We start from the raw sequence: 56,367 nt of genomic DNA, 5'->3' as shown, positions 1-56,367 counted from the left end.
CCCCCTCCATCTTTTTGGAACAGCCTATGAAACAGACTTGCATCATTTCGACTTTCGTCTGCAGGAGGCATTTGATAACTACTTGGCAAGCACACTTCCACTTGGCAACACTTTCCTGTCAAGTCTCGTGTAGCGCTCCGACTGCAATGCAGATCTTCGGTGTCCTATTGGGTTGAGTGTCTTGTCTTTTGGAGATTGACACTTACTACATTGGTGAGCACATACTCGTTTACTAGTTATTTATATTCACTGGATGACTTGTAGAATCATTGTAGGGGACTGCGTAACATGATTAGTGGAAATAGTGTACGTGTAAATACAGTACCATATTTCCATTTTGTTCCACAGGTTGTTTCTGCTACAGAGGCTGGTGTGCAAAATCCACTGTGGTCTTGACGCCGGCCTTTTATGCACCTGTGTATCACTTTGGAAGATCAGCTACGACAGATTCTTTGTTTTGCATAAGACTCGTGTAAACCACACTAGGTGTAACACACTGGTTTTGTACGGCTATTAAAGGCACAAACTTCCTCAAATAGGGATGGACCCCTACTCTTTTTGATAAAAGTAGTGGGGTCTTTAATGTGCTTGGGGTGTGGCTCTCCTCAAACACGGGACCTCCAGCTTTAGAGGTCTCATCCCAGAGGACGTCCCTAACCGAAGCTAGGTACTCATTTCCACCTTAGCCGAGTAAGGAAATAGGTGTAAGTGCCTTTCCCAAGGGCACAACATTGGAGCCTGTTACAGGTTCGAACCCAGAACCCTTAGATTGTAAGTAAAGAAGACCATCATGTTATTGACACAGTGTGTCGTTTTTATGACACTGGTAGCAAGTGTACTCAATGTGTTTCCACAAAGATGTTTTGTAGGACACGAGATCATCTGCCCCAAATCTAACATAACTAGTCTACCTACTAAACTACCAGGAGTCATCACCAAAGTTTTACTCCAAGAAAACCGCATCCAAACAATCCATGACCTCTCTTTCTTTCGGCACCTCGTTATTCTAAATCTTCGCCACAACCTCCTCACAACATTTCCATGGGAATCAATAAACCATCTTCGCCGTCTTGCCAACCTGGATTTGTCCCATAACCTGTTATCCTATGTAAGGCTTGACTTGGCTAGTGGCAATTTGCAATCTTTTTATATTGACCTATCTTACAATAAGTTGACCACGTTTTCGGAGGCAAACTTGGGTATAGCGGCTGTTCTTCGCCTGCGGGACGCATCGTGGTTGCATATTCGTCGCTTTATTCATGGTAACCAAATTCACTGTGATTGCCGTATGTTTTGGTTGTCAGAAATGGCCTCAGCTTTTGACAAACGCCTCCAGGCTATCCCACAGTGGTGCCCAGAAGATAGGGGCCCGTTGTATGCAGATTTTTGTTCAAATGGGGTGCCGAAATGTAGTAGTCCAGGTAGCTTGAAAGGTGTTCCAATCCACCGAGCAAACCTGCGTGCATGTTCTGCCAAACAGGACGTAAGCACCGACAACTACAACCGAGCCAAAACTGAACTTCGCGTTTACAAAACAGATGCCATAAATACCACTACCACAAAACTTCCCAAGACAGAGAAACACACATCCAAAGCATCAAAAACAACAAGCGTTAACCCTGTAACAGTTATCATCATATTGGGTATAGTGTTGACCATTATCATTCTGGCATGGCCGATCATGTTAGTCAGAAAAAGGTTAAACCAAACGAGTGAGGATATGATATGCAATGGAAATAGTATCCATGAGAAGGACAGGCCATACCGGTGTAAGAGTATGCCAAAAAGTTCCCAGGATACCGGTACATTTCTTAATCCTGTTTACAGAAGGAGTCGCACCGTAATTATTGAGTCTCATAGTCAAAAGCCTTTCCCACAAACTTCAGGTTCGATCGAACAATCAGAAAGTTCAGTTGGCCCAATCGGTCAAGACAACAACCCTCAAAATGCAGGCGAGCAAGCATTGTACCATATTAAGCACAGGGCCGTTGTTACACCTACCCATGACAACATCTATGGCAGAAACAAAGGTAACAGTCAAAAATCTTCATTTGAACAAAATGTAGGTGAGAATGTATTGTCCGGTAATGACACCATTGTTACACCTACCGAAAACAACATGTATGGTAGAGTCAAAAGTAACGTTAACAGTCAAGAATCTAACCCACAAAATGCAGGTGAGAAGAATTTGCCTGATAATCAAGACGAATATGGCATTATTACACCTACGCAAAACAACATCTATGGTAGAATTGGAGGCAACAGCCAAGAATCTAACCCACAAAATGCTGGTGTGAATGATTTGCATGATAATCAGACAAAAGATGGCATTGGTACACCTACACAAAACGACATCTATGGCAGTAACAGTCAAAAAGCTGACTCCGAAAATGCTAGTGAGAGTGGTCTGCATGATGATCAATATGACGCCATTGTTACACCTGAAAACAACATGTATGGCAGATTTGAAGGTAACCATCAGACTGAAAACGGCCCACTTTACAATTGATAGATTCTATAATGAGGTCAAAGAAAGGGACCTCCTTGGGTATTGCCATCGAGACGTAAAAACACTGAAGTTTAGTAGTAGTACTCTAGCCATTTGCCTTCTCTATTGGATACAAGATTATGTAGCAAAGTTACGTAGCAAAGGATGATGAAAATGTGCTAAGAAATGGTGGTTAATGTCAATAGCAGACAGATTTCCTTATGTTGCCTTCATTATGAAATCTACGTGGCCATGAAGGTTGAACAGATGACCCAGAGTATGATATGGGGAATAATCTACGCTTCAGATTCATTTCTTTACATTTTCGTCTTTTTCATTTGATTTTGGTATTCTACGACATTGGTATCATTTTCCAATATTTTTCTTGCAACTTACAGTATATATTTGCTCATTTTGCAGCTGTTTTGTACGATTTACAGTATGGTTGAAAATGGCCAACATTTATGCGCGCACGGATGTCATCCATATAATCAAATCAACGTGGCCTTTTCGACAAAACAAGAAGTACAGAGATCACTTCACAGTCTCATGACTTACTGATAGATCACGCCACTGCACTGTGTGCTATCAAATCAGTCTACAAATGTGCCTCAGCGCAGTCTTAAAGGTTGAAAGCTGATTGAAAATTGTTGCCCTTTGGAAATAAAATGATCCAATGACTGCAACAGACCAGTCCAATTTTCAATCTGAAAAAAAGGCTGACACCCTCCAATGTGGAATGTGGAGTTGGTGGGTTGTTTTTCCAGAAGCTGTGGGCCATGTGAACTAGGAAGCAATTTGTCTGGCTGTGACTGATTCCAATCTGAGTTTTGAGGAGGTTGGTTGGCCGGGATGACGCTTTTTATGTCCCTTGGAATGTTGTTTTTGTCGTGTAACGAAAATATATCATGTACGGGAAATGTCAGTGGCAATATAATGTACAACTTGATAACTTAGTTCAGCCTAATAAAATCACAGATGACTATGAATAAAATGCAATGTAAATACAAGCTGAACAAAAATACAAAATTAAAAAAAGTCATTGGTACAGCATTTACATAAAGTGCAACTTGAATATTCTTTTAAACTTACATCGTATAAATATGAGTATGAAGAAAAACAATGTAAATACATGCTGAACAAAATTACCACTTGTGTTGGAAAAAGTTACTGGTAGAATTACATAAAGTGCAACTTGAAAACTTTTTTTTGAATTTACAGATATGAGTATAAATGAATACAATGTAAATACAAGCTGAACAAATACATCTTGTATGGGAGAAGTTCGTGGTATAATATTATGTAAAGTACAGCTCGAAAACTTATTAGTTTATTAGTTAGTAATACAATGTACATACATGCTAAACAAAAATGCATCTTGTACAGGAAAAGTCAGTGGCATAGCATTACATACAGTAGCAAAGGATGACACTTGAAAAGAGTCTTTCTTAACAAACTGCTGCAGCTATGATGAAGTATTGTAAAACCTATGTATTTGTTTCTTGTTTGTAGGGCACTTTATTTGCATTCAATGTCTGGAAAGAATCGTAGAAGCTAAGCAATTGAACGATCAGCAAAATATGTGTTGAGTGAAAATAAATAAATCTGTATTCAAGATTTTTTTGTACTGGTGGCGATTTTGATCCACTTGTAATCAGTCTTGTCCATGATATTGAACATCATCAAACTCAGGCAAACATGCCTGTCCTTGGTGCTGAAAGCCATCTCAACTCAGGCAAACATGCCTGTCCTTGGTGCTGAAAGCCATCTAAACTCAGACAAACATGCCTGTCCTTGGTGCTGAAAGCCATCTCAACTCAAGCAAACATGCCTATCCTTGGTGCTGAATGCCATCCACACACAGGCAAGCATACATGTCCTTGGTGCTGAACACCATCCACATTGAATGTAACGTTACTATGAACTTTTACCTAATCTCAATTGAAAAAAGCATCTTACGTTCTAGAAACTTTCATCTGATTTTATCTTCCAAAATTCAAAGCGACTCATTTTTTAAAAATCAAAAACGATTAAAATGCCAGGCACCACGCCTGCAGGCGGCAGTATCAAACAAGATGGCGGGCGCCACTAGGAAATTTTGGAACAACGGAAATTGTTTCCTCAGAATTTCCTTACTACGGCTGCCTTTCAAGTGAGCTCTTCCTAACATTTTGTAGTGAGGCTTGGTTTACCAGCAAGTCATTATTGATAAATAGCTTGGAATATATACAATGCTGGACATGATCATTTATCCTGTTAATTGATAAGATTGACTTAATGAAGCAACACTTACTGTTCATGTAGTTTTTAAAACTGCTTGGTTTACTGAACTGAAGCCAGCTGCCTTCGAGTGTTATTCAGTTGAAATTCCCCAGTCTGGTCTGGGTGAGGTGTGGCACTAATCTGCTGATTTCAAGGTATCTTAAGGTTTTATTCATCATTAATTTGCAGTCTGCAACATGTTTTAACAACATTTGTTGGTGCAATAGACCAATCTTATAGCCCCGCCCCCCATCAAAACATAGAAATGCAAAATAAAACCAGGAAGGTGCAAAGATTTGGCTGACATGCAGCTACTCTCTCATTGGTCAAACAGCTAATTGGCATTCTCTAATTGGCTGTTGTGATTGACAGTCAGGATGGGTCAACTGCTGTGTAACCAGCATCCTAACAACCAATAGGGAGCTTTTTTTTAAGTACAAACTTTGATCATTTCCAAGAACTTCTGTAAAGATTGTTCATGCAGACAGCATATTGCAATATGATTCTTATTGATTGTATTAACTTGTTGTATGGATTGTTTTCATGTGATATCTTATGTGAGATGTATTTTCATGTTATTGTTTGTTGATAATATTGCATGTTCACCTTTGAGTGACTGTTACCGTTACTGTAATTTTGCTGTGCCCTTCTTTTATCTCACTAACAAATGCACTCTTGTCTCCAATCCAAAGCAGGTTTTAGAACTTAAATGTTGATGCATCTTGTCTGATAATGTGCATGTTTGTGTTGTTATTTGTGTATGATTTGGCTTGTGATTTTTCTGACTGAGTTTTTCTTCTTTACCATAGACTGTGGGAAGGTGATGGTGTAACAATTTCCTCTAGGTAGTTACTGACCTGGCAGGTGTCCTCGTCTCCCGTACATGTCTCCGTACTGACGGAGGTGGGGTTCTGTAGACAGGTGTAAAAATCAGGTGAACTCTCCAGGTGCTGGCAGGTGTAGCAGCTGAGACCACAGCTACGTCCTGTGAGAAAGAAACGTTATCATTTTCTACATGAATTGATGAGTACATTCCCGTCTGATACTACACCGTCTGATCATAGCAAAACTAAACCTCTTGCTTTCCACAAAATCACTTTTAATGGAAAATAAACATCAAATTTGTGAGAATTTTCATTCGTCCTTTCCTCCGTTACAATGCTAAAAAAACTGTAGCGATTTCTTTCTTCAAGAAAACCTGTCCCTGGTGCTGAATACCATCCACACACAGTCTAACATACCTGTCCTTGGTGCTGAACACCATCTACATACAGATACACCTGTCCTTGGTCTAAATGCCATTCACACACAAGCAAACACACCTATCCTTGGAGCGTAACACCAACTTTTCATTATTATCTTGCTGTAGATCAATTGATAATAATGAAAAGTTGGTTTCTAGAAGACTTTCAAATTAAGAATTTGGTAAAAGAAATGAAACATAACATACACAACAAAATAAAACAAACAAACAAATCAATTTATTTTTTTATGCTCTGTTCATTGGTGTACTAACGAAGTTTATCGACAAATTATAACAATTATTAATCTCATATGATATGAATAAACTTGCGTAAGATACAAAAGCCTCTGCTTATAAGATGTTCGTTGTGTCTTTCTGAGGTTGTTGTGGAATACAGTATAGCACCATATATAGTTGTCCACATTGGGACTGAACAAAAACAGCATTCTTGAAATGTCATGATGTGCATCTAATACTAGTATGAGCTAGTGTTGGACATTTTCATCATTATTATTACTATTACTCTATCGCAGTGACTACAGTCATAAATTTAATTTTTTATCTGAGATTACATTTAGAGATAGATACATAAAGTTCTAATTTTGAAACACCAGAAAAGCTAGAATTCTCTTTGAATTCCTAGAGTCATTCACACTACCAATCAATGTGCCAAAAATTACATTGATGAGTGATAAAACTCACTTTGAAATCTGTAACACTGGAAGGATTGCAGTTAAAACAAATTGCAACTTTATAGCTATTGGAAATTAAGATCAAGAAACCATTTCAATTTTTGGGGGCAAGAAGTTATATAGAACACTCAAACGTAAAGAAAAAGTTGTATTGAGGTAGGACATGTCAAGTTGGTATTTGTGTTGAAGTGTGTTTAACCCTTATTTCCTCTGCAAAAATTAATCTGAAAACTGATTAAAAGTGCTGATTAAAAGCACTAATTAGGCTGCCTAGTCAAAGTCAAATGACATATGAAGACCATTCTCTATTACAGTTACCTCAGTACACAATATAAAAGTACAAAATGCTACGAGCTAGGTATCACAAACCCTAACAATTGGCACCTGTAAGCTAGCCTTCACTACATGTACATTAGCACCGGTAGTACATTCTAAACAAACTGCAGTACAGGGGAGTGTTGCTAGGAGGTGTTGCAGCCCGTGCTGTTTTACGAGCTAGGCTGGCGCGGCGGCTGCTGTCTGGGGTCTGCGATGATGACGCCAGGCCGGGCTCCTCTCACCGGCCCGACCGTCCCGATCTTGGCGCGTACGGTGTCGGTGATCATCATACACACGCGACAACGTCCAACCATCTTCTCCATCTCCGTCACTGGCTGCTGGTTACGAACCATCTCTCTCACGCGCCCGTCCCGAGGCTCGTAGGCGGGCTGGTTCCGCAGTGGGTCGTAATCACTGAAGCAAGACGAAAAAATCATGTTGTAATCCATACTGCAAACTGACAAACTTCTTTCAAATAGCAACTTGTTTTAGTTAGGACACACCAATTCAATTTGTTGGTTATTGGATTTTTAAAATCTTTTTTTCAAATCAGAAAAAAATGATGAGGTGAATCCGAGAACCAATTAATTTTCCCCCACCCGTGTGCTGTCAACCTACTTTGACCAGGCAAACTGACAATCCCACAGCTCAGTCACCCAAAACAACTCAATATAAGCAGACAATACCTGGGAACAGACGCCAGCCAGAAGCTGAACTTGTTGGCAAAGAATCCGCAGGTCCCCCGGGCTCCGTGACACTCGATGAAGGGGGCGGGGCGGAACCTCTCCAGACAGCTGCCTGGGCTGGAGAAGATCTGACCACTCCCCTCTCCGGCAGCCGTGTGCTGGGGGAAGGAAACGCTGATGTCATAAACAAGAAATCACAGATTTCATATCTTGAAGTCTACATTTTTGTATCTGTATAGCCAGTATACATGTACATGTAACTGCCCCTTGTCATCACAACACACCAGACTTCAAGGAAGTGGCTTCCTGAATTCCCCCATGTTGACTGGCTCCCAGCCAGATTCTGAGACCTTTCCCCTCTAGTCATCCTGCCCGTCAATCTTCCTACCCAAGTGCTGTTAAGATACTCTGCCTGGTCAAACAACACTAAAAAGCCCCTCGTTTAATTCACATTACAGCACCTGTTCTAGTGTTGAAATAGTATATAATTACACAATACTTCACCTTTTTAGTGAAGTTTAAGTATCAAATATCAGTGCACTTGCAAGAGTAATCAAGATAAAGGTATCAATTTGGATTTACCATGAAGAAGCTGAATCCTTCCCACAGACTCTGCCAGCTGTGTTCCCGTGTGGGGAGGGGACAGTCGGGAATGGTGGAGCCCTGACTGTGGAACGCCATGACAGTAGAAGGAACCTCGCACACCACGCAACGGGAGATAAAACGGAGGACGTCGATTCCAGAGACCGGACTGTCGGGGATCTCTTGTTCAGTGGCAACGGTGGATAACCAGTAGGTCTTGTCGTCACGAGTGGCGTAGTGACAGTTGAAGTTGATGTCACAGAACATGAAGGGCATGGGAGCGAAACGTTGTACACACGAGCCAGCAGTACCTGGTAAAAAAACATCAATAATGAAAAGTGTCAATCATCAAAATATCCGGGTTACTTCAGTTCATCATTAGTAGGGTTGTGCATGTAATGTCTGATACACAAAACATAATCATTAAAGAAACAGTGATTTTTTTATCACTAAATTGATATCTATTAGTATGCAGTTTTTTGTCTAGTCATACAATACAAAAACTAAAGTCCTGGGTGCCCTTTGTCAAACAGATACAAGACATAAAAAAATCTGGATGATTGTATATATTGTACATTTAGGCCACACCAATTTAATTTGTTGGTTCTCGGATTCGCCTCTTCGTTTTTTTCTGATTTGCAAAAAAAAAAAAAATTGATTCTGGTCCTGAATCAACTGAAAAATGCTCATGTTTTGCCCCCAACAGTTGAGGAAAGTCCTTTTCTTCCTAGTTGTTACAGTTTTCCCATCTATCATTGCAGTGGTTTGATTAAAAGTTCAAAATTCAATGTTTAAATTTTAACCCGGCCTTTTATGTTGACTTCATGGCTCATTTCGTAGCATTTAAGCCTATAATAGGATGCCTAGACCTGTTTTTATTTTTATTTTTTTTCGCCCTGTCGCTTCATATTTTTTCTGAAAAAATCCGAAAACCAACAAATTAAATTGGTGTGGCATTAGCTCAAAATATGTTCAATGCCTTGGAACATACTGCGGTGCTGTATAATGACAGAAGAATAGCAATCAAGAATCCTCACCAAGGTCCTGTCCGTGAGCTCTCTCGTTCCCCTCTCCGTGAAGCAGACTGTACCCCTCCCACATCTTTGTCATTCCCGGCAGACACTGCGGCACCATGGTGGTCTGGCTGTGCCGTGTCATCAGGTCAAATGTTCTGGCGCCTCCCTGACCTGGGAGATGTCAATGATAAAGAAAAGTTTTGGTACCAGATTGTGTTCAGCACCAAGGACAGACGCCAACTGAACATGAAATAGGAGATTTCAGACTTCCAGGAAGTATAGTTCCATGCAACACTCTTGCAAACACTTCTGGACCCAATAAGATGAAGGTATATACTAATAATATATGAGAACCTGACAAACATTCAAAACAAGAAATAAGAGATTTCAGATTTCTGGGAGGTATGCAATTCTCAGAATCCTGAATATGTTGATCAGTAATTCCTGCTGGCTACTGGACAGATTCTGAGACCTTCATGCTCATCCCATTGTCTGACCCTGTGACCAACTGTCAATCTTCCCCCCAGATGCCCAGATATGTTACATAAGCCTCCCAGAACAATACTTTTGTACCAACACAATCCGTGAATAGTTTCATCAGGTTATTCTGTACCAACACAACATTTCCATAACAGCACAAACTCTTTGGATGACCAATAGATAAACTGATTACCTTGCAATCCTTGAGGACCAGGTCGGCCTACATCACCAGGAGGTCCTGAAATATGACAGGGACATTCTTGTGTGAGATGTGACAAGACTTAAACTTCAGCCTGCTATGCCTATGGTAGCCATTTGGTACCAAATCTGTTTTGGTTCCGAGGTTAGGCAGCAGAGAGAAGGTTAACAGCTAGCAGAAATGGATAGATTAGCAAGACAACATGTCAGGAAAATTGGTAACATGACTACCAAATGTTCCTTCTTTTCACCTCTTTTATTTTCTCAGTGTTTTATTTCTACATTTGCTTAAGTTTTGATAGATTACCTTGAAGTTCATAACTGCTTTAATACAGTAATTGTTACATGTTATCCCATATAAATGACACCTACCAGGAAGACCTGGTCCTCCAGGCAAACCAATGCCTGATTCTCCTTTTGGACCTGTAGTAAAATAACAGAATAATTCATGAAATGCATCATAACAATGCTACAATGCATTACAGTAGAGCATTTCTAATTCCTGCTAGATTTCAATTAACAATTGTTCTCATTGACAGCACATATATTTGGTTGCTATCACTTTAGTCTCTAGATAATTTCTGTAGGGGAAGTGCAAGAGTCACTCTATTTTAAATTGTTACCTGCATTTCCAACAGATATGAGAAGGAACCTTTCTCTTACGAAGTTGACACTCCAACAAAAAGACTATATCGCAAAAACAACAACAACAATATCCTGTAGCCCCATCCTCATTGGTCAAACCATTAATTGCCATGCTACCATTGGTTGAACTGCTAATTGTGATGGACAGTCAGGATCATCTATTGGTAATACTATGATTTATATTGAAAAGAGTTAGAAGCTGACAGAAAGTTTACCTGGATTTCCTGGTGCACCTGGGAAACCTTGAGCACCTAGGGAAGTAATTGAAAGAGAAGAAATAGTCAAGTTACTAACTTTAAGTGACTGGTGTTGTAGACAAATGTAGAAATCTCTGTAACATCTGCGGGTGCAGACATAAAGGAAAGCACTAAAGACATTTGTAAAGCCAGTAATTATGACTGTTGAAAAAATCCAAAACAGATGAATCATCAATAAGTTCTGATTATTACCTGCAGGGCCCCTCTCTCCAGGAGGACCAGGCTGACCAAAACCTGGTGGTCCTATGGGTCCTGAGAAAGGGTGGAAATAATACAAAAATGTTGGTCCATCAAATAGGGACTCTTACAAATGAAAAATCATTGCATAACATGTTGATTTATCCATATACTCGCAGGTAAGTTATTTCATTTGCATCCACTTAATCGTTTGGAAGTATAGTGGAACTTATGAATGTCACTGTGTTTTTCTTGTGTCAACAAAGATTGTTGTGAGTGCGCCAGAGGAAATACAAGTTTTCTTTTTCAGTCATCTTAACTGATTTGACCATAATAGTTTTATAATTGTGTTCTTACCTGGGGGTCCATTCAGTCCAATTTCTCCCTTAGGACCAAATCTACCTGTGGAGGAGTGAAGGCATGGTTAGAAACCAGGATAAATTCTAACATAGACAGACACTTATACATATACTTGGAATGTCTACATGAAGGTAAAACAATTAATAGACAGTATCACACAGCCATACACCACACTCAAACACACATGGACAAGCACACCTGTCCTTGGTGCTGAATTCACATGCCACCTCCCCCCATACACGCAGACACAGCTGTCCTTAGTGCTGAACACACACCCACATGCCACGTCACACCGCATGCACTCACACAGACAAGCGTATCTGTCCTTGGTTCTGAATTCACATCCCACCCTCCACACATAAACATGGACCCAGCTGTCCTTAGTGCTGAACACACACCCACAGCCACATTACACCTCACATGCATAGGCCTCACAGGCAAGCATACCTGTCCTTGGTTCTGAACAGAAAAGAAATGGACAAGCACACCTGTCCTTGGTGCTGAACACACAATGATTAACGTCTTACCAGGTGGCCCAGATGGTCCTGCAGGACCTGGAGGTCCAGGTGGCCCACTGACACCTGAAGCATCACCTGGAGCACCTGGATTGTAGAAACAATGGGAAAGTTTCAACTACTGTAACAATCTATCTAGGATATCTAATTGTAGACACCATTGCAGGCATTTTTGTCAGTGAATACAGTGAGTATCATATCAAGAGATACTCAAAACTATGGAACTCCCAAACACATTTTCCTGACAAATACAATCCTCAAGTTTTTTAAATAAACATTCACCGCCATCTTTTGGCATAGTCATACATCTGTCGGATCTCCTAGGTCAATGCCTGGAAGTGTTGTTAAATAATCCGAATCACAATGTACTTAAAATTGTCTTTGTAAACAAACTGATTCCAAACACAACACTAATGCTATTTTTACCAATGGCTGCTATATTTACCTTTAGGTCCAGGGAAACCCATCACTCCTCTCTCTCCTCCTGCCCCTGTACAACAAGAAATTACAGATTTCACACATGGGGTTTTCCAGGACGTGTTATGCATTTTTGTCAAAGTATTGGAACTTGATTGTATCATGCAGAAATACCAGCCCCTATGAAAAGGGGCCCTGTTTGCCTGAATAGAACAATTTTTGAGTGTAAATAAAGGCACAAACAATACCGTATATATTCCAGTATATATCCTATTGAATTACAACATTGATAATCCCTGATAGGATTGCATGGTGTAACTAACTCCCACCTTGGTTAATGTTTCATACTACTAGTATGATTACATAGTACATAAATTTTATAATGTGAGAAGGAAAAAAGATGCATGTATTAAATCCATACCTGGTGGCCCTGGCAAACCGGGGTCCCCTCTGGTACCTGTGTAAAATGTACAGAACTCAAATTAGACATTTCAGACTTCCGGTAAGTAGAGCTGTGTACCGGTACGCAGTACCGATACTGTACCGGAAAAATTGATTAGGTACAGGTCCAAAATACCTAATCCCTCAGTACCGGTACTGTACCTAAACAATTTCACACCAATTTTATGCCTATTTGTGACCTCAAATGTGTAAATAGCTGGTTAACAATGGGTGCCTGTGTAAGGACAGTGTGTTCATGAAAACAAAAACATCTTAGTTTTGCCTATATTTTATCTGAGCATTCGCCATAAACAAAGAATAAACCTTAACTATCAAGTTTATTTATGTTTTTTTGTTATTGAAGGAGTTCAGAAGAGCATATAAATTGGTCGAATTGTTCAGGTACAGGTTCAGGTCCGGACCTGTACCTAAACCTGTGTACCTGTACCTGTACCTGTACCTAAAATTTGTTTAGGTACACAGCTCTACCGGTAAGTATTCTGGGGTTTTCCTGAATTTTGGGGAACGACCAAGAAGACTATATGACATACTTTAGTCAGGACTAGGATAGAAACTGTGCAGAGTTGGAGGGTCCCTCATGCAATCCTCGGCTTCCTGAATTTCCCCATTTTCAACTGTAATTCCTGCTAATTCTGGGACCTTTAAGGTCACTCTATTTTCTGTGTCACCTTTTGGTCACATCATTCTGCTTGTCAATCTTCCCCCCATCCACATACTGTCAACCTACACTGTCCAGACAAGCAAAAACCAACCTGAAACAACTTCAACTTGTCATACATATAGAAATGAATTATTAAAGTATCTTTAATATTCTAACAGGCAACATAAGTCATAATGGTAACATCTGTTGTAATGATTACTTACCCTTTGGTCCAGGGCCTCCAGGCAATCCATTTACACCTTAGCAGCAAAAAAGACAGTCAACAACTCAATAAGGTCACTCAGTCCATAAATTAACAATTTTGTTAAACTTGATGATTTCCTTCCTCTTTACTTTACTTTACTACAACAAGTTGAGATGATAATAATCCACCTATGCAGCACACAAAGTGAACATTATGCCAACAATAACTGGGAGCCTTCTTCATAATACATACCCGGAGCTCCCTGTCTTCCAGGGTTCCCTGGTGGACCTGTAACAGTAATGGTTCAACAAATTACACGTCATGATTCTATCATTTTAGTATTATTTTACCAAGGAAACTGAAGTGCATCATAGTGTACTGCAATGACACAGATTGGAACATTGACATGGAACATAAAGCAATAGGAATACCGTACATTTACTACAGTAGTAACTGTGTTGCACTTTTCTACTTATTGGTGGAACTGAAAGATGATTACCGTCCAGTCCAGGGTTGCCGGGCAGTCCTGACTCTCCTTTGGTGCCAAACCCAGATGTTCCCGGCGGGCCCTGCTGACCCCGGTTTCCAGGAGGACCAGGCAGACCCGGTGGACCGGCTGGACCTGATGGTCCCGATGCTGATGGATCACAAAAGATAGAGACAACAGTTACTCTAAATCTCCTATCTTAATAATAGCTGTTTTCATCAGATAGAAATTAAAAATCGGTTATAGGCTCACTCCAGTAAAGGGGACCATTCTTGGAGCATACCATATTCATTATTGACATATTACTAAGTTACATAGATGGGAGGGAGTGCTACCAGCTACCATGCTGGATTACCCTCCAACTAAACTAACTTTCTGGGTCATCTGTGTTTACACCATAAGTCAGATAAAGTACACAAAACTTCAATACAGTGCAGTAACTGCTGTTTGTTTCATATTATGGTCATTTGTGTTGGGTAACTGCAGTCCTATAGCCTGGGTGCCATCCGAATTTGTAACGGCTCCCCCGATTTTTTCGGAGGAGCCGTTACAAATTCGGATGGCACCCAGGCTAGCAGTCCTATGATTGCTGTTGAAAATATTGGCCTACAGTGCCTGAGTATATAGTTGGTCCTGAGTAATTCTTATAACCTTGTTGAACTGAGGCATTAGCATAGTTACAAAAGGTATGTAGGCCAGATCAGGATTTTGGTAAGCGATCCTAAGCCTGTAGTCTCCAGCTAATTCCCCATGGCTCAGGCATGTCAGGTACTCTTTTGTGTGAGGTTATTTGTCCAATATAAACAACACTTGACTAATCCTACATCAGTGACTCATTAGGCTACTAGACTGACACAAACCTACCTGAATGTTTGCACCAAACCAGGGCACATATCCACACAAGCATAGCAGGAAAAGTCAAGTTTTAAAGTTACCGATGCATGTTATACACACAGTTACATATAATATGAATGCTAGAAATTCCACCAATACTCACTTTGAGATTGGGGTCCAGGGAGCCCAGGAACACCTGTTTGAATAGGAGAAACATAGATTCTAAAACTACTCAGTACCTATCTTTACAAACTGTCCTTCTTATAAAAAAAATGACTGTGCCTGAACTCCATCATCAGTAATAATATTCTTGGTACAATAGCTCTCACTCTCTCTTTATTTTTTATTTCTCTCACTAACTTCAAACCCTCATAAGCATTAAAAAATCTTGATGGTCTAAGACTCTATTAGAAGCTTGAACATTGAATAATATTGAATTATCAGAGCTGTTTATTATATAATTACCTGGGTCTCCTTTAGGTCCCTGTATTGAAAAAAAAACGAGGCAAGAAAACAAAAAGTTACCGTCAGTTTTGGTATACATCAATTTTGAAAACAAACTGTAAGAGATCAAGGAAATGGGATAATATGGAAGGTGACAGAGGAAATTACAAGTAATCCACCAACGGCTGAGTTTAAAGCATTAAACCACCAAACAAGGAAGCAACCAATCATTGATTTATATCTACATGTATTAACAGGTGTCTGTGTTTTCAACCATTTTCCAACAACGTCATCAGTGTATCTGCCCAGGAAAATACATGTAAGAGGAAACAGCACAAGAAAAGAAACAACTTACACAGAGTCCAGGCATACCCATTGGTCCAGTGTCTCCAGGGTTTCCCTACAAACACAAGACAATTAATTTCAACCAACCAGACTGTATCATAATTTAACACCTTTTTTGCATTTCTATGTTTTGACAGAGGTGGGCAGGGTTATGGCATCATTCTATATATTGAGAGACAGTTAATGATACAGTGATTAAATTAAGTAAAGTAATGTAAAGAAAATTTCAACTTCAACTTACCGGTTCACCCATCATACCAGGAAGACCTTGTTGTCCCTGTTTGAGAAAACACACAGCAGCAAATGTTAGACATTTCTTGTGAAAAGCTTTACTGTACAGCATTAAATCATTGCAATGTTCAATTTTCATTTTACGATGGTGTACATAAAAGGACTAAACTTAGTACAGAGACTTGTAATAAATAAAACGAGCAATCTGTAACACTGGCCATGGGGTTATGGCAGTGGTTACATCTCTGTACAAAAGAAGCTGAGTAATAATCAAGACTTTCTGACAGGTGCTTAGTAAGAAAGTGATTCTAAACAGAAAACAAAATTATTGAGATTTGGTTGATAAGTTGGATATTTTTAACATAAGAAGGAGATTTGGTTACCCTTAAGCCCTTTTCTCCACGTAACCCAGGATCTCCTGCTGCTCCCTTCCCTCCTTTCCCTCCCTGTAGTCCACGGGGTCCAGCTGGTCCTGCAGGCCCAATAACTCCCTAGGAGGAATAGAATTACTGTAATTCCTGAGGTATACACACAAGAAACACAAAAAAGCACAGAAATAAACACACCAAAACCAACTTCTGTTAACCCAGAACATAAAATGGTTGCAATACTTACAGGTGGTCCCATCTGTCCTTGGTCTCCCTAGAGGTAAAAAAAATCAGTGGTTGTAAAATATGATGATGTGCCATAAATTATGCAATGACATCTTCATTTTACGAGCATAACGGTACATGTAAGCTATAGGTGATATGATTACACACAATCAATTTTGGAAATCTATTATCATGTCTCTTACTAGGATTTGTCTGAAATGTCAAATGAAAATTTTAGAATATGACTTGAGAGTCAATTATAGTGTTTCACTTGAGTCATATTCAGTTAATTTGCATCACCAGAAAATGTTTTAGTGAACAGTTTTACCAATAAGATAGTGGCTGCATGTCTGTCAAATATTAATTTTGCATTTTTATTTTGCATCAAAGTGTTTTGACGGCAGTGGGTTGGGCCATCTGATTGGTCTATAACCCTTTCCTGTGCAGCCATAATGCTTAGAAATAATTCTCAGAAGGTGACTCACCCTTTCTCCCTTTGCTCCGGGGTCTCCGGGGAAACCCATGGGACCACGTGTTCCGGTTTCCCCCTGCACACCCTCGGGTCCAGGGAAGCCTGGAGCACCCCGCGACCCCGGGAAACCCTGATCAAACACATACACAACACTGATCAGCACAGGTCACGGACCTTGGACTGTAATGTCAACGTAATAAAAGGTAAAAGTACACACACTCACTGGTTTTTATCAGTAACAACACTCGGGTATAAATTAAAGGCAATGTCAAGTTGAAAAGCACTGTGCAATATGTTACTAAGTCTTATATAAAGGGCCTGAGGTGCAACATTTTTGGCCACAAAATTGGAATATTCCAGGTAATGGAATGTAAACTTTCTAGCACATTTGGATGACATTTTGTTTGAACTAAATAATCATGTACAGAAAAGACTAATTAATGTCCAAATTGTCCTGAACGTGTACTGAGCTCTTTTAAGATACATGTAGGTGTGCAAGTACATGTAATAAGTTACATAAAGTGGCAATTATTCCATACTTTTACACACATGCACACACAAACAAACACACAAACAAACACACACACACACACACACACACACACACACACACAACAAAGGCAATTATTCCATACTGTGACACAACGTACCCCTGCACCTGCACTGTTACAAAAGAGAATGTCAAGTTCAAAAGCACTGTGTAAGACACAAAAAGGCAACTTGGCACAAAGTACGCATGCAGCTGTATTATAAACTAGTTCTTTTTTATCAGTGACGACACTGTTAGGAAAGGCACTGTTAAGTCGAAAAGCATTGTGATACATGTACATGTGGGTGTGCATAGAGCAATAAGAAGAAAGGTAACTACATTTGTACATTGTACACCAGACTTTGACACAAACAGTAACTCACTGTTTTCAGTTCTAATGTACACTAACTTTTCTTGTCACCAAACTTGCCCCAAAACCACCTGTTGCTAAGTTACTTTCATATGACCTAATAAAATCCTTGTGGACATAACAGTGTTCTTCGTTGCCTGGACAGAGGGAATGAGCTGATATAATCTAACTCCATAGGCGAAAAGCAATATTACAATTGGAAACTAGTAAATGCATGTACGATTATGTAAAAAAAGGCTCAGCCTGCTTTTACACCAAATTTGAACCTAAAAGGATGCTCTTTGCTGGTAGATGTCTTCCAAAGCCTTCAATTTATCTCTAAGAGATGAGTATTGTCTTCTGTTTGGTTGTAATTAAAGGTATTATGTCTTATAGATGGCAATCTCGGCAAAGGCTCGTGTTTGTAGTAAACCCAAGTGTCAATCACATTGTACAGCCATAGACATTGATAAACACAATCTTTAGTCTCTCAAACACGTGCGTCTTTGTGTGTGGACAATAAAGTACCATCAGAACTGTCTGTGTCACAAATCATCAACTGCTTTAAGGATTGGGATCATTTGTAAACTTATATACCACCTTTTAACTGTTACTTGGAAGGGACACAGATAAATGTTGATGGTTAACTATATAGTGAATTGAAAAGACTTTATCATAATGCAGCAATGTGTTTACACAATGTGCATAACTTTAAAGTACTTATCATGCTATCTAAATACTTAACACCTTGGTAACAGGATAGGTAAGAAATATCCCTTGCACAATTGATCTTGACCTTTAATCAACCTTCGCCTGAATCAGAACTGTAACATGTTATACAAACAAACACAATGACTTTATGTATGATTGATAACCTCAGTACGGCATGTTTACCAACATCCATACAACAGACCATCATGAAACAACAGTCAAAGTTCAAAATTCTTGGTTTGTTGATCTTTCAACTTATGGCTTACCTGTAAGTTAATGCTTGATATAGTATAGACTCCTAGATTTTTTCATTAACAAAAGTATTAATCATACTAAATGGCTTCTAGCATGAGGAACTCCATAACAAAACTGGTTGTAGAAGGCTATCCACAGAAATTAACAGAAGACTGAAATGGCTTGACCAAGTATTAAGAATGGATCACACAGGGAGACATAAAACAACATCAAATTGGACACCTGTTGGGAAAAGAAAAAAAAGGCAGACCCAAAACCACTTGGAGAAGAACTCAGGGATCCATGGGATTATCCTGGCTATCAGTGAAGAAGGTGGCCAAGGACAAACCCAGATGAAAGGAATAGAGTTATGGCCTTATGTCTCACAAGGAATGAAGAGGATAATTAGTAAGTGGCTTCTAGCATCAGTACAATGTACATACATGTATGATAGAGTCCCATACTTACCCTGGGTCCAGGCTTGGCAGCACATGAACCACAGCAGTTGTTGTTACAGTCTCCTCCACAGTTGTTATTGTTGTTTGTCTGATGTAATAGGAAGAAATAAACAAACTTATCGGTATATCATCCAAGAATCCCCCCAAAATCAAAATATATTTTGAACTGGCCTACAAGTACTATCAATTTTTATTTCTTTACTAATATTTCATCAGGGCTTCTAGGCTTTAAAAAAATTTATCTCAAGACTTAGTATGTTTTGTGGCTTATTGGAAAGATAGAATTCTATGTAGCACCTAACATTTGCTTCATATGAAGTTAAATTCAAGTGATTTCAAAAGTTCCTGACAACTACACAGAAAACAGAAATTCTTCACATTTTTTCACTGGAATGAAAGGTCCTCTGTTCCTGAAATGTTTGCACGTGTGTTATCATTCAATGGCCCTCCTCAGACATGGTGTTTGTTTTTTGCAGGTTCTTGAGATAGCGGTTTCTTTTGAGATGGCCGTTATGAGATAGCACCTCCAATCTTACCTGCAGAGGACTATCAATAAATGGCAAATCCATGTAAGCATGTCTGAAACTGTCAGTGATAAGTGCCAAAGGTGCTTGGTATACTTTTGTTACTATTACTTATGGCTTCGATGAAACCCTATTAATTTTGACAGAAAGTGCTTATGATCTGTTTCTGACAATAGTCTCTTTCCAACACAGCTATAATTTGCAACTATGGTTATGGTGTCTTATTTCAGCTTGGAAACATACAGGTACTACACCAAAATATTTTTTTAAGTGGCCAAACTTTTTCTTGCTATGGTCCAGAAGCAATCTGTTGCCAATGAGAATAAGAAATTTTTGCCAGCTGCTTTGATTGAAATAATGTCAGGTGTATTCACTGGATGCTAAAACAAATGAAAGCACCATCAAAGCTGTTTATTTCTTTATTTGACTTTTCCAATGTGGAAATATATACTAGAGAGAGGGGAAACAAAACAGGTGACATGTAGAATACAACATGAGAAGCCGGATACTTACATTTGCGGCAGCAGCAGCACCGAGGTTGTTATTGTTGGTATTGGTGTTGTCAAAACCGTTTCCATTTGTTGCTCCAAAGCCAGGATTATACTCTGGGTTGTACTCTGGAATGTACTCTGGGTTGTACTCAAAGTCAACCCGCTGGGCCACTGTCAAGTAAAGGATCATTTATTAATCAAATTAATCAAATTAAATTGGTGTGGCCTCAAGAGTGCCATGCAATACTAGTTGCCCAAGTCTAATTTATATGGTCTGTTTAAGTGAAGGGAGGGGTGTTGAGTAAATTTGATAGCATAAATGTTGAATACCTCTGGTAGACTGAGTAACTAAGTTGGCAAATGTAGGAAGACAACAAACTGGGGACATTCCTATGTATAAAAATACCAGGAGGGCTTTTCACATCAAAATTTCACATAACATAATTCTGGCTATTTAGGTAGGAAACTGGCATTGTACACATCTCCAGCTCCATAGATCACAAAAATTGTCCATTTTCATTTCTGAAGACTCAAAAGTTTCTGTTTTCCACTTGCTAGATTTGCGTGAAGTGTGATTATATTGGATCGGGGTGAAGTCACAGTCTTGAATACGCCTTTGATGAACCAATCAGACCTAAGACATAAAAAAACAAGGCCAAGACTGATGGATGTACACCTGTCATCACAGAAGTGTGTTATGTCCACAGCCCATCCCATAATGTTCTATATAGGGGGCGTGGCTATAGAGCTCCTAATCCCACATCCAATAGTTACAGAGAGACTGTTTGACTGCATGTGTTTGGTTCACTTGTCGACCTCTCTTTTTGAAATCACTGCTCTGAACTAAACAAGGAAACAGAAATTTCAGACTCAGTGTTTTGGTTTCCGCGAATGTATTACTGTTGAGGGATATACAATGTATGATGTACTCGTAGTCAATCGGGTATTATACCATTACCTCTTGCTGAATTCCCCCATTGCCTTTGAGTAGCCTCCTTTTCCCACTAAACATTTTAAACTATTGTAATTCATTCGTTTTTAAAAGCTAGTAGTTATGTCAATCACTACTAATAATCAGTTTAGTTTGACCAATTGGGAGAATTGGCGCTGCATATGGTGCCCGTAAATTTCTTGTTACCGCCCAGTTTTCAGGATGACTGATGGGTGGGGTAATATTGCCTTAATACAGAGCACAAAAGGTCAAACGCAGGATATGGGGTCGGAAAAGGAATACGACATCGTTAACAGAAAAATCCACAATGAATAAGAAATTCACAAAAACTAAATATTTGCTGGTGAAATGGCCATCGGATAATGCAATGCTATCCCATGAGAACATAATCTTATTCTTTGTGAAGCCGCTGTTAAATAGATTAGGGAGCCTAAAACGTGACGAAGACACGTATTCAGTGGCGCATTCTCTCAATGTTGTTCAACAATTGAACCTCGAGGCCTCTGAAATGTACTTGCAAAACTCGGGCCATCCAAACACTCACTGGTGTCCTAACAACAACTATTGTTTGCCCGCGAACTAGTGTCGCCATTTGCTAAACAGTTATCCAGACGATATTTCGGAGTTTGCAAACGACTGTTATTAAATGTCAAAGGTAACTGAGGTGAAGCATGATGCTTTTTTCGTCTATGTAGTAGTGTAATGCGGCTTAGCTACGGTTCGCGTTTTCAGCCAAGCACACCCATATACTATTCTTGATAAGTGTGTTGGGTTCTTTTACGTACCGAGGCTTGACACCTGAAAGTTAACTAGTACATAATAAGTAAAACAAACTGAACATACATGCGGTTTCTATGTGCTAAAGTCTGTCCACGATAAAGATAAAATCAGCTTGTTGTTACAATACAAGTGGTGACCGCTGGCGTTATCGGACTAAGTACGCTGTTTTGGTCATTTACAAACGGATCTATCTTTACGCTAGACGTGTTCTCTTTGGGACTAAATAGGTCAGAGAAGTTGGACGTGTAGATTACTGAGAGATTGAGCCTGGCAACGCAAGAACTGGAACAAGAGGGAGACTGTGACCATTCTAAAGCTGTATAGGACTTCCAAAGCTGGGCACATTTCGATAAATGGCCTTCACGACTAAAGATCTACCGTCTTCGGGAGGCGGCAAATGCACTCTTCTTACGGACCAACTACCCTGGCATGCATATATATTATGTTATCTGCCTATTTGGCCAATTTCTACTCTTTCCAGCTGCTTCCAAAGCCTGGTGGAGGCTACTTTGCGACCTGCGAATTCGTTAGAAAATTCGATACAGTTGTTACGAAATTTCAAAACGGACGCTTCATATATTCTTTTAAACCTTGACGCTGCCCGTAGGTTTTCTCCACACACACAAATTATTCCTCAAATTGCAAAACCGCAAACCACGTGAATCGGATAGTCTTTCCATCGTTTTATTACGCCATATAGGCACACAATATAACGTTACGTATATTATCAGAGATTTCAAGTTAAGAATTTTGGACTCAAGATATCCGCGCTCTATATCTTTCATAGAATCTGGTGAGTGGATGAATGAATGAATGGATGAATGAATGAATGTATTGCTCGACAATAGTACACGGTACCAATTGTATGGCAACAGTAACAAAACTATCAATACAATAATACTAGTCTATTTTAGTCTATTACAATATATTCTCTCCTTAAAGCGCTACATGTATATTGGCCTAAGGTGTGTAGCTTATCTATAACCATATTCCTTATGTACTTTTAAACATTAGTTAGATCCACCAATCATCAACGCCATGGGATAAACAAATTAGCTTACAGATCGTTGACCACTCAGGTCGCTAAAACAAACGGCCTGATTGAATTAGTTGATTAGCCTGCTCTCTATTGACGCAGGTGCAGACACCTAACCACCAACCCGATTGTCAAAATTAGTTAGAATATGGCCATCTTGCAACCAATCAGGAGCGAGCATTTCTTGTTATTATGTTTGTGATACATTGAGTATTCAAATCTTAAACCCGTTAAAGTCCTAAAGTTGTCATAAATATGCAAAAACGGTCGATGTGTTCTTATCTTATGATTTATATCAATTGACGCCACTATTAACAAGTTTAGTTTAGTTTATAAAGTATAGTCTACCTATAGCTTAGATCTAGTTGAAACGACCTCGGTCGCATTGAGGACAAAAAGTACAGCCTTAACAACTTAATCACTGTTGTAAAACAAAAGTTGACCATTCGCACAAGAGGCACCGTACGTTAACTACCCGTACGTTTAAATTGTCGGTAATCTCCTAGTAGAAGTTATGCTTGTTTTTAGGCATTTTAGACGTTTTGACAGGCTTTCTATATCCAAAGAAAAATTGACAAAGTAGAAAGCCTAAAAATGTTCCAAACAAGCCTAGTCTCCGCTGGGAGAGTTACTAACAAACAGACTTCTATTTGCGTAACGATAACGACTCAGGAAAGGGGTCGTTTCCAGACCATTTCCCGTCCGAGTTGCGATGACCAATTGGGCGCGTGATTTGTTATCGTCTGGTGCAGAATCAACAGAAAACGTCTGGGCAGCACAACTTGCAGGTGTCGGGAAACATCTAGGACCGATTAACGCCAATGATCTTTCTATCACGTCACATTAACACTTTGCTTACACCTCTTATCAGTACGGCTAGGCAGTTTCCGATGCAGCAATGTGATATGCGGGTAGGATTAGGGTCAAACGAGCTATATCGATTACAGAACCGTGCCTATCTAGTTCTATACCTGAATGGGTTAGGGTTAGGCTCAGTCTGGATAGTCTCCACGTATCTGAAAACTTAGGCTTGCCCCAGGCACAGTTCTGGCCGGATACGCGTAGACTATCCAGAACCGTGACTGAGCATGGTTCTGGATAAAGCACGGTTCTGGATACAGCAGGCTCCACGCGTCTCCCATAGTCGGATTTTTCGTGAACTTTCAGCTCTTGTTTAAAGTTTATCGTCTAAACTCAAAACGATCGATGTAGATACAGTGTTTTTAGAGAGAGGGTAACAGCTCACAGTGCAAGACCGACGAAAATGCGAAAGCACGCGGTTGTGGAGAGCCTTTTCCTATCAGCCAGTCTGTTGCACCTACCTGTTTACCAAAGTGCACAATTAACAACAACTGTGATTGAAAACAACAAAAAAAGCATTCTAAACGTACCTGCACAGCTCAAAACTAGTGTGACCGTCACCAGTCCTCGTAAAGCGCTCCTCGGGCCCATGGTGTCGGTCGGTCCGTAGGGTCCTCTCCAGAGCGCCGGTGCCCGTGCCCAAATGCGTCGCCCTCAGGTGGACTAGCCTGCGTTTTTTCTTTACTGTCTATATTTGCTCAGACCTGCCCGGTTAGCATACAATAGGCGGAGCCTGATAGCGCTGAACCGGGGCATTACCTGACCAACTTTGTTTTCCCGCCAAAACAGCGTCAAAAGGTGATAAACGACGTTTCACTTGAGTTCAAGTGGTATGTAGTGACGGACGGATATATGTTTCCTCTGGGAAGTCAACTTGCAACAGGTCATTGCTGAGGGCGCCTTAAATCAACACAATAAACAAGGAGACGACAAACTTTAGAACAGACCGTATAATCCATCCTTGCTTTAGTTTACTTTGATATGTACACCGTATTTTCAAGGTGCAAGGTTATGTACAAGACAACGCTGGGTGGACCGCGCACAAATATAAAGAAGAATTCATACCAAATGTTTAGGTTGTAACTGTAAACAGAGCAATGTTTAGGGAGAAGGCAGGCTTTTTTCTCATCAATCGGTTACCAAACATCAAACAAAAAGAAATGTTAGCAATACATAGTTGTGGTAGGGATTGTGTGGTAACCGCGAGACACTAATCTAGGAAGATAATCTATGTCCTTAGTAAAACAATATAAACATAGGAGAACAAGTCTAGAAACATTATCCTCAACAGGTAGAACTGCAATAAGGTATGGGCTGATCAGGTGTAACCACGCCCCTTTCCGTATTGCACGGTGGTACATACCACCACCACGCCTACCCCACCCTCAAACACGAAACACACGCCTGTTTTCGGCATTCTTTATTTTCAATCCTTAGATTGTCTTTGCAACGCGCACACGAGTGTTGCGCTCCCTGTTCTTTGAATGAGTCTAGGTATCCGTAGTCACCGTTCTAAAACTCCCTCCCGTAACCACATCCGTGATACAATAGTTTTAAGTCGTCTTGTGATAGAAAAAGTTGTCTAAAGCATATGCGTCGACGTCGTACGACGTCGACGTACGACGTCAACACAAAAAGGTTCTTAAAATCGCGCGGTGAGTCGGCCACGTAGAGGGCAAAGTTTGCAAAGATCATACACACAGATACAACCCTAGCCTCTTGACCCTTAAACAACCCTTCTATTACTTTACACTTTACAACCTTCAGATAACGGTTAACCAACTAGCTCTAGGGCAAAGAGCAAACACACTACGTCTGACTTGACAAAGGGGTCTAAAAGTTCGGCGGACTACCAAATGAACTTTAAAGAAACTAAAGAACGAAGAAGAAGAATGAAGATAGAAAGAAAGAAAGAAAGAAAGAAGATAGAAAGAAGAAGAAAAAAAACTAACGTTAAAGAAAGAAAGAAGATAGAAAAGAGTTCCTCCTGATCAAAACAGAACCACTGTTGGAGATTTAGATGGGGAGTTGGGATTTTAGGGGCCACAATTTTATATATGCCCCCCTCCCGCCGAAAGTTAGTGCAGTTGGACCACAGTCATTGGCTACAGGGAAGACTTATTGCCAGCACATGTTGATGATGCTAAACGACGAACTGTAGTGGATGTAGCCGCCATGACAGGTAAAACTTCTACTATCCACAACATCCCCTACGAAGCTTTAAAGGACTGGTGGAGGCTGGCTCTAAGGTACTAGTAAGGACTGCGACGAACAAAGTGTTTGCTCTGATTACAATCTTGTCCCAGCAAATTAGATCTCTGTCCCGGTTCGTGATTTCTTTCGAACTCCGAGATGAGCTGCAATAACATTAAAACCTAAATATGGACATTTTATGAAGATTTCTAACATACAATAGACAGGTCGTACATTCTTATGCATCTGAAGTACATCTTAGCTGTCATTCTTCAAAGCGTTTGTTCTTTCCTAGTGTGTGTGGGTATGCATCTATCTTAAATAGACAATGGATAGTTGACTTGGTTACGGTCAGAAAAGCCTATAGACAACGCAAACACACGACCAGTAAAGCTGGGTTGTATAGAGGGCAGGTGTTAGGGCGTAGACATGGTCTGTTGTTTTAGAATATCTTAGGAAATGGAGCATTCGGTGGAAGTGTCGGACCATAGTTTTAAGAGGGTCTTGATTCCTAACAGTATAATGTATATACATGTAGGATCGTCAGATGAGAAGTTCAAAGGAGGATAACAGCATCCCTGAAGCCACTGGCACTGCCAAATAGCAAAGTTCTTTATTCATAACCACTTGTTTAATTTGTTGCTGACGTTTCGATGACTGTCTGTCATCTTTATAAGGGTAATTGAGGTAATTGTGACTGGCTCACTGCGGATTGAAGCTTGGTGATACTGGTTCACTAAAGCTATGTGTTACTGCTAACAATGCGGTCCCAAACGTAAAGTGATATACATACATACATACAAATTATTCATAGATTTTGTATGGACTCGAGACAAACGAAAAAAGACGATCCAATCATCAACATACAGAAATCTTACGTATCAAACAAAAAGTCGAAAAGTTTAAACTTTGGCCAAGTCTTTTTCGTTTTCGTGACCTCTCGGTTCACCCCATTTCCTGTGCCTGGCCTTTTGACCCCATATGCCATTCTGCCTGTCAATCTTCCCCCACCCAGGTGCTGTCAATCTGCTCCAAGCGTTTTGAGGTACTTCAAGTTTAAAAGACGTTATCGTTATTGTGCTTATTCACATTTTATTGAAAACACCAGAAAACAATTCACCGCCATATTTTCCTTAGTGAAACACATCCATCTCGTTCCCAGTAATACTGGTTTGTTCTTTAGCATAGCGACATGAACGATATTTACGTTAGTTTATAGCCTTCACCTAGTTTTATTTCAACAACACCTTTACTGGTAAAGTAGGTTGAGCAAATATTCTGCTTGCAATGCACAAGTAAAAAACGGCCTGGGCTATTTGTACATATCCAGAAATTTGAGCCGCGAATGGCATGTATTCAGCTCCGCTAGATGTCGCGCACCTACAAGTGTGCACTGTATATGTCGTGACTTTGGCACAATTTAAGTAGTACAGCAAGCGCTGTCCGGCTCACCATTGATGGAGGAGGCCTACTGACACCCCCCCAAACACGCATTATACCAAACACCATAATCGTAAAGAAGCTGCTTTCGACAACCATTATTATCACACAAATAACAAAGTCTGAAACAAACAAACAAACAAAGGAAAAAAACAAATACGACTGTATGTAATAGGTCTGTTATGTGTAAGTCCCCCGTGTGCATGCGCGTGGTGAGGGAGGGGTTAGTTGAGTCCGCGTTTGATCTTACTGTCCAAGAGTCGCCTTTGACGTTGTGAGTGCGGAGTCGTCACACATGCCGTACGGCCGGAGGTGGTACAGCAGGTAGTCCAGCACGTACATCTGGTCCCACGGCACGTAGTGGAAACTGATGGAGTAGTCCGAACAGCATGACAACCCCTGGCGGAAAATACGAACACTTCAAGATTTCAATACCTGAAAATACGTATACAAAGACAAAACACCATCTGGACCCCACTAACTAACCATATACCGACAACCAAAGAAATCAGTCAAACCCAACGTGAGTAACAGCTGCGAACACACAAACATGACCGAAAACAGTGCCTTCCTGCGGACGGATATCTCCTTTCCAGAAGTCAACTCTAATCAGAAATACGTTGCAGTTTGTTTACCTTGGACACGTTGTAGAAGCTGTATCTGTAAAACCACTCGGGAAACGCGCCCTGCAGGTGGGCACTGACGTCAAACGGGTGGAACCGCTCGCGCCCGAGATGGTCCCGGGTGTCCATGGCCCTCACCCTCACGTTCTGCATGCACTTCCCCAACTCAGCGTCCTCAGCGCCACCTGACGGAGCACGTAAGCAATGCAGTTACCAACGTTACGTTCAAGTAGGAAACCAAAGCAAAGGTTGCCTTGAACTTGGTGTTCCTACCATGTGCATTAAAGATATCTTTAATCTGAATATTTAGCGCATTATACATTATCCTAACTTCCATCGACTGATAGGTATGTAAATAAAACAAAAGAATCTGAAAAATGATAAGAGAATGTATCATCTACCATATGTATGTACTGTCTACTGAGTTGTAAAAATACACTATAAAACATAACTGTACCTGGGCCCTCCTTGCACTTTCCTCGAACGTTTAACCCTTGTACGAATCTGTTGACCCCCTCCCGGCTGATGACATACCCCGCCCCGCCGCTCATGTACCCTTGCTTCACGATCGTTTTGAACCTGAAGCCGAAATACATCGCCGCATCCGGGGTATAGTCGGACAGCATGAAACGGAGGTTCTCCATGATGACGTAGGTGTCGTCATCAGCCTTCAGGAACCAATCAGCGTCCTGCAGGTAGTGGGCGTGTATGTGACGTATGGCGGCCTTGGCCTTTCCCCACAAGAAGTCCCGCCCCTCTCCCGTTTCTATGACGACGGTGGGAAGCCGACTGTCCGCTTTGGTACTGAAGAAGAGAAGTTTGCTGCACCTTTTCCCCCACGTGGCTTTCACGTGCCTTGCCTTGGACAGGTGGTTTTTAGGTGACGTCAGGACCCAGCATAAAACGCGAATCTTGTTCACCAGTTGCTGGGCCACGCCCACGTGACGTAGGTTCGCGTGGTGCCTTTCTATGATCCCCTTTTCTGCGTCTGTCCAATCACCTATTGAGCAGAGTAATCACTTTAATGACCCACGTCATATCGTAGGCTTCCCCTTTGTCACATTCAAACGTCTCTTTCTACAAGACCGATATTAAGATACGGTTAACAACATCTTTGGTTAGCATAAACAAATAAATACAAATACTACTAGTACACAAATACACAACTAAGGTCCCGAACGACCAATAATGCTATACAACTGCATAGATGTTGAAATATCCATGAGATAACTCCCTTTTTAATCAGATACTTTATCATTCCTGTTAGTAAAGCATTGTGATAGTTCAAATCAGTCTTCAAGCCAGTGACGGCGTAAAAATAATTGATACATCAATATATCAAAATGAAAAATGCTTTAAAAGTAGAACATCCATGCTGAAACATTGCTATCTTCGTGTAGGTATAATAGTAGTGAATGGCCCACCTTCCAAGCCATTGGTTCCTTCAAATTCCTGCTGCAAACGAACAAACTGGTCTGATGTCATCCCCCTCTTCATCACTCGCCTTCCCCGAAAATCAGACGACACGTAGACGGGTAGTCTGCCTGACGTAACCTGCTGCGTGGCCGCTCGGTACGTGTCCACATGCCCCGTTAGTACCGAGAGGAAATACCCGAACGTAACACCGAGGGAGAGGTACCACACTCGGCGGAGCAGGTCCTTCGCCATCCCGACCGAATCTTCACCACAGCACACTCTTGCAACAACAACGGCGAACGTTACGATGGGGTTGTCTAATCAAATTTTTAAAGAGATGATGACTACTAGTAGTAAACCGCAGACTACAGCTTACCGTTACAACAATGCTACGGTGTCCACTAATGTGCGCTATGTGCGTAAAGTTGCGTGCAAGGGTTAATACCGTTAAAACGGCTAATTTACGAGACCATATTTGTCTCTTTGTATATTTACACCTTTGAATAATAGCCTACATGACAGGTTCACTACGAACCAACGATAGTGTTATGAAGATCATCTTAGATTAGTCCAATGATAATTAAGGTGGCTAGAAATAACGCAAATAGCAGTGCAAGGATATCAGAAACAACTACCTTTGTCGGAAGTCTGGAGACAAATGCAGTGATCGAGAGCGTGACAAAGCCAGCTGTTGTTATGAGGAGTTTTATTGTCACAAGGTATTGTACGGGCAAGCAATATACATCAGTAACATGGCCCAGCCGCGTCAAGCAGAACAATACAGTAGAAAGAAGGCCGATAAAACTAGGAGAATCGTCAGAAGAATCGAGAGATTGATGTTATCTGTCACTTTGCATTGCCTAAAACTGTTATTGGTTTTTGATAGAGACACAGTACTAGTGTGTAGATATTGGTGGAGATTATTCGTAACTTGTGGAGGATTTTTAAGTGTGTTGTGTTGTCGAACCATGTATGTTACCGAAATGAATGTACACTAATTCTGTTCCTTGAGGCATTAGGAAATATGGACTATTGTCCAAGCGACTGAAATTTATTGCACTTATATGACGACAAAGAAATCTCGATTATGACAAGGTTTGTTTTATGTCATTTTCGTGAATGACACATATTATGGTCTGTGGCAGCTATTGATCGTTCCAGGAAATTTTTTTCCATGAATTTCTTTTATGAAGTCTGGTGGAACAACGAAAACTTCACATTAAATTGTAAACTTGACACAGATTTGTAGTCAACTGGATAGCATCCTTTTCTGTGTATTTTTCTAGTCGAAAATTATTGTTCTATAATATTCATATACATTTTGCAGCGTTAGCAAGTGTCTGCGATAACGCCTTGAGAATTGTAGGATCAGTTCCCATCGCCAGACATGGCGTTTTCCAATACATCAAGATCAAAGGCTTAACTGAATCCAAAATGAAAATCGATTACTTATCACTGGAATTACACTTCACATTTATACAAAGCCTTTTCATTTTCGCGGCACAAAAGGAATTGCTTCTCTGAGACTAATGTGCGATGTCACGATGCGTGTGAGTGTCATGATTTGATTTAGAAAGTACGTCACCGTTGTAATACATCTATTTCGGACTTCAGGTGGATTGGGTCTGCACCCCAGGGTAATACTCGTCCAACGTATGTTTATCCAAGGATACAACCGCTGGCGCCATATAGATATCGACGTCGCGAAAGTGTGAATTCGAAGGCAAATTTTGACAATGTCGTGACACATAGTGCTGAAATACGAGTGCAGATATCTGTATTTAGTTCCCACCAGGTTATGCTCTTTTCCATTATGATAGTAATTGTAAACTTACGAATATGTACCATTCTAATACATTGTAACAATGCATATCACAAGACAATAGTATTAAAAGTTGGCTAAACATTAGCATGCAGGCAAACCACTTTGTCTAGTTGTTAGGGCAAGATATGCGACGCGTCCATTTCTTTGTCAAAAGCCCGCTTTGGTATTGGTGTGCTGGCGTTTGCTCTTTCCTTGTAGCGCTGATTTGCATCTTCAATCTTCTCAGGGTAGACTTTCAGCTTTCCCTTGTGATACTTCACGTAGTAGTACACCGTACCTGCAGTTATAGAAGGAACCGCCAGGGTGATCATGGTTAACCCAACAACAAGCCCGATGTTCTCACCAATAACTTTTTTGTCCGCTGCTTTCACTGTGCTCGGTGCTGCGGTCGTTACGATATCCGTGGTGTTCTCCTTCCAGTCGGCAACCAAGTCGGTAAACGTCGGGGGAGATTCGGTACCCGTCGTGGACAGTCGGAACTCTGTCGTCGGCTCCTCGTCAGCCGAAGTAGTAATGTACTCGACGACAGTCGATACAAACCCATCAGCAAAAACGGGGGTTGATTCTGTTGGGTTTTCCTTACCCGTAAGAAGAGTGGTAGGAGTGACTTTCATACTAGTTGAAGGCATGCTAGTAGTCGCACTCAATGAGACACTTGTTTCTATTTTTGTCGACGTTTCCAAGATTTGTTCAGTTGTTTCTGCATAGTAAGCAAATACGGTCGTCTCGCCAATAACGGTTGTTCTGGGATTATCTTCTTTATCCGTGGTTCCTTGAGAAGTTGTAGCTCCTTCCAAACTTGCCCCGGAAGTTGCGTCAGCATGGGTCGTTGGTCCGGACGTTGTGTCATCATTGGTGGTTGGTTCAGAAGTTACGTCATCATTGGTGGTTGCTGCATATGTTGATTCTACATCCGTGGTTGCTACAGTAGTAATTTGAGTTGTTTGTATGGTAGTTGGGGGAAGGGTGGTTGGAGCCGACGTCGTTGTAACAGTGGTTGATTTGGTTGTAGTAGTTGGCTTGGTGGTGGTTGTAGTGGTGGTTGGCGGTAATTCGTAAGGAGTGTTGTTACACAGATTTGTTGTACAACAATCGCCTTGCGCTGCGGGGTAAAAACGAAATATCCACATAGCTCCTGCATGATTGCAAAATGTCGTGCCAAAAGTGCAAAATGCTTTGCCACACACGCAAAATAGCCTGCCAAAAGTGCAAAATGCTTTGCCACACACGCAAAATAGCCTGCCAAAAGTGCAAAATGCTTTGCCACACACGCAAAATAGCCTGCCACATGTGCAAAATGCTTTACCACACACGCAAAATAGTCTGCCAAAGGTGCAAAATGCTTTGCCACAAGTGCGAGGAGCGTAAGCTTTTAGAACACTCAATTATAGACAATTGGAAGTAATCGCAGAGTGCCATTGTTGGAAAGGGTAAGCTCCTCAAACACACATATATAATATCGTCACGTGAGACATAATTTAGAGAGAAACCTAAGACAAACTATCAATTTTTACTTATCATCATCTGCAAATATCTTTCTTCTTATTTTTGTTAACCCTCGAACCACCCCTTATAACGGGGTATCACTGGGGGCGGGGGGCGGTGCGAGGGTTATGGCAGAGGGGTATGTCCAACACCAAGGTCCAACACTAAGAAATGACCTAGTGGCCAAATGAACGTACTTGCAATAGCCAGTCCTGAAGAACAGTCCGCATCTGTGGCACACCCCCTCTGGATGAAATGGATCCAGCTTAGCTTCAGTAGCGTGGCCTGGAACATAAAAAATCATTCTAAAACTGATCTATGTTAACAGTTAAAATCTCCCTCAATTTCCAATGCCATTTCCATTTAAGACGAGATACACAACTCCAAGACACAAAAGAAAATAGCAGGTTAACATTATAACTTTAATGTTAAACAGTCAATAGCCTATGCATTAGGTAGCTACTGAAAGCTAGAAAGCGTTTTATATATATTGCTCTTGAATTACGTCTTATCAAGGTAACTTAAATATGTAAAAAACATCGTCAAAATCCATCAATAAAATGTATTCACGTCATTGACAATAGATAACACATGCTAGTAGTAAAAATACAAACAATTTACTGCAAATTGATATATTTGATGTGATCATACAATATACATACATGATACAACATCCACAGGACTCTAGTGCGTTACAAATACACTGCAGAAAATATCACGTTTAATTTAAAACGTGTTCGTAATTCATTCACAGAGATTGATATGACAATGCGGCTTTAAGGAAAGTTACTGAAGGCCATGATACAAATATTACATCTAAGTCCAGTCTTATTAGGATAAGTCCAGTTCAAGTCACCGAAGTGAGCAATTATTTGAGTCACACATCGTCGTCACGCCACCCAACCAGCTATTCCCCTCTTGGTCGCCAGCCAGTTTTTTAAAAGCATTTCTTGTTGGTGTTTTTTTTCTCTTCCCGCTGTCACGCTGTACTCCAGGCTGGAGTGTTACGCCGAAGTTCAGTTCTACCGGCTATACAGATACAGATACAGATACAGATATGTTGGTGTCCCTTCTCATCTCATGCCGTACTCCAGGCTGGCTGTTCATTAACCCACGCCAACATAGGTGACGTCCCAAGCCCACTGTCCTGTCTCAGACTAGCAGTGCGGGAGGAATCCTCCTCTTGAAGAGATGCGCTGTCTTCATTCTCTTCCTCATCTTCCTCCTTCTCGTCTTTGTCTTCCTCTTGTTTCTGATCTTCCTCCATTTCATCTTTGCTTTCTTCCTCCTTAGGAGTTTCCTCCACCTTCTCGTCTGTACTTTCCTCCTCCTTGAGGTTTGCTTCCGTCTCGTCTTTGAGAACTTCCTCCGGGACTTCCTCTATCCCATCTTTGAGATCACCAATGCTCGGTGCTGTCTTGTAGTGCGTCGATCGGTCTTCTTTTATCTCTGTGATGTCGTCGGGGTGGATCTTTGAGCCGTTTTGCTTGTGCTTGACGTAGTAGTAGACAGCGACTGCTACCATGGAGGGAACGGCGATGGCCAGCATGGTGAACCCGACGACCTCTCCGACATTCACGCCCCCGAGCTGCTTTTCCACCTCCAAGTCGCTAGGAGTCGTTGTGTTCAGCGGGAAAATCTCGGTCGTTTCCGTAAAGATGTCGGTAGCCTCTGTCCACACGTCGGTCACCATCGTGGACAGTTCGGTCGTCGGTATTTCGTCAGTGGTCGTTAGTTCTTCGGTGGCTAACTCATCTGTAGTTGTCTCATCAGCAACGTCGGTGGTTGTAGCATCTCTAACCCTCTCTGTTGTCGTACGCTTTTGTGTGGGCGCGACGGAAGACGTAACGGTGGTCGGCGAAGCAGATGCCGTTTCCTCCAGCGTTGTGGTTTCGTCCCGTGCAGTTGTCACTAACGTAGTGTCAACAGCTACGGTTGTTGGGGGTACCGTTGTCATTTCCGTGGTTGGAACCTCCGTTGTTTCTGTGTCAAGCGTAGTTTCATCCAATGGGACCTCGGTTGATTCCATGGTAGTTTGGGCTTGCGTCGTTCCCAGGGTAGTGTCAGGCTCGGTAGTTGGAGGCAGGGTCGTTTCCAGGGTAGTGGGGGATGGGGTGGTAACAAGTGTAGTCGGGGGTGGGGTAGTAACAAGTGTAGTTGGGGGTGGAGTAGTTACAACCGTAGTGACATCAGTAGTTGGAGGCAGGGTTGTCACTATGGTGGTTGGGGGTTCGGTTGTCCGCACGGTAGTTGTAGGTCTCTTGGTTGTAGTAGTTGTGGTTGGTGGCATCTCATAACGCTCGCTGTTGCAGTTATTTGATGTGCAACACTGGGCTGCGGCTGTGGACAGCGAAACAAGAAATCAGAGATTTCAGACTTAAGCTTCCAGGAGGTACTTAGGCCATTGGGTTTTCCTGATGAGATTGTAAGACATATACTTAAAAAAAGGACTAGAATAGAAACTGTGCAGGGTTGGACGGTCGCTCATGCAATCCTCCCTCAGCTTCCTGAATTCCCCTATATGTCGACCTCTAATTCTTGGTATCTTCCAGTTAGATTCTGGGACCTTTAAGCTCATCCCATTTCCTGTGTCTCACTTTATTTTTACCGCATGTCATTCTGTCATTCAAGCACGTGCTGTCAAGCTATTTTGTCCAGGCAAGTATGCACACAAACGCACATAAAGGCCCACCCAAAAAAAAAAACACTTCCGTACCTGGAAGCAATAAAAAAGATACGTACTTCCAATTCCCAGCGCTGAGCTACAATCCGCGATGGTCGAACATCCTCTGGTGATGAAGTATATCCAGCTTAATTTCAGGAACGTGGCCTGAAAAAATCACCCCAAATTAGCGAACAAAATCAGACTCGTTTGGCCCGTCAGCAGACATAAGGACGAAGGCATGCAGGAAATAGGCAGTTTGGCCCTTTTGATTGGCTCTTTGATCTGCACTGTGATTGGCTCTTTGGTCTGTACTGTGATTGGCTCTTTGATCCGTTCTGGTGATCCAGTGTCATAAGTTGAAGATCATGGCTTCCTAGGTGCTTACAAAAATCACAAGATGAAGCATATCGTAGTCCCAAGTCGAAAGAACAGGTGTCTGCTGTTTACAGATACAAGCACTTTATTGCTTATAACTTAAGATAATGAACACCTGGAACAATGCTATATATGAGCCTAACACTATCTTCAAAGCTTGTCCCAGAGGCTTCATTCAGTGAAGGTTTATATTTTAACAACCTATCATAATTGCACTGGGGGCAAATCCTTTGAATAGCCATATGCTTAATCATGAAAAATGATTTGATTGCAGCCCACACGACCTAAATTTTCTTCCTGATTTGTGGTGAGGAAAAGCAATAGGGAACAATGAAAGAGTAATAGAAAAAAATGGGAATTTAAGACCGCATTTGGTCTCTTGGAATAGATCAACTGTTAGTGCTGCACAACGAGCGACGATTGATGTAACCATGGATACGGTTGCTATGGCACGACAAGGCCGTTGCCAGGGTGACAGGGTCTGTTGTGGTTACGATGATCACAAGAAGGGCGCAGCAGACAATGTAGTTATTATGAAGTGTTACATGTAGATTACAAACACAAATAGCTTAACATTACAACTTGTGCTGCTTCTGCATACAGAGGATTATAAAAGGAAATTGGTTATATCTTTTATGAAAAGCATGTAATACACAAGACCAACAATGCTAAATATACAGAATACAAAGCATCTAAAAGAGTTGAACAATACAATGTATAGCTATACCAAAGGATCACTTAATTGTATGCCTTTATAGTGTGTCTTTCTTTGACTTTCCATTACGTAGACTATACGGCTTATAATTGGAGCTGGCAATATGTATTGAGGTCAAAAAGAGGAATTGTACAAGAGAGATATACAAAAGAGTTTCTGGTTACGCGCCCACAAAAGCCGACCCGATTCTGATAAATCTATTGTATGTGAAGAATAGGAAAAGTACTCTCCATAATCTCATGATAAACATCCGAAAACGTTGGTATACAAATATAGTAACTCGTATTATCCTAGAAGCTTGCTTTGACACTCAAAAGCACTCGTCTGTTTCAAATTGTAAGAGAATGCCTCAGATTACTTTTGTTCTTTTCCTCTTGAAGCTCTATATGCTGGTAGACCTTCTTGTGATGTCTTGCTAGAGTAGTTGGATTCAAGAGTCAAAATTGTATTCAAGAGTCATAAACTTTGAATATCGTTAAAACAGCTTCAGATTTTCTTTTTGAAGATCTACGATCTCCATGTTTTGTACTTTCTTGTGATGTCTTGCAAAAATGTTGATACTAAAAGCGTCAGAAACATTGACAAGTTCAAACCTCTTACGTGTACACTGCCACGTCTTACTGCGTCTTTCTTATCAAGACCAAAGTTTGATCTTATTCTGGTTACGACGCAGTCACATTCGTCATACGTCGTCGACTTTGACGTCGTAGAATTTTGAAGCAAGCAAGTATGACGGAACCAACGGCCGACGAGGATTTAAGACAGCCTTGTCCGTAAGAAGACGGTTGATTTTGCAGGACACATGCACGACTATAAAAAAATGATTTCAGAATTCGATGATCGTACGACGTATGTGACCATTCACTCGCTACGAATGCATTCTCCTTCTTCAACAGTGTCCTTCGGCCCGATTTACACGGGCCAAAAATGATCTTTTCTACGATGATCCGTGTTCTGCCACGAGCAGTAGAACAAATTGTTTGCGCGTGTAAAAAATTAAAGGCAAACAGGCACATAAGTGACCGTGTTGTTACCGCTAGAGACCAGATAAGAAGATTGTACCAGTAGACAATTCCTCTATGTATGTCGATGAAAGTTAGACATCCAGGGAGTGAGATACAAAACGAAATTGTTACTCTGGCATTGGATAGATTTTGACAATTTCTTTGTGTACTCCTCTAGGTAGTTACTGACCTGGCAGGTGTCCTCGTCTCCTGTACATGTTTCCGTACTGACGGAGGTTGGGTTCTGTAGACAGGTGTAGAAATCAGGTGAACTCTCCAGGTGCTGGCAGGTGTAGCAGCTGAGGCCACAGCTACGTCCTGTGAGAAAATAAAAATGTTACCCTTATCTACATGAATTGATAAATACGTCTGTTGGACCCGAAACTACAGCATCTGATCATAATAAAAGTAAACCTCTCATTTTCGACAAAATCAAACACGTTTTAATGGCAAATATACATCAAATTTGAGAATTAAAAACAACTCTACTTCAATGTTCTATAGAACTGTGGCAATTTTTTCTGCAAGAAAACGAGAAGAAACTCACCGACAAGGAAAGCCAGAATAAGGCAGCCAACAGTGGAGAACGCCATCTCAGATTAGCGCATCTGGATACAACCCTTCCTTGCCAACAAACAGGAAATAGAGAAACATATAAGGTTACATAGTAAACCCTCTATTCAGGGCCTACATATAGGCATTTATACCTATTACAAAGCATCTGATCTATTGTAACACTGTTAGTCTATGGAGGACAAATTGCCTCAACTGAACCGTGAAACGTGCTCTGCTTATAATATCTGCTCTAGACTTTTTTCATGGCCTTTCTAGATTCGTGACTTCAAAATTGCACAAATCCGTTCATATGCAAACTTTTGTCTGTGCCTGATACCCAGAAAGGGTTGTTTTAAATTGTACTGCGTATACAATTTCATATAGATGTCAATGACCCCCAGTGAAAAGATTTCCACCAAAATGGTGTAACAGTAAACTATTCGCTATGTGTATTGTGGAGAAATATAAAGAACTAAATGAGATCTGCAGGAAGGAAAATGGCACGAAATAACAATGGATACAATCTTTACAATTCGAAAGTGATGAAACTAGTAGAGTGTACTAACAGGAAGAAAGTAAAGCTTACCTCGGCTCCTTTCACGCCAATCACAATCATGAGCAATGTCCGATATTTCCTGGTCACGTTGTCAAAATTACTGTATCTTGAAACAACTCCTCATTTTCACTTGACTAATTTCGTCAGATAATGACGAAAAATTGAAAAGGCCAATAGCAGCATTACCTAGCAACCCTGGTGCAAGGGCGCCATTGTCGATCTTAACTTGCATTTAGGATTAATTGCCTTGGTAATAGATACACCCATAATGTTGGAACTGAAAGGGCTATAACAGTAGAAGGCGGCACTTCTATTATGGCAGACCTAGTTGCAGCAGCAAAATCTCTTATGTTTACGCAAGGTATTGTGCAGAAAATGGTCAAGACTTTATTTTGACTTGGCATCTAAAACCAAAAGGAAAGACAACAACGGAAAGAATCATACTGGTGTGAAAATACGAAACTTTATCGTAGAAAACGTACAAAGCAAAGAAACGGAGGATCCGAAAAAAAGGACCAATAATAACAACATTCTTCATTTCTCAAATATACGTAATCACTATAGGAAAGAAGGCAGGTGATATTAATATTATCTCAGTTATTGTGCGCTAATCTACAGATAACAATGCTACTTTTTTGTGTTCTTTATCTAACAGTCAGTTCTTGTCTCTCCGACCAAACATTTTGTACCTACATTTGTGTACCACGTCTAAACTCAAAGAAGTTGTTGGGTAGTTAGTTATACTAATTGTATAATTATAAAAAAATAGTTATCAGTAACAACACATAGCTGCCATGTTCATTGAAACAGTTCTTCACCACTAGAATCAAATATTACATTTTTGGTCCATCACGATAAAAATTTGAGTTATCTTGCATCTTGCAAGTTGATGACAAAATCGCAAACAAGATGGTTAGTAAGAAAAGTGTGGTGTAAGTATTGTATATAATAATAATAATATACTAGTACGTGTGCAATACAAAGAATTCCAGAGAATGCATGTTCCAAAAGAATTAAAGTTCACTAGTACATTTTTTGACTTTTGACTTTTCATTAATATTTTTATGAAGCTTCAACTTAGGAGATTTGAATGCCTGCCTTTTCCTTAAACACCACAAGACAAGTCCTCAAACACGAGCAGAGTTCCTCTCTGTTCGGTACTTCGTCATTTCATCACCATCTTCTTCGTCCGGCGGAATAACGTTATATTTGTAGAAGTGAGACATGACGATGAATATAGCAGTCATCACAGCCATAAGGACTGCAAACATGAAGAACTCTACAGCCTGGAGAAATAATGGACAAAGTAAAAACTGGTTGGTAAACATTACAGTGTTATGCAAGGGAACACCACATTGAACATATCTTTGACCCAATGTTGACGTCACACTTCAGAGAAGCCACATCTCACTGGGTCAGTCTCGGTCTATTGAAGAAGACCAGAGTGACTGGTCTAAAGCTCTAGATGAGAACAATCTCTTGTGTTGGAACAAAAGTTTTATCTTAAAAGGTGGTATCATGGTTTCAAGGCACGACATTGACAGTTTAGACGAACAGTTGTTTGTGACACAAACCTGATCTTGGATGAGTCTTGACTTTGCCACTACCACAGTGATGAGGTTCCCAAAGGCAATGGTGAGTAACCAAGCTGCCTGCATCACTGCCTTCATACTCTTAGGTGCCTGGAACATGGACAGATATACAACTGTGAGGGGGATTGCATGGTGTAGTTAACCACTTCCTGAATTCCTCCATGTACTACCCACTTACCAGTGCATGCTGAGTCACCCTGCAATCAAGTAACCAAATATAACTCTCCCTGCAACTGTCTCTGCTGGACAAGCATACACACAAACTCACAGACCCACCCAAAGCAATATTTCGAAGTATTACAAGATTGAATGTCTATGTAAGGACTAACCTGTGAATATGAGAACTCCAGTCCTGTGATAGAGAACAGCACTTCCCCAACAGTGATGACCACATACTGTGGGACTTGCCACAGGATGTTCAACTGGTTGGGCTCAACATCCGCAAACCATTTCAAACTGAGCTGGAAATAGCAACCAAAAGTATTAGTTAGAAATATGTCATGATGATGATATAGTATATAGTTGATATAGTATGTGTTTCTTTCTAGGCAGACAAAGTTGTCAAATTACAAAGTTGACTCTAATAATTACTAATTTATGGTTGACAGCGTCCTGTCTCACTAACCTGATCAGAAGTGCTCCCAAACACGACTACAGTGTATACACCTCCATTCTTTGCTATGTAAGTCTCTGATACTTCTCCTGTCTGCAAATTCCCATTGACATTGTACTGCACTTCAACTCGAAATCTGCAAAGATAAAGTATAGAAATTTGTCCATGTAAAATTGACCTACATTTGACTCAGTGTTGATGTCACAGTTCAGAGAAGCCATTTGACACAAGTCTCACTGGGTCAGTCTACTGAGGAAGACCAGAGTGACTGGTGAGAACGTTTCTCTCATGTTGGAACAACATCTTTGACTTCAAACTCGACCTAAGTTTACTTATTTTTTATCAACTCACTTCCCGGGTTCCTTGACCACATAATCAGTTGCAGCATTCTCTGTGATGTTGTAGAACATATGACGTTGGTCTGGGACGCCCAGGCTTTGGATTTTCACATTGACCATTCTGTCAGGAGTCAGGTTTGACGGATCTGACAGGAATATCAATCTGTAGAAAATAATCAGATTGTGATGCAAGAATAGATCACTTACACTAAATTTTCTACACATAATTTATCCTATCACCCACTCATATGCATGTCCTGTCAACTTACAATGTACATGTACATGTAGTCTATCCAGACAAACATACACAAAAACCCACAGACAACCCTCCCCAAACAATCCTTACATATCCAAAAGAAATAATAAAGAAACAATATCTGTAATTGGACCATCCAGTAAATACTATTCAAGAACACACAGTGACAAGACTTGTATAATTGTGGACAGATATTCTACAATGAGCAACATTAAAGCTGGCATGAGAAACTTTTGAAAAATGATAAAAGATAGACTAACAACAATTATGGTAATATTCTAGTAGAAGGTGTGGGGCTTACCTCATCATAGGGTCAGCCTTATCTGGCTTCTTACCACGGGTAGTATACTGTGAGAATTGTGAATAAAGATAATCAGGCAAGAAATATGTTACTATTGCCATAAACAAAGAACAGTTAGTGTATATGTTTACTGGACCAAGAGTACAATCTCTGAGTCTTCACTAAAACATATTTTCTGAATGAGCATACCGGTTGTGGCGCAAAGAGTTGAGAATTCTTGTCTGTGACGATGACTGAGTAGATCTCTTGGCTCCCTAGATTGACAGGGTAGGCTGTCAGGTTTTGAGAAGGGCCAGAGACACAGCTGAACCCCATGGTGTGTTGTCCAACTGGGACGTCTCTCAGCACTGTTTGGTCCTGACAGGAACACAATGCAACTTCAGAACAACATTCACACATGTCTACCAAAATGACATTTGTTAATTACTATCTCTAATATATGTCATGCCATGTACCTTTTTAGAATTCTTGCAGCAGTACCCTTACCCACAGCACTAATTGAAAAGATCCCTTCAAAAGCAATGGAATTGTCTGCGTACCACAAGGTATCGTGTTGGGCCTAATTCTCTTTAAGTTTATAAGAAATGCAATGATCGGTGGATCGGTCCATAAGCCAGTAAAAAGAAATACCAATACCCATGGTGCAATACCAGTGTCCCCCATTGCTTTGTCACTTGAAGCCTGAACAACTTCATTACCAAAATATCATCCATTTACAAGTCTCCTGATAGAACTTCATCTGGTACTAGTATACTTTAGTCCAAAGTGATTGTGACATACCATATAGGGAATGGGGCTCTTGAACTTAGTGGTAAAATCATCAATCGGAGGCGCAAAGACGGGGGCTAGAGAACAGTCAGGTGCCATGTTCACTACCCGCAGCTCTGCCATACTGTCAGCAGGCAGGACTGGTAAATAACTCTGTCAACAAACAACAGAGACATTATATTTTGTATTCTAACAGCCATAGATCATTGTAATATAATTGTACGTGTGAAACCAGCCAAAAATCAGCCACCAAAATGTACAATGGGTATAATATATACAGATAGTTAATTCGTCTTAACGTTGAAAATCTATAATGTTATAATATCGTAAGGGCCTAATGCTTCTAGTATATAGACATTGGCCAGGTGGTCCTTATGTAGAGGTGGTCATTTGACTGTATATCAGGTTTGACTGTATGTCTTTCATGTTCCTTGGCATCATTGTTACCTGTATTTTCAGCTGAATAAGACCAGTGATGATGTAGGCTACAGATGAGAGGGCCATCCCTGTACACATTCTCTGTAGTGGGCTGAAGTTCATCACACAATGTTATACAAACATCAACAACCATCAAAACTAGTCTAAGACATAGAAATTCAATGACAAAGGCCATAACCAGTCTTACTATCAAACTTTGTCTGTTATTATGTTTCTTTGAACCTTTGTTTGGTCAATTTCATTGCAAAATTCTAGTCGGCCATGAGGTCATGAGGGAAGAGTTAGGGTACAATGAACAAAGATACAGTTTACATCATTTTTTGTCTATACACATATCTATAAGAAATATCAAAATAATCATTGACTTATATTGAAGAATCATTAAGTAGTAAATTTGAGAATCACAAATGTTGGTACTTTCCAAGAACGTGATAGCAACAGATTTTCTGAAATAGGCCCACCTTCTCAGAATCCTGCACTTCTCCAGGAGAGGATAGATGGCGCCTTGGAAGATGGGGATGAGGACGATGATCAACAGTGGATTCAGAGACTGGGGACAATAGAGGGTGTTAGTGTAACTGCCAATCAATCATGAAACACAGTAAATAAAGACCAAGGCATTGAGATTATGGACATAAAACCCCTTCTGCTGTCAAAACTGCAGGGCTAGGTGATCAGCTTATTTAAAGAGTTAAGCTTGGTGACAAACCTGTATTTGGTCTGGCTTGATTGTTCCTAATGCTCCCTGCAGTGAAAAAGAAAGTTATAACATATATTTTTACAGTAAACTCAGGTGGAAATGAGACTGTATATTCTCTTTTTATAGAAGATGTTCCAGCTACCTGTACTTTACTTCCAGGAAATACAAAATGTAGTACATTTATGGCCAAACAAAGTTTGAAATAAACAAGAAATAATAAATCACAAAATCTTTTTCCATACCGTGTCTCCATCCATTCTGTATGCCTGCAATGTCCACCTGGAACCCTTCAGATGAAACAATACACTTTAAGACAGAACATCACATATACATGTAGCAATGGTATATAACATGCAATGATGTTGTTTTGTTTCAAGATTATTTACAATATCTACTGTCTTTTATGGTATTACAGACATTACTTTGATTGAGATAGCAGCATTAAGTAACAATGTCATCATGAGCATTTACAACATTGTAGAGTGCAAGTCTAGTTCTACAACTTGACAGTAGGTGTCTCTCCTGTACCTGTTGACTGAAAAGTGTCCAGTAGATGGGCAGAGGCAGGAACATGATCATCACATGGAGGACCAGTTTGATGTCACGGACCAGACGTGGCTACAACAAGTCAGGAAGATCACTTCTATATACAGTCACAAAATTAATGTACATACAATGTATCAGAATCAGATACAAACAAAATGTGACAGGAACCAAACTAGGTAATAAAAGCTAGACACTCTAGATCTCAACTTCTTCATCATTACTTCTCTTTATGTATGGAGGTTTCTCTTTATGTATGGAGGTTTTGTTTTTGGACTGTTTGTGTGTTGCTTGTGTTTCCATGGTTACTTTCACATGCTAGGCACGACAGGCACACTGACAGGAATTAGCTCAAAGGTCCCAGAAAAGGTTTCCCAGTATATGCATGTCTGTTGTCATATTAATCAAGAAACCGGAATCCATTGCTTTTGTTACCATGGTGAAATGCCTAGCTGTCGTGCTCAATAATAGTAATACCATTAAGATAATGATCCAAGACTTACAGAGTAGATGTTGGTGTCACAATAGTCCATCCAGTGATCACGTGACTCACCCTTGCTACGACTGCAGCGGTTTTTGACAGCATTCTGAGGACAAAAATGATTAATTACAGTGCAGTGAGTTAAAAACAATGTGTACTGCAAGGTGCGGCTCAGTTTTGGCACTCTATGAGGTCTTTTTAAGTCATGTTAGAGGAGAGATACTTACACCCATAGCCTTAGACACCAGAACCAACAGGTTTCCTGCTGCTGGCCTCTTCTTGTAGGTGAACGTTCCCAGAACAAATAGGACTACACAAGGATTGGAAGAAGAAAGTTTCACATATATAAGTATAAACGTAGCACCCACACTTTGAATAGTCCTCGGTTCCTTGTCAGAGGTTAATAATTAAACAAGAACACATGCAAACATTTTCTTCCTTTGTATACATTTTTACATAAAGCACATTTACATTATACATGTTGATCCATATACAGTACAGAGAGTGATCACTGATGCATGTATAAAACCTAAGTTTGTAAGTTTCTCAATTACCTGTTCCAAGTGCCATAACTATGGTAGGCACACCAAATGCCAGTGCAAAGCAGTCTTGTCCAAAACACTGAACATCATCTGTAGGAAGGAATACAGAGGGGGACTCGCACATGTAAATGGTTATTCCTTACCATGGTAGGGAGGTACATTCTAGCACAATGTTGTAATGTGTTTCTAGTGCTTACCCACATCAACATAGCCATAATTAGTTGCAATGTTCCAAATTTTCTATCCTATCTAACTTAAGTACTAAACATTATTCTTACCAACACATTTCCATTTGTTTGCTTTACATATAACTGGTAAACTGTAAAAGTAAAGTGGATCTGCTCACTTCTGAGAACGGGGGTGATCAGCTGAGACAGGAACGCGCCAATATTGATGGCCAGGTAGAACAGGGAGAAGAAAACACCAAGCTGCTTCTCCTGGACAGGAGCAAAGAAGGAAAAAAATGGCCAAAAGATAACATTTTACACCATTGACATATTCTTTGACATTCAATAGTCAATTCCTGTTCACTCCGCTCATATATTTTTCATGACTTTTCATGACTTTCAAGCATTTCGAAAGAAAGAACTACAATAGCTAACTCATCTACTCATATTTCTTATACTAGTTATACTGGTATGTATATAGATGCGTTTGCTAAACATGGTTCATGTTTTCATTGAACATTTGCATATCACCTTGCACAATTGTGACCTTGACCCTACCTGTCCGTCTTTGAACTGGTCCCCACCAAATGACGACACACAGGGTTTCCGCCCTCCGATACCCATGGACAACAGCGCCAGTCCTATCATCGCTACCGGTCTGATAAATACAAATAAATGACAGACTTGATTATAGGATGGGCTATGATAATATTTAAACATAGAACTCTAAGTCTTAAAGAAAAATTAATTCAATGATCCCTTTCTGCTACATATGGGTAAATATAGTGAGTGAAACTTACTAGTTAGTCTAAGATAGAACCACCCAGGAGACTGATGAAAAGTGGCCTTCTTAGACAAGTGGTCTTCGCGATTTTGGTCATTGATAAGTACATGTATAATAAAAAAACATGTTGATGTAAATCAGAATCGCAGTTTCTGTGATATAACGTGACAGAATCTTGTTACTATCTTGCATATATAATATTGTATCAAATAACATCATTACTGTGCATTATGCTATTGAGACTGTTTTTTGGAAGTCAAACTTACACTCGCCATAAACAGTTACTCAAGCAACTGGTGTTTTTTGGCATATCTTATTACCTGGATGCCTAACCTTCACTGATGTATCAAACTTACACTCTCGCCTGTGCACTTCCCCCTGGGATGGGATAGGGGGCGCTGCCGATCAGCCCAGACATGGTGAACATCACGTGACCCAGACAGTACAAAATCGACAGGCCAATAATCGTGCTGTATGGTACAGACAGACAGGGTTTTAAATCATCCTTCTTACAATGTACATACTACATGAAAGGTTGCTTGGGTAAAGCCTAGGACAGCCCTTTATCTCTTGGTATACTTAGAGGAGGGCACAAGGTAAGTATGACAAAATGTTAAAAATCACTATGTGCATGGGACATTTTGGTGTTTACATCAATAGTAATAAAACAGGTTGTATACAGTTCCCAATAGAAAATGACAAAAATCTCAAGTCTTTTATAATTTCTTCTATAGCTACATTGTACATGTATAACTAGAAATCAGAGATTTCAGACTTCAGCTAAATATTTTGGGTTTTCGTGCTCCTTCAGGTCGCCTCCCTATCGATCAACTGTCAAAATCACCTCCCACCCACCATGCGAGTGAAAGCAATTAGGACAGACAAACCCATAAAACAGTACTTTTGTAACCAAAAGTGAAAAAAATAAAGGTAAATACAAGTGGAATTAGCCAACTTATGAAGTTTTAGATTAACCATATAGAACAGTGTAATGATAACTTGCATATATACCGATACTTTCCTTGCCAGCTATCAGCTAACATGGCACCAAGGATGGGCGTGAAGTAAGTGGCAAACTTGAAGGCATGGAAGATGGCAGTGGTGGTGTCATCATCAAAGGAGAGGAATTCCAGAAGGAACAATGTCAGGACGGCTAGGAAATATACAAAAGGATGGCGTTCAGTACCAAGGACAGGGCACTAGTCTTGTGGTGCCAAATTCAGAACCAAGGACAGGGGCACTAGTCTTGTGGTGCCAAATTCAGCACCAAGGACAGGGGCACTAGTCTTGTGGTGCCAAATTCAGCACCAAGGACAGGGGCACTAGATGGCTAGACAACATACAAACGGATGGCATTCAGTACCAAGGACAGGGCACTAGTCTTGTGGTGCCAAATTCAGCATCAAGGACAGAAACACAGACATAATAAAAACACAAAATGTACAAACTTTTGCATGAGTATTCCACAACTTTACTGGTCATTCAAACTATCCAAGTATGACATAAAAAGTAAGGTAGTACCATTGCTGTTCTATCGTGAGTTGTATATTGTGTTATACTAGTATTCTGCATATGAAGGAAAAACCGACCTTGGTTTCCATAGTAGGAGAACCTTTCCATGAACTCGAAGGTCCAGATGAAGGCAATGGACTTAGGTATTCCTCGGAACCTGTCACGAAACTGCAAGGCAAAAGAAAAGAAATAAACAAACTTTAAACAAGAAGTCAGAGAAGTTTTGAAAATTTATTGGCACAACCCAAAAGATAGTCTGATGTACTTTCAACAAGCCTAGTAGGACAGAAACCTTGTAGTTAAGTTTCTCCTGGGAGCCATCACATCTTCCCAGCCATCAGTTATTTCCTTCCATCTTGACCTTAAGGTCAATCTGTGGTAACCACAGTCCCCTCCCCCTCCTGACACTTCAGTCGTCGTTGCCACTTAACTGCATTTAATTGATTAAACTGGCAAACAGACAAACACACAAAAAATATTGCCTCCGGCCACTGAGCTAAAAATGCCACACCCTACATCTGCTTGAAATATTTATGTGTTCTACAACACCTTCTGTGTATTAGGACGAGCGTCTCCCGGATAATGGTTTATGATTTAATATTTTGCCCACACACATTGTACAAAACTGGGCACTTGTTACGAAACAATCATGTTATATGGTTATAGAACTGTAATTGGGGTGATGATACAATGTATGTGTTGCCACAACAAAAAAGCGCTGGGCTCCAGACGCTATAAAGGACCTTATAATATACAGGTCCTTAACGCTAAAAGGTGCTGTAATCCAGGATTCGGCCAGACCTACGAACAAAAGCCCTTCGTAAATCAGACCTCTTCGCGCTTTCCTGTGGAAAGTTTGGAAGTCTATCCATGGCTAAATTCCAGTTGGAATAGCCTTGAACTTTTAATAAACTCCAAGAAAGAAAGAATGTTGATATATGTTCAACTTTTAACTACACGGAAGGCTTCAAGGATCACACAAATGCAATTTTGGTAGCTAAAGAGTAAATGGTCACTCAGCGGTCACTAGTGCAAAGCCAAAAGGAGGTTGTAACAAGAGTTCCACGACCTCATACCTTCGCCAAATGATGTTAACCCTTGCGGTTGAAGAATCATACAATTTTAATCATTGATTTTGAAAATAAGAGCCTCATTAGCATTGATTATATCAGTTGATCATATTTTCCACCCAATGACAACCTTATCTTCACAAAAAGGCTATTATAGCACTTTCTCATAAATTATGCAAATGAGGTCATGATTTGAATTAATTATGTTTATTGATGTTCGCCTTCACTTAACTTCCAAATGTGGCAAGTATGAAATTCCCAGAAGTTACAACTATGAAATTATAAAATATTCCCATTAATTATGCAAATTAGGTCTTCATTTACATAATCCATATCCTCAGATGTTTTTTTCGTTCTCTATTACATGTCACAAGTGTTTCATAGTCCTATTATCGAACGAAGCAGATTTATAGAATTTCCTCATTAATTATGCAAATTAGCTCCTGATTTGCATAATTATCATTTGATTGTGTCAAGCATTACTTCAGCTACCTACATAGCAAAAATCATGACAATCCGTCCACCGGTTCTTGAGTTATCATCCTTCGAAAATTTTTTAACAAATGCTCCTGCAGTTCCAGAACAAGGCGCTAGGGGGGCATAACTTATGTCACTTCTTCCCTACCCCAAGAGCTATCTACCAACCAACATTCATGACCCTGACATGTCCAGATTGCGAGATATCAAAACCGGAAGTTCTGCTGCAGTACCAACAAAAGCCGCCAGGGGGCCCAAAATCTAATCATTTCTAGGTCTTATCAAGACCTACCCACCTACCAAGTTTCATGACAATGCATACTAAGCTTCTTGAGTTATGCTGTTCACAGCCAGACAGACAGACAGACAGACGGACAAACGCTACTGAAAACATAACCTTCTTGGCGAAGGTAATTAACGATAGTTGGCTTCTAAAGATGATAGACGACATGACTACGGAAACACAATGGTGTGATCCTGACCACATCTGGTTCTTGTTTACAAGACGAGGACGTTCGGGAAAGACCGTGGACGGAAACAGGGGCTTGATATGTCGTTCTTGGGCACGCAACTTCTAAAGATCCCGTACAGCTTGGCGCAACGGACAGGCGGTCTCTGTATCCGTCTTGGACCTCGAAAAGGGCCAAATTATCATGTACAGACGATCCAAAGTTGTGATCAGTTTTATACAAAGGGAGCTGGACTCAGCAGGTTGTAGCCTCGGCCCACAGACGTTTACAAATAATACGTGACAACTACTTCCCAGGCGGTCCAACTACGGGAGTCGGGGAGAACCACCAGTGTTTTTGGGTGGAGGAGGAATAATAGTTTGCCAATCTATCGAGGGTACATAAATACTGTTACATACTGTTACTGTTACATGATACTGATCTACGTAATACACGGCAACTGCAGCAGGTAACTTGAGGAAATGCGAATCTTCGCGCAATCGATCAAAACGACAAATTAGGAAGTGATGCCACCACAGCTTGTTGATGGCGTTTTTTAGTATCCTTGATCTGAAAAAGTGGACAACCCAAACATTTTTCAGTCTTCATCAATGAGATTCAATCCTCCTTAGTGACTAGTAAGACGTTCTCTTGGACCCATCGGTCTCTGTTGAACCGCTATATATCCTTGACCTGACGGGTCTCACAGTGCCCTGCACGAAATTATTCAAACACAAACAGCCATGCAGAAGTGTAGGATTCCGATAACACATAATTTAGCGCGAAGGTTTTAAAACTACCGTTTGCAAGTTTAAATGTACATGGTATACATGTAGGGAAAGGCCCGTCTTGTGGCAAGATGCCCGCAAAGTTGTAGGCCTCTGTACTGTAGCGTAAATTATTTCCAAACTTCGTTGCGATACGCCCACTCTACCAGCCACTCGCCCACTCTGGAAGTCAAAACAACTTACCGAGCTGGTCTCCTCAGCCATGGTTACCGAACCAAACGGGACGGAGTCTTCGGGAGTGAAAAGTTGAACGCCCGATCTCCTACCACAGGTCCTAACGGTGCTGTGAACGGTAAAGGTCCACGGGGTTTGGGTTTGTTCACAATTGTTGACCCTGCCTGTTGTGTTCCAAGAACCTCTAGGACTCCCTGCGGTATGTCTGACCTTGTTAGTCACGTGATTTCTGAAGAGTTCCTTGGCACACGAAGCTTGCTTGGGGCACGGAGCGCTGGTATATATCGTATATTATGAAGCCTGTTAGCCAGAGAATCGTAGACTTCCCGATATGTATATACGGAGCTAGATTTTTTTTTCCGTCCGCCCAAGTGCGCAATAGCGCACGCCGGTTGGTTTTAATACTTCAGGAAGACAAGCTGGAAGGAAAGATCTACACGGCTGACAAAAATTGTCTTCTTCTTACAACAAATTATAGATTGACGTTTCTCAAAGTAGGACGTCTTCATTTGATTAGGAGTCAGAACGTAAGTATGGTTATACCAGACTGAAATACAGAAGATTGTCTGATAAACTTAATTGCACCACAATTGTACAAAGTACTGAAACGCAGACCTATGTACATGAGGAAAGTCATTTTTAGGAAGTGGTCTGATGGTTGTTAAGTGCTGAATCATCATGACTAACAAGTCCTCTGTGCGACTTCCTCTCTCCCGCTCTCTCCGTAACAACTACGGGGTTGAAATTAATAGACCTATTTAGGTCTGATATTATTGTGAATTCATGTACAGTATATCCAAATAGCACATAATTATTTGAATTCAGGCAATGGTACTGTTTGCACATTGTACAGCGTGCAATATACAGTAATTGTAGTAATCGTACATAATGCAATTGAGTCAGGCAATAATTTGATTGCTTCGCTCCCCTCCGCAATTAGTTTAAACAGTACTTGCGGAGAGGGGGAAAGAACTCAACACCTATAATTGTTTTGGGTGTGGGATGTGTTCTCTAATGTAAAATGCAAACAAAACTTACGTCAATGCATTGGATCGTTCTTCATGTGATTTGAGCTTGCAGTAATATCACAAACTGCTAAGTGTCGCTGCATCGACAATGTATTGTGGAGGCAGCTATGTAGTCTAACATGTATGTACGATGATGTACGGTGTGATAATTACATCATACATAACGGTTAAGACCATTAATATCGAAAATCAACTATGTCAGATTATGTGTCATGTAATGTATATATCAAATGTTTCATCTAGAAAGCGTGTCATACGTGCACCATCACAAATTATGGTTAGTTATAAACTGTCTAAGCTATTTCGGCACAACCTACAAAATGAACACACGTTTGGTATTACCCGCGAACTTTTGAGACGTATCCGTTAAGCCGTAAAATCCATGTGCATATTTGATACGATCGCCCTTCACGGTGAAATGGTTTTTCTCTTCTAAAATCCACTGGGTATCAATGAGTAAATTTCACCTCTAGTCCTTTGAGTCTGTACTTATTAATAAAGCAAAAGATCCTCGGAGTCTGGGTTGTTTTAATCTTCTTGGGTCACGGAAGCTACTTTTAGGTCAACAATCCGCACACGTTTACTGTTACCATATAAAAAAAAACCTTCTAGCTAGAAATGAGAGGACCGAGCTCGAGGGAGTGGATTGGCTTAATCTCCAATCAGATCCAGTATCCAATAGGAACGCAGTATACAATAGGAACGCAGAATCCAATAGCAATGCAGTATCCAATTGGGTACCGAATGGTTGATTGGGCTGACTGACAGCAAGGACGTTCACTAGTAGAATGTCCTTGCTGACAGAAAATGGTAGATGGAGGTCACAACCTTCCAAGGTTTAAACCTCTGCCGGGAGAGTAGATGTTATTGGAGTACCCAGAGTAATTTCTGGGATATATATGATGACATGTCAAGAGACACGTACATATACATGTACACGAGGTGCATTGCGTGTGTCTTAGCCTTCGCCAAAGTGAGTTCAAGATCACACGTAGGCAGAAGGGTGGGTGGGTTGAAGTGAGGTCAGTGGACTGAGATGCGTTTGAATTTAAGCAGGCTTTCAAATTCACTGAGTCACTGGCGATTATATGACAACTATACATGGGCACAGTGCGATACACCAGAAAATTGATGTGTAACATATAGGGATATTTTGGAATGAAGTACATTGTAGCGAGAGGCTACTACGAAAGCACTTTGCCACTTTTATATGACCAGGGGCAAAATCCAGGATGCGTACTTTAGGATCTAGGAAGAAAACGCTGAAGTAAAACAATGTAGCCCTCGGGCATTTACACCTTTGTTACATTTGTATGATTTCTACTTCTCTTCAACGTGCAGCCCATCTATGTAACATGTCAATGCCCGCGTTAACAGGTGAATCTGTTATATAACGTCCTTGGCAGCTGAGCTACAGAGGCAATTAGTGGTCTCACATACTGACCCTCGCGGCAAAACACAGTACATTTCCCAGATCATTACCTCCATGAAAAATGGAGGTATTGTTTTTGGCGGCGTCTGTCTGTGTGTCTGTGTGTGTGTCTGTGTGTGTGTCTGTGTGTCTGTGTGTGTTTCCGCAACTTTGTAGTTAGCATAACTTCATAACGACTTTATGGATTGCGATGATATTTGGTATGCTGATAAGTCTTAGGAAGACAAAGGTCAAGGTCAAATATGGGCCTCCTGGTGGATGACCATGGTACTGCAGCAGAACTTCCGGTTTTTGTATCTTTGGTCCTGAACATGCTATGGTCTTGAATATTTGGTGACAGATAGTTTTTCCTGTCAGGAATAAGTGGTGTGGGTTTGGTCCCCCTAGCAGCTTGTTCAGGAACTGCAGGGGACTTTCGGGCGAAATCTTTGAAAGCCAATAAGTCCAGATAGCAACAGCGTATTTTCATCATTTTGGTGTGTAGGTATCTGACAGAGAGATGTACATAATTAACTGTAAATTATGCAAATGAGGACTTTATTTGCATAATTAATGAGGAAATTCTATAATTACAGTGTCTTACATTATAGAACTTTCATACATGTAATGTATGTAACCTATGGCAGATGGAACATCAACAGATACTAATTATGCAAATGATGACCTAATTTGCATAATTAAAGCAAAAAATCTATGATTTCTCAATGGTGAATAATGGGAATGTCATACTTGGGCCATCTTTAAGTTAATCAAAACTTAACATCACGATGCATATATTATGTTAATGCAGAGGTCATTTGCGTAATTAAAGAAGAAATGTACATTTACATATCAAGCCCATATTTCATGGAGGTATGAGATCTCGGAACTCTTGTTTATCTTGCTCGCCGTTCTTTCTGTGTGACGGAACTGTAGTGACCTTATCCCGTTACATCTAACCAAATGGTCCAGGCCATTAGCTTTCTATTGATTTGGACGTCTTTGCAATTGATGCACATCTCAACTCCAGACTCGGGTGGCTCTTCGGAAAATGAGAGCACGCCAAATCTTTATAAAGCGAGCCCGCTACGTGTCCGGACTTGATATGTTATAAGCCTGTTGCTTATTCAACTGTTGAAAAGAGAAAAAAAGTCTTTGTAAACATAATGGGCTGGTCGTCTCTGCAACACCACATAAGGCCATGTTGATTTGATTATATGGATGACATCCTCCGGGAGCCCCAAAACTGATGCGCGCGTGCGAATAAAAAAAAAGTTTTGCAAAAAAAAGTTCTTTTCATTATGAAATCTACGTGGTCATGAGGGTTGAGCAAATGGCACAGAATATGGTTTGGCGAATAATCTAGTCTTCAAGTTCATTTCTTTACAATTTCGTCTTTTTTCGTTTGATTTTGGCATTCTACGACATTGGTATAGTTTTGTTAATTTTTTTTGTAACTTATGGTATATTTTTGCCCATTTTGCAACTGTTTTGTACGATTTACAGTATGGTTGAAAACTTTTTTTTTTGAAACGGCCGAAAATTCATGCGCGCGCGGATGTCATCCATATAATCAAATCAACATGGCCTAAACACTATATCAAACATACATGACATCGAAGATAGGATTTTGGGATTTTCTTTTACACAATCAGTAATGTCTCTTACCTTGATTAATTGCAAGAAAAAGCACTTACTAGTATTACTTATTTCCAACTCAAAGTCCAGTATACATCCTTCACCCATTTATCTGATAGCTAACAATTCCCTCACCATGATCTATCCTTTGATCTGGAAAATCGTACTCAGGAAAACCAACAGCCAGAACGACCATTCCGTTGTACGAAGCAAAGTGCACCAACAGCACTTCTAACGCTGAATTCAAAGCGATGTTCTCAAGCATTCAGGCACTCACAAAAGCATTAAGAAGCCGTGAACGGTTTACTTCTTCCTACACTAAGGCAACGAAATCGTAGAACTGGGTTGCGACCGTTTTGACCTCTCCCATTAGACGTCACCTTGAATGTGAACGAGGAAACCATGTCGCCATTAGTGTTGCCTTAGTAACACTCGTCCTGCTAATGGTATCAATCATACCTTTTATTGCCTGTTAACAGTGTGAACGCCCGATCACTGTGACCTTGTGTAGAGAAGAACAATGGTAGCCTGTCACTATAGGGGTGCCCACTTAGGGCTTGTCACAATTAGTTTCGTACCGGCCATGCTAGGTGTCTGTCGTAGGCCCATTGTAGTACGTCAGACCGCCTCTTTCGTTGTGCCAATAAAATCACAAAAACTCAATACTTTCCCGAGGATTGAAATCTAAAGGGTTCGGTTTTAATTTACCGGTTGAGTTAGATGATGACTACGATTTTGGGGCTAAATTGTCCACCACTTCACAATTGTGACAGCACGCCGCTGTAAAGCTATCCACAAGTCCAGGGTAATCTGACGACTTGACAGGGTTTGATACGCGCCGGCTCGTTCTATCAGAGAGCGGGAATTGGGAAATCAGACGGCCGCTGAGTAAGATCCACAGCCGCAATTACACCACTGTGGCGGGAAATAGAGTGCCGCCTTTTCCGCTGGCGGGACTATTACCGATTGTGACTGGGATTCTATATTTTACTGTCCTTTCTAATAAAGTGATTTTGAAGTCTCTGAAGATACAGCTAGATCGTATGATAAGATAGTGTCCAAGGGAAATGTCTGCATTTTACTTGGCAAACGGGTAATCGTAAAACTCCAGAACTACTTTTGGGACGTGTGAAATTACAGTACTTCTGGGTACGGAAATATTGCTTTGGGTGGCTGAGGTGTGAGTTTGTGTCTCTCTCTGCTTGTCCTAATTGCTCCCGTCGCATGGTGGGTGGGAGGTGATTTCGACAAGTGATTGACAGGGAGGTCTCACCTGAAGGTGAACCAGCACATGGCGGGTGACGTGGCAATGGTTGTTACGTGGAGGAATTCAGGAAATAATATATTATCCGATTAAATTACATCGCATGATCCCCTTCACAGTGTTCCAATACAAGCATGAAAACCCAAAAATACTTTAGGGAGGTCATAAAAAGGTAAAGATAATGTTGTTTATGGCTTAAAAGCCAAT

At 40.6% G+C, this 56,367-nt stretch overlaps 6 protein-coding genes across 6 annotated transcripts; 1 reads left to right on the top strand and 5 right to left on the bottom strand.

Annotated features, from left to right (window-relative positions):
- The first annotated feature begins 788 nt into the window (after nucleotides 1–788).
- Nucleotides 789–5,582, top strand: LOC109478896 (slit homolog 2 protein-like). The gene is made up of 2 exons (XM_019780706.1): nucleotides 789–1,643; nucleotides 5,560–5,582. Exons 1-2 carry the CDS (start codon nucleotides 791–793, stop codon nucleotides 5,580–5,582), a joined length of 876 nt encoding a protein of 291 aa, XP_019636265.1. The 5' UTR covers nucleotides 789–790.
- A 653-nt stretch (nucleotides 5,583–6,235) lies between these two features.
- LOC109479055 (collagen alpha-1(IV) chain-like) lies at nucleotides 6,236–12,439 on the bottom strand. The gene is made up of 11 exons (XM_019780930.1): nucleotides 12,365–12,439; nucleotides 11,932–12,006; nucleotides 11,402–11,446; nucleotides 11,060–11,119; nucleotides 10,826–10,861; nucleotides 10,338–10,388; nucleotides 9,961–10,005; nucleotides 9,309–9,458; nucleotides 8,272–8,582; nucleotides 7,690–7,847; nucleotides 6,236–7,417 (listed from the first exon to the last, which is right to left on the bottom strand). The coding sequence occupies exons 1-11, from the start codon at nucleotides 12,384–12,386 to the stop codon at nucleotides 7,174–7,176; spliced, it is 1,197 nt and encodes a 398-aa protein (XP_019636489.1). The 5' UTR covers nucleotides 12,387–12,439; the 3' UTR covers nucleotides 6,236–7,173.
- Nucleotides 12,440–13,814: 1,375 nt separating this feature from the next.
- Nucleotides 13,815–24,666, bottom strand: LOC109479056 (collagen alpha-1(X) chain-like). The gene is made up of 12 exons (XM_019780931.1): nucleotides 24,505–24,666; nucleotides 20,368–20,516; nucleotides 19,341–19,418; nucleotides 17,063–17,179; nucleotides 16,600–16,626; nucleotides 16,368–16,475; nucleotides 15,995–16,030; nucleotides 15,764–15,808; nucleotides 15,430–15,448; nucleotides 15,128–15,160; nucleotides 14,143–14,280; nucleotides 13,815–13,931 (listed from the first exon to the last, which is right to left on the bottom strand). The coding sequence occupies exons 1-12, from the start codon at nucleotides 24,563–24,565 to the stop codon at nucleotides 13,855–13,857; spliced, it is 888 nt and encodes a 295-aa protein (XP_019636490.1). The 5' UTR covers nucleotides 24,566–24,666; the 3' UTR covers nucleotides 13,815–13,854.
- Nucleotides 24,667–27,807: 3,141 nt separating this feature from the next.
- On the bottom strand, nucleotides 27,808–29,898 carry LOC109478895 (glycoprotein-N-acetylgalactosamine 3-beta-galactosyltransferase 1-like). The gene is made up of 4 exons (XM_019780705.1): nucleotides 29,655–29,898; nucleotides 28,688–29,236; nucleotides 28,243–28,415; nucleotides 27,808–28,006 (listed from the first exon to the last, which is right to left on the bottom strand). The coding sequence occupies exons 1-4, from the start codon at nucleotides 29,896–29,898 to the stop codon at nucleotides 27,854–27,856; spliced, it is 1,119 nt and encodes a 372-aa protein (XP_019636264.1). The 3' UTR covers nucleotides 27,808–27,853.
- Nucleotides 29,899–34,005: 4,107 nt separating this feature from the next.
- LOC109478894 (cell wall protein DAN4-like) lies at nucleotides 34,006–38,308 on the bottom strand. Its single transcript, XM_019780704.1, has 4 exons — nucleotides 38,263–38,308; nucleotides 37,906–38,033; nucleotides 35,699–35,786; nucleotides 34,006–35,296 (listed from the first exon to the last, which is right to left on the bottom strand). Exons 1-4 carry the CDS (start codon nucleotides 38,306–38,308, stop codon nucleotides 34,035–34,037), a joined length of 1,524 nt encoding a protein of 507 aa, XP_019636263.1. The 3' UTR covers nucleotides 34,006–34,034.
- A 918-nt stretch (nucleotides 38,309–39,226) lies between these two features.
- On the bottom strand, nucleotides 39,227–50,964 carry LOC109479057 (solute carrier family 15 member 2-like). Its single transcript, XM_019780932.1, has 22 exons — nucleotides 50,829–50,964; nucleotides 47,939–48,029; nucleotides 47,361–47,502; nucleotides 46,706–46,819; nucleotides 46,124–46,223; nucleotides 45,745–45,835; nucleotides 45,411–45,488; nucleotides 45,084–45,166; nucleotides 44,879–44,962; nucleotides 44,361–44,450; nucleotides 44,075–44,119; nucleotides 43,842–43,877; nucleotides 43,594–43,682; nucleotides 43,142–43,223; nucleotides 42,707–42,847; nucleotides 42,116–42,283; nucleotides 41,927–41,973; nucleotides 41,383–41,532; nucleotides 41,044–41,167; nucleotides 40,748–40,879; nucleotides 40,401–40,508; nucleotides 39,227–40,112 (listed from the first exon to the last, which is right to left on the bottom strand). Exons 1-22 carry the CDS (start codon nucleotides 50,847–50,849, stop codon nucleotides 39,954–39,956), a joined length of 2,175 nt encoding a protein of 724 aa, XP_019636491.1. The 5' UTR covers nucleotides 50,850–50,964; the 3' UTR covers nucleotides 39,227–39,953.
- Nucleotides 50,965–56,367: the final 5,403 nt, after the last annotated feature.

Source organism: Branchiostoma belcheri, unplaced genomic scaffold (assembly GCF_001625305.1).
Source record: "Branchiostoma belcheri isolate BF01 breed outbred unplaced genomic scaffold, Haploidv18h27 scaffold46, whole genome shotgun sequence".
Classification (NCBI taxonomy): domain Eukaryota; kingdom Metazoa; phylum Chordata; class Leptocardii; order Amphioxiformes; family Branchiostomatidae; genus Branchiostoma; species Branchiostoma belcheri.
This window is presented reverse-complemented; position numbering and strand designations above follow the sequence as displayed.

Excerpts from the sequence above, each read along its gene's own strand:
- LOC109478896 (XM_019780706.1), top strand. The coding sequence starts at position 791 with ATGTTATTGACACAGTGTGTCGTTTTTATGACACTGGTAGCAAGTGTA. Across the intron at positions 1,644-5,559 it reads AACAGTTATCATCATATTGG|ACTGTGGGAAGGTGATGGTG; the intron begins GTATAGTGTTGA and ends TCTTTACCATAG.
- LOC109479055 (XM_019780930.1), bottom strand. The coding sequence starts at position 12,386 with ATGGGTTTCCCTGGACCTAAAG. Across the intron at positions 11,447-11,931 it reads AGGACCATCTGGGCCACCTG|GTAGATTTGGTCCTAAGGGA; the intron begins GTAAGACGTTAA and ends ACTCCTCCACAG. Across the intron at positions 7,848-8,271 it reads AAGGATTCAGCTTCTTCATG|CACACGGCTGCCGGAGAGGG; the intron begins GTAAATCCAAAT and ends TCCTTCCCCCAG.
- LOC109479056 (XM_019780931.1), bottom strand. The coding sequence starts at position 24,565 with ATGGGCCCGAGGAGCGCTTTACGAGGACTGGTGACGGTCACACTAGTT. Across the intron at positions 16,627-17,062 it reads CCGGAGCAAAGGGAGAAAGG|GGAGACCAAGGACAGATGGG; the intron begins GTGAGTCACCTT and ends TTTTACCTCTAG. Across the intron at positions 15,809-15,994 it reads CTGGTATGATGGGTGAACCG|GGAAACCCTGGAGACACTGG; the intron begins GTAAGTTGAAGT and ends TTGTGTTTGTAG.
- LOC109478895 (XM_019780705.1), bottom strand. The coding sequence starts at position 29,898 with ATGGCGAAGGACCTGCTCCGCCGAGTGTGGTACCTCTCCCTCGGTGTT. Across the intron at positions 29,237-29,654 it reads AGGAACCAATGGCTTGGAAG|CAATAGGTGATTGGACAGAC; the intron begins GTGGGCCATTCA and ends GATTACTCTGCT. Across the intron at positions 28,007-28,242 it reads GCTTCTACAACGTGTCCAAG|GGGTTGTCATGCTGTTCGGA; the intron begins GTAAACAAACTG and ends ATTTTCCGCCAG.
- LOC109478894 (XM_019780704.1), bottom strand. The coding sequence starts at position 38,308 with ATGGCGTTCTCCACTGTTGGCTGCCTTATTCTGGCTTTCCTTGTCG. Across the intron at positions 38,034-38,262 it reads TATTCTGGCTTTCCTTGTCG|GACGTAGCTGTGGCCTCAGC; the intron begins GTGAGTTTCTTC and ends ATTTTCTCACAG. Across the intron at positions 35,297-35,698 it reads CTCAGCGCTGGGAATTGGAA|CCGCAGCCCAGTGTTGCACA; the intron begins GTACGTATCTTT and ends CGCTGTCCACAG.
- LOC109479057 (XM_019780932.1), bottom strand. The coding sequence starts at position 50,849 with ATGGCTGAGGAGACCAGCTCG. Across the intron at positions 46,820-47,360 it reads AGCTGGCAAGGAAAGTATCG|CACGATTATTGGCCTGTCGA; the intron begins GTATATATGCAA and ends TGTACCATACAG. Across the intron at positions 41,974-42,115 it reads AACTCTTTGCGCCACAACCG|TATACTACCCGTGGTAAGAA; the intron begins GTATGCTCATTC and ends CAATTCTCACAG.